Source organism: Pithys albifrons, chromosome 11 (genome assembly GCF_047495875.1).
Source record: "Pithys albifrons albifrons isolate INPA30051 chromosome 11, PitAlb_v1, whole genome shotgun sequence".
Lineage (NCBI taxonomy): Eukaryota > Metazoa > Chordata > Aves > Passeriformes > Thamnophilidae > Pithys > Pithys albifrons.
In genome coordinates, this window is record NC_092468.1 from 23,992,891 (window position 1) to 24,064,654 (window position 71,764).

The window sequence follows — 71,764 nt, forward strand, 5'->3', positions numbered from 1 at the left end:
TAAAGGGAAAAGGGCTGTTGCTTCATAAGAATGTAGGAGTAAAAAAAATCCCTGTCATTTGCCCTTTAGAATATTATCAAAATCCAAAACTACATCTACATTTTAAAAAGACTTGCAGTCCCATTTAGGAATTCATCTCTTAAAAATATTCCTGATGCAGATAATAAATCATTGGTAAAAAAGAGGAGTGACTAATCTATATATTTTTTGCAGGCAGTTATGGGGATCAATCTTATTATTGCTGTTTTACTGCTGTAAAATTCCTTATGGACCATCAGAAACACGTGTGTGTCACATCCTTCTTTCCAATCATCAACAAATTCAGATGGAGAGAGAAGAAAACTTGTTTTTTTTTTCTGAGAAGTCTGAACTTCTGTGTGGTTTTGAAGCCATTTGAGCTCCACTGAGCAGCATTACCTGGGCAGGAGATGCTGTTTTCCAGGAGAGACTTTTAGCAGCAGCACCAAGAGCTTGTGAACCTGTTTCCTGGCAGAATTGATTCAGAATTGATTCAGAAAGGATATTGAGGTGCTGGAGTGAGTCCAGAGAAGAGCAACAAGGCTGGAGAAGGGACTGGAGCACAAGTGCTGTGGGGAGAGGCTGAGGGAGCTGGGGGTGTTCAGCCTGGAGAAGAGGCAGCTCAGAGGTGACCTCAGCACTGTCTGGAACTCCCTGAAGGGAAGTTCTGGCCAGGTGGGGGTTGGTCTCTTCTCCCAGGCACTCAGCAATAGGACAAGGGGGCACGATGGGCTCAAGCTCTGCCAGGGGAAATTGAAGTTGGAGAGCAGAAAAAAATTCTTTGCAGAGAGAGTGCTCAGGGATTGGAATGGGCTGCCCAGAGAGGGGGTGGATTCCCCATCCCTGGAGGTTTTTCAACTGAGCTTGGCCGTGGCACTGAGTGCCATGATCTGGTAAAGGGACTGGAGCTGGCCCAAGGGTTGGACTTGATGATCTCGGAGGTCTTTTCCAACCCAATCCATTCTATGATTCTATGATTGTACAAGTAGCATCGTGGAGAAATAAAATAGGAGAGTAAGGACATGTTCTTGGTGGCCAAATTTGGTCCAGACATCTGAGCCCTCTGTAGCCTTCAGGAAGAAGGGCAGATGTTTCTTCCAGTGCCTTCGGACTGTTCCTCTTCTGTGTGGTCACCTGGACTGGCAGCAGTGTTTGTTAGGGAGAACTTCCCTCAAAACCTCTTGCAGGGCCCTGCTGAGGATGACAGTGACCCCAGGGACACTGGGATGTTCTTCTACCTTGGCCCCATCCAAGATCTGCTGGAGAGAGTCCCTTTGGTTGTCCATTTGCTCCCCAGACTCAAACGGGATCCTGTAGATTTTAGTACGATCTTGTGTCCTGTGCTTAGTAACAAGGAGGAAAAAACCCACCTTATTGTCCTCAGTTAATTGCTTCTTTGTGGCAGACTACACTTCAGACACTTTAGTCTCAAGTGGATCTTAGCAGAGAAAAGCCACTAGCACTGATTTTTAAACCTCCTATTTCCAGCGAATGAATTCCACATAACAGAATCTTCACATGTGGAATTAGTTCGGGGTTTGGTCGAGGGTTTTGTTTTGTTTTGTTTTTAAAATACCGCTTTAATGAGGTGTTTAGTTTAGCACATTTGGCTCCTCCAAATTACCTCAAGGGGATTCAGATGGCAGCGAACTCCGCAGCTGTTGTTTGTGGAACCAGCCTCGCACAAGCGGAGCGTGTTGTGCAAAGATTTAAATGCTCTGTTGGAGAGGTCACTGCGCTCCTTTGTCTGCTGTCAGTCCTTAATAATGAGCCTACTTCTTCATTTGCAACACTAACTTCGTTTTTCTTGCAGTGTCCAATAGCTGCAGGTTGGTTCGGCTGGGAGGGCACTGGGGAAGCTGCAATCAAGGGATGACCTGATTTTATGGCACTGCTGAAACATTGCAGGGTAGAGAAGACCAGTGATGGAGTTTCAGGCTTTTGGAGGTGGCCTGAAGAGGCTGCATTGAGCAGAGAGAACGTTTGCCATGATAATTGTTTTATAAACATGCCCTGATATGCTTCAAAAGCTTTGATTCTGAATTTCTTAAATCAGGCTGGCTTTGCTGCTGGCAAGCAATAAACTGTTTTCATTTTAGATGTCACTTTACATTTAAGGAAATTAATAACTGAGAAAGGAAAAAAAATCCTGTTTGCTAAGTCAGGGGAAAGAATCTGTCTTTTATTTCTCTTCAAGTATCTATTAAAATTAGCAGAACTCCTGGATTTTTAGGGGTGAATGTGACAGAATTGATATGCTAGAAGAAGAACCCCAGTTGTCACCATCTCCTGGGAAGCAGGATGTGCTGGCCATGCTCTGCTGTTCCTGGTGCCCACTGTGGCCACCACACAATCTTGGAAAACCCTGTGGGCAGCAGGTTGTCCTTGGGATAAGGATTGCTGCTTCCCAACCTTCCCCACACATGGCACGTGCCATGTCATTCTGGCTCCCAGATCATTTGATAATTTCAATATTTGTGTTTGATTTCCTTCATGTGCTTTAACACTGAAAATAAGCTCCACAATTAATCATTTACATCAGAGCAACCTCTGCTGGTTGGTGGGGATGGAGCTCCATAAAGGAATTCATTTTGATGTATCAGGCTTTGTTCCCTCCCTTGAAGGTATCAGCATTTAAGAGATGATATTTTGCCTACAATTTAGGTAGGATGTAAAATAGATGTCCAGCTGGAGCACTGCCAGGTTGGAGTGTTCCATATTGGCTGAGATCAGTGGCTCCTGTCAAAGCAAATGCAAATGTGGAGTGACTTTCTTGCACACAAAGCAAGAATTTCATCTAAGCCTCCACGACACAGTTCTGAAAACATAATTAAGCTCAGATGTGAGAATAAAACCTTTGCCTTGCTGAAGGCAGAAAGATTACCAATTATTGTAAAGTGGGTTTTTTGGGAAATCAAATTTTTTAAAAGATTTGGTGTTGCTAGAAGAGCTCTTCTAAAAAGAGAATAATCCATGCCAGGAGAAAAGACAATAATTTTCATACCAAAGTCCTTGTACTGCTATTTTACAGAGAGGAAACAGGCACAATGTCCCTGAGACCTGGTTGTCCCAAGTTATTTAGTTTGGGAATAACATGGGATCAGTGCAAGCTCACATTGGTTCAGAGCACAGTTGGGTTTTAGGACTGTGGAACACTTTCCATCTCCTGCCACCTGAGAGGGTTGGTTGGGATGGCACTTGATGTCACCCACAGTGTCTGCTCAGCAAATGGTCATCTGTCCCCAGGGAAGGGGGCTAAAATCAGCCCTCCATTTAACACAGCCTAACAGAAGCCATCCATGCACAGGCTTTTCACTTGAGCAGATGAGCTGGGTGCAAACTGATAAACTGGATTCCTAATGTTATAATCCCCATTTGCAAGCCCCACTTCCAATTGTCCATGGAATGGGGATAGATGGACAGTGCGGGGGATTTTTGCTTGATTTTTATTTCTAACTCTGTAAAATGGGAGCACACTGAATGTAGCCTGCAGGCAATTCTTTGGACATTATGAATATTCAGTTCCAAAATATTTGTGATATCGTGCAAAGGAGGCTGTTCCCTTGCTCAGCATGGAACTAGAATGAGTGCCAGTCAGGAATGAAGTCACCTTCCATTTCAGGCTGTCTTACTGAAAAAGGATGAATTTTCCTGTGGCTCTGGATTTGTCACGTGTGTTCCCAAGGAAATGATCGAGAAATCCAACATTTCTGGAAGGTGGGGAGCTTGGAAATACATTCAGACCCTCTTCTCCATTGTTCAGCTCAGCTGCTTGTCCTCAATTGATGAGAAATCTTCTCCTCCAGAGCTCTTGTCCCCACTGTGACTTTGATGTCTCCTAGGACAGGACAGACCTTTCCATAGGGAGCAAGGATTGCATCAGAAGAAACCAATAATGATTCCAGGACCTCCAAATTCTTTACCTTATTAATTTGCAGGTCTCCAAAATATATATTAACAGAAATTAATATTAGCAGAAATTAGAGATTCAGGAGGCAATGGATGGATGGCAGATACTTGGGGTTCATCAATATTCCTACAAGTAGAAACCCTTAGACATGAGAGAAAGATTTCCTATCAATATCTAAGTAATAAAATTAGATGTTCCTTTAGTGAGTAATTACAATTTTCCAGATATTTCTAAGATATTTTTAACAGCAAGCAAAAAGCTAATGACATCTGAATGTGCAGCAAGTCCTGGAGAAAGGAACTTTGTCAGGTCCTGAAGGGAACATATCTAGTGATAAAGATGCAATCACCTCACTTGTGGCCATTTCCCAGAGCAGCAACACACACAGACATGTCCCCAATTTTGTGACCCAGCCCTGCCTTTCTGAGATGCTGGTTAGACCCTTGTCAGACCCCTTTAAATCCTCACTGACACATCCCCACTGGTGCAGTGCCATTTCTGATAAAAGCCCAGCTCTTTTCCTGTATCAAAATGCACTTATTGTGCAGTAATTCAATGGCACAGCTCTTCCTTTTTATGAGCTCTGAAAATATCTCATTAAGAGTTTCACAAATTGCCACAATAACTTCTGCTGACACGCTCATTTGTTCTCATCTCGGAATAAATCTGGTTGACAACTTGAATGGAACAAAGCAGGGATTTCCCAGGCTGTGATTCATTGCTGAGCTGCGACTCAAACACCTTGATGTCATCTCAGGCTTGAAGGTTTGATGGAGCCAAGGTGGGAGATGCCACTTCAGACAAGTTTGGATGGGAGCTGAGCAGGAGAAAACTGCGGGGCTGTTTTTCCTCCTCTCTCAGATCTACGGTTTCAGCACTCTTCACCATCTGGTGAAACACTTCAGAGAAGAAAACAGTTTTGCAATGTCTAATTTTGCCATGTTTTCGGAACATTATTGTAATGATCTTTGTGTCATTTGAGTGTGATTACTTGTCCTCCAAGGCTTTTCCTGTTTACACTTAAATAGTACTGGAGCGTGGCCAGATATGCTTGAAATGAAACGGTACAAAATACTACATTTTTATCATGAAGGCTTAAAAGCAACATTTACAATTAGGGGACACAGTCTGTGCTTTGCATTCTGGTAGGGTTTGGGGTTTTTTTGTTGTTTTTTTTTTTTTTTTTTTTGATCTTATTGTTGTGGTCGATAAATAAAATTAATTAAGCAAACGTAATTACCAGCTAAATTTTACAAAATCCCAAAGAAATGCAGGGCCTAATTCAAAGCAGCAGTAATGGTGTAAATAATTAAGTCAAATTGTTTTCATGTTCATGCTGCATATTGTTTCCTTCAGCATGTAATGGTATGAGGCAAAGTGTATGCAGTGCTAGAACTACACAAATAATAGATAAATTTATTCATAACCACTGAGTGGATTGTAATTAGAAGTTCACTGCTGCAGTGTCTGTAGCACTGGTCTATTTTTTTCCTTTAGTTTCTGTAAATATTTGCCTGAGTAAATTTTTCCTTTGAAGAATACAGACAGAAGGAGAATACACCACCAAAGCGTTGCAGAATCATCTTTGCTTCTTGGTTTGAGTGGCATCCAGGGTGCCAGCAGCACCCATGCTGAGGTGCTCTGCCTGCAGCCTGGCTAGGACAGGCTGTGGGTGGGTGTGGAATGGCTTTCCCTTCTTTCACTGCTTCGTGTCCCAAATGCAGCTTTTCCAACCAGGAGATACAAATCACCTGGCAGATCCTGCCCATAAAGCCACTGAACCCCAGGGCTCCAGCAGTGATTTCTGCCAGAACATGGAGCTTGGCAAGTGCAATGACTGTGCAGGGGAAACACAGCGGGGAACACGAGGAGAATGGCAGTGTTTGGATTCACTTTTCCTCAGTGAGCTCCTTCCAGTGCAGAGCTGTGATGATCCAGGCAGGATGGAAGCTCAGGAGATCCTTTGGGGTCAGTGCTTGCCATGGCACAGCTTCCAACTCTTGGTAGTGATCCTGAAAGGAGCATTTGGTGGAAACATCCCAGCAGCAGCTCCTGGGCTGAAACCTGTTTGTGTAAATACCTTTCAGCTTATTTTGAGCATACAAATCTATTATAATCATAGCTTTGCAAATTCAGGGACACAAAAGCAGGTGGAACCCACTGGATAACAAACCTGCCATTGACTGTGCTCTCAGTGCATTCACACTGAATGAAATCAGGGATAGCTTTAGGATTACCTGGGCTCCCTCAGGTTTGAGGGACCTTATTCTGCCCCAACGCATCCATCGAGATCCTCTTAGTGTTATTAAGCCACAACGTGAGTGGCAGAGGAGGCTGTGGCACTGCCAGCAGCTCTCACCAGCAGGTAACCAGCACCTCGATCATCTGAGCTGCAGGCACTGCAAAGCTCTGCATGGGGGTCAAAACCACAGACTTCTCAGGTCTTCTAATTCCTCCTGTGTTCTTCCAGCCTGAAGGAGAGCTGCAAAATAACGTGGAGCTCTCGATCACCTCTCGCTGCAGTGGAGCTCAGCTTCTGCATAGCACTACTGGCCTCTGCTGCCAGCATGGGAGAGGAGGAGAGGAGAAGGGTTTGCCACATCCCTGCTTTTCCAGAGGGCCTTCTGATCCCTCAGTATGAGCTGGAGGAAAAGCAATCTTTCATCTTTACCTTATTTTCATGCTTACAAATAAAGGTCAAGGCTCCTGTGCTGTAGCCGGCGCCGTACGAGCTTTGAACAAGCTCCCTGAAATGTGATTGTAATTAGTTTCCTTTCAATCTTGATGGGAACAGTGATCTTAAAATGCCAGGACTGTAGCAGTGCATATGATTAACAAGCACAGAGAAAGGCAGTCTATGGAAAAATATGGATGGAAATGAACAAAATGCAAATGTTGCACTGCTTTAAATTTTATTATCCTCCCAGCTCTTCATAAAGTACTGTAGACACCGTTTGATTATATTTTTAGTCTAGGGAATTAATTTTTAACTAGGGAACTCGTTTGGGTCTTATGATTACTCTTCTCCGCCATGGCCTGTAGGACTACTAAAAAATTCAGAGTTTTAATTGAGCTAATGATGCTCAGAACTCAAATTAATCTCACTTATGTGTGTGTCCTGCCATGCAACACGTGCCACTGCTGCAGGCAACCTGTGCATCTTTTCATACCACCGACCTCCCCAGGAGACTGAGGGTGTGAGCCCTGGCCAGGGGCAAGTCTGTGTCCTGCTGTTGTCACTGCCTGGGAGACTCCTTGGAGGTGGCTGATGTCTGTGCAACCAGTGGAGGGGAAGGAAGAGTAACAGAACCAGTGACATTTCGTGGTCACTTCTCTGATTTCACCTCAGTGGTCTCGAGGGCATGACTGTAACTTGCAGGATGGCCAAGGGGATGGTGAAGGTGAATGCTGAGTGCTGTGCTCTGGCCACACCTGCTGGCAACCCTTGCTCCAGCTCCCTTCTGCACCCAGGGATGAGTGGGAACTGCTCCCAGAGAGGCAGAAATTCCCTGACCCAGCAGGGAAGGACAGCAGGCTGCTCCTCCTCTTGGAGTAGAAGAAATGGGAAAGGGAGAGGAAAAGAAAAGATTACACAGAGTATTTTGCTCATGGAACTGCTGTATTTTCATCCTGGGAAAACAGTATCTTTTTCCCAACTGCTGAGGAAATTCACTTTCTCAAAGTACAGGTCTTAAAAAAAAATCAGAGGAAGACTAGAACTAGAGGGCTGTGGTACAGACCCAGAGGAGATAAAAGAGAGAAGACTCTGCAGAGGAGGAATGTGGTTTAACACTCTGCAGGTGGCTGTGGCTCTCATGCCCTTCAGGCTGGCTCGTCCTGCAGCATCCTGACCCAGACATGCAGCAGTGTCTCAGCCCTGCCACTGCTGTCTGAGCCAAACCTGCACATCAAACCCCACCCAAACATTATTTATTCTCTTCTCCAAACAATTTGAACTGAGACATCCCTGTTTTAGAACAACATGATACCTTGATACAGCTGAGAGTCCCTCACCCAGAGTATGTGGTACCCTTGAGGGCACAGCTCTGCTTGGTTATCTAATCCCTCTGCCTCAGGCTCCCACTCTCCACACTCAAACCCACTTCAAAGGAAATGCTGAAATTCCAATTGTTTCTTGTCAAAAAGTTTCTGGTTTGTGATGAAAGATGTGACCTTTCTTTTTGGATTGATTAGTAAACATGAGGGAAAACGCAGGAGCGCTCCGGTGTTAACTTGATACTGCCACAGGCTCTGTGCATCAAATCTTTGTGCTTTACTCTGAGCATCCTGTTAATGAGAAAAATATTCAAATCAAAGAAATGTGCTTCCTTCGATTCTCTTCAGAGTGTAATTTGGGGCTTTGGAATAGCATGCTCAATTATGTCTGTTTTATTCCTAAATTAGAGGGGAAAAAGCTTCAGAATATTATTAAGTAAACCTCTTAGCAACTGTTAAGCAACATCCAGTATTAATTGTTTAATCACTCTTTTATTATTTTTCATCAGGTAGGAAGACAATAACCCACTTTCTCAAAGGATTTCTTCTCACAGAACACCTTGGCATACCAGACTCCAAAGCCAGCACAAGGCACGGTGCCTTTGCCTGGGCAGATGGGCACAAACCTTTCCTTAGAAGCTGCTGGAGAGGCTGGTGTGGCCAGAAGCAAGAAGCAGCATTTTTTTTAACATGTTCTGGCACTCCAGTAAATGGCTGGTAAAGGCTCACACTCAGACTGAGCAGGAGGGACATGCCAGTGCAGCAGAGCCAGTAGCAGGAGCAGGTGCTCAGCAGCTTCTCAAGGTGGGTATGGTCTCTGTGGGCATTGGACCTTTTTGGGTTTGCTCCACTGAGAGCTGTTACTTACCTTTTGGATAATGGTTTATTCATCTCAGCTCCCCTTGGCTGCTGGGCAAGCCTCCCATCCTGCTGCCACATGGGATTTTGGGGAACCTTCCCAGGGCTTCTCTTCTATGTCCCTGTGGAGCCACCAACACACGTTTATGGACATGGCAGCAGGAACTGACGCAAGATCCCAGCCATCCCCATATCTCCAGGAGACTGCCCGAGGCAAGAAGGCTCCTGAGGTTTCCTGGGAAGATCCCAGCCATCCCCACATCTCCAGGAGACTGCCCGAGGCAAGAAGGTTCCTGAGGTTTCCTGGGAAGATCCCAGCCATCCCCACATCTCCAGGAGACTGCCAGAGGCAAGAAGACTCCTGAGGTTTCCTGGGAAGATCCCAGCCATCCCCACATCTCCAGGAGACTGCCTGAGGTTTCCTGGGAAGAGGGAACAGAGTCAGCACAAAGCACAGTGCCAGTGGTGGCTCCCGGAGCGAGCGTGGGCAGGGGCTTCACCGAGGGTTTGGGGGGGCATACCAAACTTATATTTGGACATTTATAGCTTTCTTTTCAGAATCCTGCAAAGCCTTGGCTGTCTTCTTTTCTCTAGGGTTGTGTCTCTACCACTATAGATCCATACTGGTGGGATACAGGAAATCAACTGGGCAGTTTGGTCCATCTCTCTGGCTCCATCACCATAAGGAGGAGAAGCTTCAAACCCACATGAATGTTTTTTCCTACTTCAGGAGCCAGGCCTTGTGCCCTTGAGCTACCTCCACTAGCACCCCTAAAGCCCTCCTTGACACCTGGAAGGAGTTCTCTCATTCTATTTCTGCTGGGATAAATTGTGCCAAAACATACCATGCATCTGGAGCTGTCCAAGACCTGTCCCTTGGGTTGGAAATCATCATCTAGGTCAGACTGATGTTCATAAAAATCCTTGTCTGGCAAGGTCTGCACCTCAGCTGCCTGGCTGATGCTTGATTTCTTGTCTTCATGAGCATACACTTATTTGCTAAACTTTTTTAGAAGTATTACCATAAAAATAGTTCCTCCAAGAGCAATAATGAAGCCTCAATATTCTTAAGTCCATCAAAAAGACTTTGCCACTCTACAAAATATAGGTGCCTTCAGGGATAAGCTTCTTGCTACCTAAAATACTCCCTCTATAAACATAAATACAGAGCCCAGACAGTTTCTTGTACAGTTCACAATTTTGCTCATATAAAAACTGTTTACAGCAATTCCATCAACTGTCAGTTGACAGCACTTCTATACCAAGTATGTGATTAATCCCTCATGTGAAAGTCACAAGTTATGTCCAAATAAATGACAACCAACCGGTCACACCACTCCCAGCAGGGAAGGGAATGCTGAGAAAGAGGAGCAACAACCACCAACAGGACCAGCACCAGGTACACAAGAAGGAACTTCCAGCTTTGCATTGGAAGCTGTTCCTCGGTGAGCTCACTTCCATCTGTCAGCTCCATTTGGGACCACGCTCCCTGATTCGAGCAGATAGCAAGAATCTGAGTCAAATAAGTGAGTATTTTTGCTAAATGTTGTCTGTCACATCATGTTACCCCTCTTTGGGCGCTTCACGGGCACACACGGAGTGGTGGAACGGCACGATGCAGCTCGCAGGATTTAATGTGACATGACAGCAAACATCACTGCAGCTTTGGGAATAAACACCTGCACTCAGTGGGCATTTCATCTGCTGGAAGCAATTTGGAAAACATGTAACCTGGGTCCTGCTAAAGCACATTGAGCTTCCATGTTTGTGTATCTCTAATACTTTCCAAAACAATTACTTTGTCCATTTTCCTTTATTCCAGAACTATCCCCTTATATGGCTGGGTTTTCAGTTTTTGGTTTTGGGGTTTTTTTGTGTTTTTTCCTTACAATAAAAGGTAAAAATTAAATCACAAGAATTGTGAGAAACAGAACCAATCTAAGCCATGAGTGCAGACACATATGGAAAAAGTTCTTATTATAGCTGGAAAACACAGCACATTCTAACAGCAAAGAACACATTTACCCACAGGTAAAAATAATAACAAGAACAAAGTTTAAAAGACTTGTTTTTTCCTGCAAAAACTTCAGCAGAATGTTCTAAGTGAAAACTGGGTAAAAATCGTCTCTCCTTGGAGAAATATGAACACAGAAAAGGCAAACATTTAACTGTTGATTTTGTACTTGTAGATGTAGGTTTTATGAATGGGAACATTTGCAAGAAGAAAAGCCAAGGTTTGGGTGACCCTTTGTAGAATTTTGGTTCATTATCCTTGACCTGACTGACAGAAATATTAGCAGTGGGAAATAAAACTGCTGGTTTAGTTATTTAACAAATGAAGTCATTTGTTCATATTGAATATATTCTCTCCTTCCAAAAGTCCTTCCATCTGTGTGTGAATGCGTGAGACCTAATTAAATTGGCAGCCAGAGCTCTGTTCTTCTCATTTGGAGGACCTTCATCTCAAGCTAGAAGAGTTTCATCCTCCAGGACCTCGTTACAGAAGAGGGAAAGGGATTGAAATGCAAGTGAACTTCAGCTAAACAGGTCACAGAGTGCAAAACAGAGAGGAATTTCATGAAAATAAATAAATTTCTATCACCACAACCTCTTCAAAAAGAATAGAACAGGTCCCATGAAGCCAAAGAGGTGGTTTCTGCAAGCTGGAGCTGGCAAAGGCATTTGGCAAGTTCTTTGTATATCTGGAACCTTTTGATGGAGGGCCTGCTACTGTCACTGGGTACCTGGCAGGTGCCCACCACCTGTCCTTCTCACCCCTTGCCCAGAACAAGATGCCACCTTGATACATGGCATGCAAGCCTAAGACTGAATTTCAGAGGTATCACAGATCTTGTCCTTTGTTAGGACAAGAGGAAATGGCCTCGAGTGCCAGGGGAGGTTTAGATTGGATATTAGGAAAAACATCTTCACAGGAAAGGTTGTCCAGCTCTGGCACAAGCTGCTTGAGGCAGTGCTGGGACTCCTGGAGGGAAAAAAGATGTGTAGATGTGGGACTTGGGGACAGGGTTTAGTGGTGGCCTTGGCAGTGTTGTAGGAATGGTTGGACTTGATGAACTTACAGATCTTTGTCGGCCTAAATGATTCCACAGTTCTGTGATTCGGTGAGTCCACAAAGTGCAAGCTGGGGTTGTGGCCAGAGAGAAGGAGAGGGCCTTCAGCACTGCAGGGAGGAGTGAAACAGGCTGATGGTTCCACAAAATCTGTCCTCCCACTGGCACTGAGCTCTTGTGTCAGTGTTGGGGTGGCCCTGGGGACCCCTGGGGTCCCCCTGTGACCAGGGCCAGCCCTGACAGGCAGAGGGATCCTGGTGCTCTTTCTCAGCAAGGGGAGTCACCCAGGACTGCATTTTTTCCAAAGGCACAGAACCTTTTGACCTTCAGTAAAAACCAAACACTCAGAGGGATTGGGCAAAGCAGATTTTAATTTCCACTAAGAGTGAGGACACTGTTGCCTCTATTTGTACAAAGGCCCCGAAGAGCTCCCTTGCTATGTGAGCAAGTTGGCAATGTATTTTACAGTATTTATTTGATTATGCATTCATTCTTTCATTCATTCATCTATTCAGTCATTCATTCAGACACTTGTCCATTCATCCCTGTCCCTTTGCAGGAAGAGAACAGAAGCCAGCAGTGGCATCCTTCACTGTCCTGATTTACAGCGACGCCTCTGAGTTTGGAGCAATAAATCTCTTTGGCCCTCCTCAATCCAGCATTATCCCTCATTAGTGACTGGGATTTAAAAAAAGGCTTAAAAATAAGCTCAGATTATAGATAGATGCATAGATATGTGTATGGGTTGCAGTGCTTTGATTAAAGAGCCGGGTTGCTGATGGGGTTTTTCCTTTTATTTGGGACTTCTCATATCACAACTCTCAGACACTGCAATTATTTTCACAAATAATCCCTGATTTTTTTATTAACTGGCCCAATTATTTTGCTATCAGTGCTGGACAATGAAGGCCCCATTTCCTTTCCAATCCCTGCCCAGTGGCTGTTGATGTCAAGGGGAGCTCCACCCACTGAGCCTGTCCCTCACCTTTACCTTCTTTGCCTCTGTGAGCTCTTTTGGTGTTTTTAGGCTCAGGGAAATATTTATTTAAAAATACCCTTTCTGGAGAGGCCAATCATTCTGTGGTTGTGACTGTATGGGTTGTGTTTAGAATTGTCTCCCTCTCACTGTGTCTCAGCCCAAACATGCACATTTTATCTGCTTCTGAGTATGCCCTAAACATGGGAATATATTCTCTGAAGAGGAGTCAGATGAAGGGAAACTACTCCTCGAGCTGGGATTACTCACACTGTAATAGCTGCTGGAACAATTTTTCTCCCATATCTCTGAAATACCCTTAATTAATCTTGCAGACAACTTGCAACATAATTGTGTCCCTAAACTGTTAACCTTGAAAAATATTTGGCAGTGTAATAACATCTCAGAAACTTGTTATCATGGGGAATATAATAAATCCATAAATATCCTGCTTTCTCTCAAAAGGCCCAGAATAATTCTTTGTTGTCAGTCTTTTTATTTTCCCCTTCATTTTTGACCCGGTGGCAGGAGGTGCAAGGGGCATGTTAGAAAGAAGGGGAAAAAAGCAGTTTGGAAGAAAAGGTAGTTATATATTATGCATAACTTACTGTTTTTCATACAAAGGAGATGTCCCTTGCACTTCTTCCTCATTTGCATGTCTTCAGGGCACCAGAGGACAGAGACAGTGGATGGCACAACCTGCCAAGCTGCAGTCGGGTCAGGAGTGGTCCCTGGTGAGCAGAGAAGACACCACTGCAGTCCTCAAAGTGCAGAACCTGAGCTGGCCTGGACATGCAACTGTCCCTCCCTAAATAAACACCTCCTCTCTCAAGGGAATTATGGTGTCCTACAGGCTGGCAGTGCCCTTAACTGCCATGTTGCCTTTGCTTGAGAGATCCCAAAATTTAAAATACATGCATTGCTCTGACACCAGTGACCTTATTAAAGTCCTGCCAATCCCCAATAGCAGGAGAACCTGAATTAAAGTTATTACCATTTCTTCTGTTGGTTGGCCCTCACAAGCTCAGGAGCTCTGTTACATTTAACAGTCTGGCATCGACTGTGTTGATAACAGGCCTGTCTGCTGTTCCTACTATGCTGCCATTTGAAATCATCAGGGAAAAAATAATCAGAAGCTTAAAAAAGCTAAAGCAGACAGGCTGTTTCAGATTATTTCAGTATGTGTGTTGCTGCAACAGCCAAATGTTCCTGGTAAGACCATAGTCTGATTTTCCCCCTGAAAATCAGGTTATAAACAAAAGGATTAGACACAGAAAAAAACAGGGAAAGAATTTAAATCTGGGTTCCAATAGACACTGGAAATTATGGAAATGCTTTGGGTTGAGGCCTTCTCTGTTTTAATAATAGTTTTCCTAAATATATGTATCCTGGATGTAGTTTTGGATCAGGGATTAACTGGGTGGCTTAGTAGGAAACAGGAAAGGAGATGGTTATTTTACAATTCAATTTAGAGGAATCTGAAGGTTGGGGTCAGTAGGGAAAGGAAGCACAGCTGCATTTCTTACAATTTCCCCATTAGAATATACCACTTTCCACACTGCTGCTCCCTCATTTTCCATGTGTTTGTAGGTGTTTTTCTCATATTTGGATCCAGTGGCCCAGAAAGCTTGACAAGAGTGAGTCTGTTTTTCACCAAAGGGACACTTTCTCACTTAATACAGGCACAGTTTCAGCTTGTGTGTCTGCTAATCTTCCTATCAAATAGTAAAATTGTGCTGCTAAAATGACATTATTACATGTTTGTCAGCTTGTGAAGTGTATTCTAAGAAAAGAAACTCATCATGGACTTGTAAAACTGTGCCTAAAGGGGCACCAAGAGAACCAGGGAGGGACTTTGGTCAAGGGCATGGAGCAACAGGGCAAGGGGGAATGGCTTCCCACTGCCAGAGGGCAGGGATAGAGGGGATATTGGGAAGGAAATCCTGGCTGGGAGGGTGGGCAGGGCCTGGCACAGGGTGCCCAGAGAAGCTGTGGCTGCCCCATCCCTGGAAGTGTTCAAGGCCAGGCTGAATGGGACTTGGAGCAACCTGGGATAGTGGAAGGTGTCCCTGCCCATGGCAGGGATGGAACTGGATGGTCTTTAAGGTTCTTCCAACTCAGACCATTCTGTGATTCTATGACTTTGGCCATCCTAGAGGTGCTTCACAATTTGTTTTTTTGCTCTATAAGTTTCAAAACAGGGCTCAACTTCCATCTCCAGGGACACAGAGCTGGACTGTGACCAAGGTGGGTCAGGAAAACAGGGACACTGCAGGGACAGGGACCTGCACCTGCTGCATCCTCCTCCCTTTGTGGCTCTTCCTCCCAGACACAATTCCCTCCTCCCCATCCCCTTCAATGCAGGTTTTCAAAGCCAAAACTTTTACTGGGAAAATATAAGGGCTGTTGTGGATGCACTATTGAAGTGCTGGATTTCCTCTTTATTTGATTCACTCTATTTCACATACCAGAACCCTCAAAAGGAGCTTTTTAAACTTGTCACTAAACAGAATCAGTAAATGCAGTAGATTATGGAATTAAATAAATCAATAAACAAACAATTAATTATTTAATTAAAGAATTATACAGATAGATAGATGATAGATAGATGATAGAGATGATAGATAGATGATTGATAGAAAGATGATAGATAGATGATAGATAGATAGATAGATAGATAGATAGATAGATAGATAGATAGATAGATAGATAGATAGATAGATATCTTGCTTTTCAAATATTTTAATTAACATTGCCACAACACATTTGATCTGGCCATACTTCCAAGATTATAATCTGAATAATCACTGAATATCCCAAAGCTTGCCAAAGGGATATTACTGAAAACCTTGTAGGAAGATAGACATTTATACAATAAATGCAATTATGATTTAGCACCCTACTGCTTGATATTATCACCTGCCCAGTGATAACTGTGGCATCCAGTTGGGATATCCAGTGATATCTTTTCCAGATAGTATCACTTGGAGAGAATATAAAATGAGGTGAAGGGATCTCTTGCCTCCTTGACAGCCAGTTATCTAACCCTACCTGCTCAGCCAGGTTTTTAGTAGATATTTTCCAATCCATTTTTAAAGCACAACATTTATTCCCAAAGACCAACGACCCCCCTACAACCCGTTATTGCCTTTTATTAAAACCCTGTTTTAATCAGCTTGTTCTACCCATTTCAGCAGCAGCACAATGCCAAGGAGATCAATATATTTGCAGCAGGGGCATCTTTAGCCCAGGGATCTGTGGGGTGCAGCCCCAGCTCCTTTGTCAGAGGTTTTGCACAGGGTTCTGTTTGTCCTACGTGTGGCACAGCTGCCTATTGGAGCAGCACAGCAAAGGCTTGCAGGGATTTCCCAACAATGAAGTTGAAATCTCTTCCCTGGTTAGTATTCAGCAACACTGGAACATTTAGCAGACATTCTCCCTTCTCCCAGCTTTCAATAGGCTGCATTTATCAGCGTGGAGTAGCAATCAACATGTATTTGCTCATGTATTTATATAAGTCAGCTGGATCAGTCCTCATTATTTGCAATTCTTCCTTTAAAGCCCCTTTGCTTTCTTTGTCTTCAGCAAGGAAATTCTGGGTATATACAACGTGTGTATGTGAGTGTGGAAAGTACTTCTTGGTGCACAACAAACACATGGGTATTACCACAGGTATTTCATTGATAGCTAAGGTGAATTATTTATGTAACTCCTTATTTCATCCCCAGATTTATTTGATGTTGGCATTATAGTATTAGATAAGTTATCTTTACCAAAAGAAAAAAAAAGAAAAAGGATTTTTGTTTGTATCTCTGCACTTCAAATGGCAGTTTCCCACTGGAAGATAAATTCTAATACTACTGGATTCTTGAGAAAATAATACAGTCTTGTAAACTTTTGAGTGAGAAAATGAAGCTGGGAATATACAGAATGGTCTCTCTGAAAGTGTGAGGAAGGACCATTCTTATTCAAAAGGAACAGAACAATCATGGTCTGAAGGCAGCCAAAAACCAGTGGGATGATGAGGAGTGAGAGCAAAGGCTGCTTGGAGAATGACAGTGACCCCAACCCACCAGTTTCAGGGGCAGGATTTCACTCCCATCACTGATGGGACTGTTTTGCCCTTCTAGCAATGTTCTCCCAGGGTAGAAGATGCAAAACCACACTATCCTTGAGAAAAGCCTGGAGAATTTAATTTTGATAAGTCACAATTCGATTTATTTAGTGCTGCTTTCCTCAACCAGCTGATGGCAACTCCAAAGGGTCGTGAAAGGCAATTAGAAGACACAAGGCACTTACAATCTTATTATCTCCTAAAATAAAATAAAAAGTCTAAGTCCTTATTCCACTTATGCCATAATCCCCCAAGGTCACACGTGCAACCTTCCAAAGATGCACAACTGCACCAGAGAATTCAGAGTTATGTCACAGATTTGAGGGGAGTTCATTTCACTGTAAAGCGAAGAGAGTCTTAAACACCTTATATGTTAAATAAATGTCCCCACTTGACTGGAAAATACTGAACTAGTCATTCAATAAATGTGCAAATTATGCATTAATTTATCTTCATTTCTTATCTCATTGACTTGTCTCCTCAAATAGTTAAATGAAGTCCTTCTATACTTTTATGTCAAGCCACAAATTTTTTTTTTTTTAAATAATACCCAATTCAGAAAAACACTTTGGCACCTGTCTGGACCCCACTGTCTCCAACTTAATGGGCATTAACTGTCCCAGCTGAGTTTCTGGAATAAAATCCATTGATCTGTGTCAGTCAGGATCTTGAAAACTGAAGGCCTGAGGTTTAAAAACCCAGTCTGCTATAATGCTAATATGCTTTAAAATAAGCTGGAAGCCTTCACTGGACTTGGGTTCAGGCTCTGACAACCCCAACTCCAGCTAAAATTCATCCAAGTAAACCTCAAAATAAACCTAAGGATTTCCCTGGGCAAGACAAAAACCTTGAGATGGTAATTATGCTATTATTGTTATTATTTTCATTTATTATTAGCAGTTTTATTATTATTATATAATCCTTTCCTCTCTGTTGGGTGGAATATCCCTCCTGGGGCTGCAGTTTGAGATTTTTATTTTACAGAGCAAACACCAAATGCAGTGAAATAGAGAAGAGCTGGTGAAAATTCAGGAAAATGATTCAGTTGAATGGATACATTCATGATGTTTCCTTGTTTGCTTGTACATATGGAATATGTGGAGCTCAGCTGAGCTAAAAATCATAAGACAACACTGAGTGGTCTAAAAGTCCCTGAGGCAAAACACCCCAAGGACAGGAAGGAGCCTTTGGGGTGGTACATGGGGCTACAAGAAGGATAAATGGGATTAGGGGAGAAATGGGAGTTGAATATTAAGAAGAAATTATTCCCAACAACAAGATCAGCTAAACTGAAACAGAGTCCCAAAGGAAGGAATGGAAATGGTGCCATTCAGTGGCTCTAATGGTACATTTGGCAAAGGGGTTTAGAAACACAGTGTGGAGAAATCTTACATCTGCAGAGAGGTGTGAGGACATCCTAAAAAAATCTCACTGAATCCTTGAACCTTCTAAATTCCTGGGCTTTTTTGCAAAGAATATGGATAAGGTCCCCAAATCCTGCACTGCAATATCTACATGCACACACAGCAGATCACAGCAGTTGTGCAGACTTAATTAAAACACTATAATTACATTTAATTTTTTTTCTTTAGATGTAGGAAATTCCAATACACCAAGTGAAGTTAAAAAAATAAGACTCTATTTGTTTAATGTTTCTCAATAAATGCTTATCTGTAGAGACCAATGTCATAATCAAAACTATTTAATTCCATCCTTGAAGATCTTTCCATACATATTTCCTATCCCATGGCAGTTTGAACTTTAAACTTACTCAAAGTAAACCTGTCAGAAGGAAAACTGGAATGGTTTTCCTGATCAGATCCCACTGGGATAGGTTGAATGTGACTCCAGCTGTGGCAGCTCCACGGCAGGAAGGAAAACTGGGATGAGAAAGGGCAGGTTTGGCATTGCAGGGGTTAGCAGAGCTGGAGGAGGCATCTCACACTCTGATGAGGTGTCAGGAGCCTAAGGAATGGGAGAATTAAGTCTGGCCTTTATTAAATCCCCAGTTCTGGCTCTTAATATGATCAGCCTGTTTCCCTGATTCCCTAAATCGTCGTCAGCCCCGTCACATCCCATTTCTGTGCTCATACAGACAGTGTGAGGCACAGCTAAAGCTTTGCAGTCTTCTTTCTCCTGCCATTGCTGACAACTTAGATAATATTTCATGGTGGTTCTAACAATGCAATACTGTCTCCAATTCACTCGTTTTAGGCTGACTTCATTAGTGCCTTCCCAAAGCAGCATTTTTCTTATCCAAGTCAATAATTACACTGCCATTGTAGCAGCAGGTTTGCAAGCCCTGAGTCTGGGTTGTGTGGGGACAAGGCTTCAAAGGACATGGCTGGTGACCATCTCACCACCCAACCTGCATGTCCAGAGGGGAAGAAGAAAAATCACTGCAACTCTTGTGCATGAACCAGGTACCAACCTCTGCAGGAGGCTGTCTTGGTGCCCCAGGAGATGAATTTGAACTTGGTCATCACCCTGAAGAGATGCCCCTTTAACTCTCCAGACAGAGCAAGTACAAAGAGTCCTCAAGAGGCACAACACAGAGGTGCAGGGAGGAGCAGGTGTGATTCTGAGTAGGGCCAGACTCAGATACAAATCAGATTAAGAGAAACAAAAGGCAGCAGAGACAAAAAGCTATGGAGTGACCACATGTATCTTGCAAAGGAGGTGCCCTCACCAGCAGGTACAGCCACCAGAAGCCTTGGAGCTTTTCCTGCTCAAATCAAAACTCCCCCAGTCTTCAAGTGAGAGCAACACTTCAGCCCCAGTAAATTATGATGCTTTTGTTCATATTAAATCTTACGAAATTTGGAATGTCTGAAGACCCAATCCACAGAGGTGTTTGTTTATATGTATGAATAATAAATGCTGGATAATGTAAATTATGTATATACCACCAATCCTTTCCAGACAAAACGAATCAGGGAGATTTGGAACCAGCTCATCTCAGACTTGCTGATGTCAACACTGGCAACGTCTCGTCCTTGCGCTGGAGGACGTTCAGTGGGAACACAACTCCTCAGCTGGTGCAAAAGGATTAGGAGAAGGTGTGGAGTAAAGAGAGATTTGAAAAAGCCTTGAAAATGGCTGGAGATTTGGTGCAGTGCTGTATACAAAGTGAGTAAACACACAGAGCTTCGTTACACAGCTCAGTGCACTCAGCCACGGATATGCAATCCCTATTCCCCGGCCACAGCCACTATCTCATCAGCGACTTCTGTCCAGGAAAGCCAATAAAATAAGGATGTGTGTTGCCAAGGTGAAGTTTTAGAAGTTGCAATTTTAAATTTCCTATTAGGGATAAGGTAAGATTTATGGATGATACACTGATTTATAAATATGTTCAGACAGTAAGTATTTTTGGCTCTAGGCTAGAAATCAGAAAGCTCAGTTTAAAGAAAGGTTTTTAAAGGTTTTGTGGTCCATAAAATAAATTTAACTTATACTTTCAAAGATCCATCTGGCTGTATAAAAGATGATGACAGTGACATTGGGAAAAAAAAATTTTGCTTGTATCTACAATGCTCCATTATTTTCTCATTAACTGGAGTTTTAAAGGGAATTATATTAGTGCCTCCAGAGGGTGAGCTGTATAAACAAGAGCTACAAATTTATCTGTGCATTAAAATGAACACTATGGTAACAGGTTTGATTGCTTTGGCTGCAATTTCAAAACCTAAAGGGTGTATTATCCTGAGATAATCTCACCCTTGGGTCCTTATATATATATATCTCATGCCTCTAATCCTGGGAGACGGTGCCTGGATAATAATACCCCCTCTGCCTTTGTCTGCTTTGTCACAGCACAACTCAAACATGCCTCTTCCAACTTCAGGTAACCCATTAGTTAAGTGATTTTATTTTGATCACTGTGAATCATTAGTTTATGTCTGGAGAGCATGGAAAGATTCATTCCCTTGGACAGGAGGAAGAATTTTCCCAGCATGAGCACTCGGTGGCGCAGGGACATTGCCATCCTTTGAGGTGTCCAGGTCTTGGCGAGGCAGAGCTGTGGAGGAGCCATCTGCTGCAAAGCTCTGCAGCCTTGGAGGCCAGTTCTGTGCCAGTGATGGACAGTCAGGTACCTCACAGGCTGGACTTCAAGGTCTTCACAAGGGAGAACTCAACAGCTCTTAAAATTGTAGACTATCCTGAGCTGGAAGGGACACATCAAGTCCAACTCCTGGCTCTGCACAGGACCACACCAAAAATTCCACCACATGCTTGACAGCATCATCCAAATGCATTATCCCAATGCTTCTTGAGGCATGAGCTGCAAACCACCCAACCCAATTACTCCTTTGGCCAGTCTTGGCATTCCAAGTCTTGCTGAGGTCCCTCTGAACCCACCACGGCACAGACACAACTTCAGGCTGCTCAGGCTTTCCAACCATCTGGGAGCAACTCAAGTCAAGAAGGTTTTCCACCAGGCTGGGGAGTGTGTTTTTTAATCCTTCTCTTAGAGCCCTATGGATGTAGATTTACTGGAGAGATTAGGATGACTTTAGCCTACATCAGTAATTTACAGGTCCTCACAGCAATCCCATTGAAAATCCCATTGAAATCTGGCCTGCATTTGGTGAGGGATCCTCTGTGCTCTGACTGGCAGGTGTCTGGGGTGGGTCAGTGTTTGAACATGGCACTGCTCACCAGAAGGATGAGGAGACAGGATCCAGTTCTTGGAACTTGAAGGCGTTCTCCATTCTCCAGGCCTGAGCCTTCGAGTAGCCAAACTTCACTTAGAAGAATCTCAAATCATCCAAAAGCTGCAGGAAATGAGCATCTCAGCACATTCTTGCCATCACTTGCATTAGTCAACAAAGTAGCAAAAGCCATTTTCCCTGCTTTTTTTTTTTCACTCAACCACAGCTGTCCTCACACTGCTTATTCCAAACCCATTATTCCCTATTAGTCATTTCCCTGGATCAGCTGCGACACACCGACACTGGGGAGTGATTTACAGGTGGAGATGATGATACCTTATTAAAAGAAAATGCCATTGCTTTTCAACATCTACAACAAATCCTCAGGGTTAGCAGAGACCCCCTCCAAGGCCCCAGTCAGCTGCTGAACGGGTTTTATACACAGCTCCCAGGATAAATGTCTTCTGAGCATGCCTTCACTTGTCACTTCTGTTGAGACACTTTGGAATGTCAGAAACTCCTACATCTTAAAGCCAGGTGTTGAAAGAATCCCTATTATTATCACTGCATTGTCAGCCACAATAACAACACTTAATAAGTGATGATAGGGACAGAAATGTCTGGTTCCTGTGTACAGCTTGTCATCTGCAGTCAAATCTAACACTGCCACAGGAGTCTTTGGAGTGAGTGCTGCAAAAAGGGGTGTCTGCTGGGAACAGGCTCCGTTAAAAAGGCATCCATGTTTAATTCTCCTTAATCATTTCAAACTTAAATGTGCTCATAAAAAAATAAATCTGAGCATGTACACGTGTGCATTAAGGACTTTTTAACTTAAAAGGCCTGTCCCAGCCTTCAGCAGGGGGAGAATGGAGGCTTGGACAACATGCTGCCTTGGGCAGTGCTGCCAAAGTCTTGCTTAGGGAGGGAATCAGTAGCTTTGCCTCACAATTCAGAGGAAAACCACACCAAAAAAGGAGGCAATTTGTATAAGTTTCCTCTGCTCTGAACATGCTATTGCATTATTCCAGCACCTTGCTGTCTATTTTGTATGGGTTAAATTCAGGGACTCGCTGATATTTTCCCCAGAAATTTGTTTATAGAAGTGGTTTTTGCACCTCTCCTGTAGAAAAAAAAATAAAAATAGGCATGAAAAAGAATTTCTTATTACACCTGGGTGAGACATGTCCTTTTGCACTTTGCCTCATCCATGTTCCTGGGCTTTTCAGGTCTGGTAAATACCTTTTGCAGGAAATCCCTTTCCCTTATACACACTGTGTATATTTTGCCTCTTACAATATATTAAGCAGCCCATGTAAGAAAAGTAGATGAATTATTGATCATGTACAGGAGAGATCAGGGGGAACAGAGAGAATATTCCATGATGGGATAAAACAAGCCCACGTTGCAGTGGATGCCTGGGGCAGCAGCTCTCTGAGACATCCTGTGGTTTGTGGCTCAGCACACATTGGGGTGATCTCAGGTACTTTCCTGCTCACTGTGGTTACCTCAGCCAGGTTTTGAGCCTAAGCTGATACAAAAGCTCCTACAAATTATTTAAGTGAGAAGTTCAGCTCTGTCTTTAAGTGGGAACTGCAATTTCTTCCTTGTTGTCTCCAAGAGGCAGGGAGATCCAGGTTTCCCTGCTTCATTTTGACCTCTTTGCAGGATTCATTGGTTGAAGTTTCAGCTTTTTCTCCTTCCTTTTTTTTTCCCCATAAATTATTCCTTTTGGCCAGAGAGTCCTTGCTTTTCCATATCAGCCTGTATTTTCCCACCTCAGCTACTTTCATTATTTTGGATGAACATGAGCTCATTCCTGCATGACTTGAGGGCTTTATCCCTAAATATTGTTCCCAACTGACCACAGGTAGATTATCAAGTAAAGTACAAAGTCAAGGAAAGAAAAAATTCTTCTACTTGAAAAAATGTGAACTGTAAGATATGAATCTTCCTCTTCCAAAACATATGTTTTTCTACCTTTTTAGAGTTTCTGTTATTTTTTGGACAAAGGTCAAAGCCTATTTTGTCCAACACCTCAGGCTTCGTGCTTTATTTTGTGTCAACTTCATGTTATCAGTTCTTTTCTTTTGACTGAAGTGGAACATCAAACTGGAAATCACTCCTTCATCTATTACAGTGTGAGTCAGAGAAAAAAAAAAGTCTTTCCACTTTTTAGGAAATAATTGGGCAGTGGTGGAACAGGACCTCCTGAGAAAATCATGGCAACAGGCTGGCACAGACTCGCAGAGCAGAAAGGGGAACATTGTCTCATGAAAGCCTTTAAACAGTTGTACCTGCAGCCTCCAGGTGGACAAATTTCATGTGGGCAGCAAGGAATAAATCAAGCACTTACATAATTTTTTTTTTAGTCTGTATTGTTCCTGTCCCAAACTCTACAATTTTGCATATCATTTTGAGCATTTCAAAACCTGAGGTTATTTTTAGCCCCTAAGAAGTAGCTGCTACATAAATAGTTGTTGCCAATGTATTATAAACTAGGATTAGCTTAATTAGGGACTTCACAAGAAAGTAATGACTATTTAAGCCCTGAAAACAAGCTAATTATTTTGTATCACATTGTTGCTAATGCTGTCTTCAGTTCTTCTTAAGGTGACTGTTCAAAAAGATGTATGGCAGACATGCTAATTAACAGATTTCTTGTCACCGTGTTACCAGTTTTTATAATATATTAAAAATCCTCTTTTATGTAACACCTCGCATATATATACATTGCTGCTCAGGTTATTTGACAGCCTGATTCAGTGCTTTTTTAAGCTTACTTCACCATCAAGGTTGCTGGGAGAGCTGCACAAGACCCAGCAGTGATTTTTCCTCAAGGCTCTGCTGAAAAAGCCAAAATTTCATTATTTGTGCCACACGATTTTCATAAATTCCTTCTGTTTAATTTCATCATAATCCATTTGAAACTGTTAAATAAATCCAAATTAATAAGCAGAATGTGAGGTTATAAGCTCCCAAGAGGCAGGACCCCTTCAACAGTACCTGAAGCCCCTCTGGAGCATCCCTTCCCAAGAGTCTTATCCTGCCATTCCCACTGAACACTGTTGTTGGAGCTTATCTGAAATACCACGAGTTAGGAGTGAAAAGCCCATAATTTTTCATGTTTCATATAATGCAGTGAAATGTAACTTATGGTAGCTTTCTGCACCTAATGTGTTTGAAAGCACTTGGAATATCCAGCATTTAATTCTTATCTACACCTTCCCCTTTCCTGTGCGCAACACTTGCCTTTCCTTTAAAATCACCTTTTACATTTCTGTTCTCCCCTTTCATATTCAATATCTCCTCACTGCTGCAGCCTCACATTGTCTGTACATCCCATTCCTTCAACAGCTTCACTTGCATACATATACATCCCATCCATATTCCAACATCTCACTGGTGTATTTGCAATTAATGACTCAATTTATCCTGACACACCAACTCTTACAAAGTGACGACAAACGATTCCTGATTAGAGAGCTGATTTCCATAAAAGAGCACTGGCATTGAGGCAGATGAATTCTCAGCTCTGCTTTGAGCTGGCACTGCCTCTGGTTCATCCTAAATTTCCCCTGGAGTTAGTCCATGGAAATCCCTGCAGCCCTGCCTCGAAAAAATACCCCAATGATAAATGTAGAGATACATCATACAAAGGTATATAATTCCAGTAAACACAAATCTCTGTTTTAGACTGAGCACTGCAAGCACATGTGCCCTGCTGCAACCCAAAGGGCCAGCAGAAAATGACTGCACTATTATTAAGCATCCAGGCAGCTTCTGCTGCTAGGTATTGTCAAATCCCAATTATTAAGATTCATTAGGGAGCTGGTGCCTTTCAAAGAACTCCTGTGAATGCCCCAGATGAAGGCCCTTCAGTGAGGATGTGAGTGTTCCAGCTCTGCAGCGTGCCCGCTCCGGCTTTTTTCCATCCTGAATTTCCCATGGTGTCATCTTATCTAATCATTGCCTGGTAATGCTGGCTCCATAAGAAATCTTCCATAGAAAATGAGAGTTCATACATCTGTCTCCTGCTGCAAATGCTCATGAATAATGGCACCAGTCAGCACGAAAGCAACGAGCAGCTCCAGCTCTGTGTGAAAGGCAGAAGGCTCTGAAGGGAGAGAAATTCCATTTTTATTTTAATTTCTTATCAGGAGCATCCTCAGGACTAGATTGTCCCAAGTACTTGAAGGAATACTAAGGAGGGTGGGGGGGTCACAATGAATTTTTTTTTCTTCTTCTCACAGTTACACCTTCTGTGACAGGATGAGCACAGTGACAGCCCTTTTTTTGTACCCCTGAAATAAATCTCTAGTGGTGAGAGCCCCTGAGCCCTCCTTGGAGAAGTCCACCCAATGTGTGTGTGTGCAAGCAGGCAGCTCCACACACGTGCACTACACTCCTGTTTTCCTCTGACATTCCCATCAACTGAATGTCATTGTCATTTATTGCTGTCATAACTGGATGCTTATTAATTTTATGTTCAGTATTTTGACCCTAGAGCAGATCCCAGTCTTCATTTATATCAAGCATCAGCATCAGCTTCCTCCTGAAGCTGTCTCAGCCCTCTGGAGAGCCCTGGCAGACCACCCCAGCCATGGACCCTCCTGAGGTGCTTCTGCCTGATGAAACAATTAATATTTTTAAGTCTCTTATTGACACTGTGATCCCAAGAGCATAGTATGAGTTAAATATTTGCTTATTATAATTGCACATTTCACATGCTGGAAGCAATTTCTGTATTATATTGCTGGGATGATATTCTGCACCGTGGAACTCTCTTTAATAAGGAATCAAATTCAATCAGACTTGAGAACTATTCATGTGAATGACTACCATTACTTGGTATCATCTGTAATGCAATAAACTGAGTGTTTGATATAATGCTGATATATTAGGAATATGCATAAGCCATTTGTTATCCATCATTTGAATCACAGAAACGGTGTGATGGAAATTAATTACATTTTAGGGGATGTCTGAATTACAGATAATAAAAAAAAATCAGTTTAAATGTGGTCTTTGGAGAAAAAAAATAAATGTGGTGCTGTGATCTCTTTTGTAAAATAGCTTTCAAGGAGCTGTGCATGTCTTCTCAAAGGTTTGCTCACTGCCTAAATGTTTTCCATGGCAATCCTGGCTACAGGACATGGCTTTTCAAAGAAATATTACATGGTATGAAAAATATTACATCAGCTTTCAAGATGGAAAACTGAAAACAACTTAGAAAAATAAAAGCATTTCCAAGTCAAATATTTTACATGAAGTGGTACCCATGGGAGCTTTCTTCATAAATACATAAAAGCAGCTTTTGGGGAATGCCCATAATTGCTGCATTACATATTCTTGCACTTGGCAAACTAATGCCTGCATTTGAAAATAAATCAATTTGGGCTTTTTCAAGCAACAGGGATAGACAGAAAATAGGTTTGTCTTGGGTTACTGTAAGTGTATGTACATCAGGAACTTTTAGGTCTTTAATAAGTTCACTGAGAATGGCATTTGTCTCCAAGAACATCTACACCCCAAATGGGACATCAGGCAGTTCCAGGGATGTGGAGCTGCTACTGAACTACATCTTTATGAGGGGTATATATAGATCTGTAAGGGATGCAGAGGGAGGGATCACAAGGTGAGGCAGGGAGTGGAAGCAGAGCTGGAAGCTCAGCCCTGGAGGCAACACGCAGTGAGCACGTCCCAGTATTATGGGAGGGGAAGGAAAGGGAAACAAAGGAGCCACAGGGATAGAGGTCAAGTCCTCTGACCCCAGAGGAGGAGCAGGTATAGCCTGGGCAGAACTGAGAGAGCTGAATAAAGGACAGGGAGCACATCATGCACAAAGCATCAGTTACTTCAAAGGAAATCCTCTCTTCTCATCACGACAAAAGGTTTCATGTGTGCAGCTCGAGCAGACCTCCAAAAAGAGCTGTGTGAGCTGATGGACAGGGCCTGGCCCCTGGGCAGGAGGTCACCTCCAGCAGCAGCTCCTGCCCACAGCCCTGCCCTGCTGCCTCCTCCCCACCTGCCCCCTGCTCCCCTCTCCACACTCGAACAGGAGCATCCTTGGCATCTGCTCCTCACAAAGCTCACTTGGAGTGCCCTACAAAAGGAACATTCAGCTCAGAAAAAGGAGTGTTAGGGTTGTATCAACCCTGACAACACATCACCTCAGAAGTTATGACTTCTAGTCATATGTGTACAGTATTTTAGGGTTTGTGAGCTAATCCTATATCTCTGAAATATCCATTGGATTTACCAAATGGCTCCTGACCCATCTTGTGAAAGGCTCTTTGAGTGCTTAGCGTTTTCCCCCATTAATCCTGCACTTCTGAGACATGTGGCTGCCTTTAGACTGGTTTTCAGACAGAATTTATTGATCCTACTGCTGTTTCTTCCTCGAGTTACTTACACAAATCCAAAACAGAAAGAAAAATTAGTTTTCTGTCCATATTGGCATCCTGGAAGGGTTTAAAATCCAGTGAAACGGTTTTGGTATTTCCTGCTAAACTTTGTAGTAATCCTTCCCTCCTTCTTCGAAATCTTCACAGGTTTGGGAATTGCCCTCCAGGTTGATGTGGTTAATCCAAGTGCAGATGCCAGGATTCTCTGATCACATGCAAGGTTAAGGTTTCACATTAAATCATCCCAAAATTACATGCAGGGTCAGACATTAGGGAGAATTCTGGGAATGTCGAGAAGAAATTTTAGAAGCCACTGAAAAAATTACTATTGACAACCAGCATAATTCATTCTATACTCACTCACAGTTCTGTTTTATACAAATATATATATGAACTTTCAAACTCATTTATTGGCTTTAGTGACATGAGCAACCAAGGCCATGATTTAAAATGATTTGTCATCTGGTATTAGATTATAAAAAGTTTAATTAATTTTTCATTAGCCACAGTTAATGATGGGCTTGTTAACCATCTTGCAGTGAAGCCAAGAGCTATTAGCTTTATTAAGGACCAGTTACAAGTAAATTACTCCTTTTATAATGGCCAAAATGAATTCTAATGTTATTTTCCCCTTCCAGAAAGCTGTTTTAAGCTATATAGATATACTAAAATCTATACAGAAGACAGGCTTGGAGGAAAACTGATCACGTAATAATAATTATTGACCACTTTTTTGCACCAGTTAAGAGCAGATCAAACTTCCCGAGGATTATTCTAAAAAACAACACCGTGAAATTAGTTCTTGTACTTAAAAATCCACATATTGGTTTATCATATAGCAAAGGGCTGAACTAGAATGGCTGATTATTTGGAGAAACTTCTTTGCTGCCACCAGACTTGTGCCTGTTGTCTCACCTGTCTGGTTTCTTCAAAGAGAAATTAGGGTTTGAACTGAAAACTTAATTGAAAATATAATTTAATTGAAAAATTCGTTTGTCCTGCCCTGTTGCCCCTGCTGGGTGGGAAGGCTGAGCATGACAGAGGCTGTTGTGATGTGATCCATGACTCAGAGAACTTGCAAAAGAATAAGAGAGATGTATGAGCAATTAATGTGGAAAAAGGTGGAGGGAAAGAAAAATTGACATTGTTTTTCTAGCAAACCTTCTTCTGAGTTTCAGATAGAGGGAATACATTAAAAATAAAATGAAAGTTTTAAAAATAAGTGTCTAAACATAGAGTGCTGCAAGATAAAGGGTCTTAAAGCTTCTTTTGAACAGGTGGGAGGACCAGGCCTATTGAAATCCCTGAGAAACGTGCTCAGTAACTCCAAACCCTGTGGGTCTGAACAGGAGTTTAGAAACCTCAATTTTTAATCTTAGTTTTAGCAACTCTTGACTAGAATCTACATTTGATAGAAATGTATTTAATTGCTGTAAACAGCTACATGAGATTATTGGTGCATAGCTATGGCTGACCAATCCCTGGAAGTGTCCAAGGCCAGGTTGGATGGGGCTTGGAGCACCCTGGGCTATGAAAGGTGTCCCTGCCCATGGCAGGGAGTGGAATGAGATGATCTTTAAGGTCCTTTCCAACCCAAACCGTTCCGTGAGTCCGTGATACAGAGAAGATACACAGCAATATGTGGATGCACAAAGATCTTCCTGTTTCTCCGGATTTCTCTGTCTGGGAATGACCTAAACAAGCTCTTGCAGCTCGGAGCAGCTCACGGCAGGTGTGCCCAACACACAGCATGTCCCTGTCCAAGCTCATCCTGGAAAGGCAGCATCTCACTGAGAGCAAGAACAAGCACTTTAAAAGCATAAAGAGAAGTGTAAGACCCTCTAAATGTCTTGCCTGAGGCAATCTGTTTCCTTTCACAGCGTTGTTCCTGAAACAGGGCTGTGAGGTTTGTTCTCAGCACTTCCCCTTGGCACAGCAGCGAGGAGGGCACAGTTCTCACCCCAGATCCGTGCAGAGGTCCCAGAAGCACTGGAGGCTGCCGTGGCCCCATCACAAATCCCAGCCCCTCTGCCCATCCCATGGGATCCTGCAGCCACCCACCCCGACCTCTGCCAACCCCACCAAGAGCTCTTCTCAGTGCACAGATCCTACACCTCTCCAGCAGTTACGTCACCACATCCCAGCCCAAAACGAAGGTCAGGAGTCACCTGTGAGTCCCTGCAGGGGTAGGACATGAGCTTGCAGAAGCCTGGACCACCAGGTGTGGTCTCCCCCTGCCTCATTGCCTCCAAAATGCTTCCAACCCCTTCATCATTCAGGGAAGGACACTGAGCCCTGTCTGTTCTAAAGTGGGATGCTAAGATCAGTTTTATACAGGAAGGAAGGAGGGCATATTTATATAAGAATGAACAAAAATATTATTTTGTTAATATAAACCCACTTAAACCAACTTCACTTAACTGATGCTTAGATTTGCTACCGAAATAATAACATTCAACTTCTACTGAAATGATTAAATACATTTCTCCACCTTCCCTTTGATTTTTTGGCCTAATAAAATCAATGTGTATATATATGTTTGGTCAATATAAATATGTAGTCAATCTAAATTACAGGGCACAAAGCAAGTGAGTGGAAAATATATAGTTTGCTTCTCACAGCTCTTCAGCACAGTCACCTTTACATCCATGTGGTTGTGCAGCTGAAAAGAATGAGTGGAAGGAGCAGAAGTTGAGATGCACCAGGTACCACAACCCTGAACTGTCTCACTGTCTCTGTGCTTGATGTCACAGCTTTAATGACCCTCCTTTAACTCAGGACTTTGGCAGGAGTTAAACTGTTGATAGAACTATGCAATACTAGAGCCAAGTCCTGGTGACCTGTCTTAGGAAAATTATAGGCTTTTATCCTCCTGTTAGCACTAGAGGTGTCTGTCTACCATTTGATAATCAGTCTTTACTGGATATTGTAACAGAAGGAAAGAAATTGCAGATTTCACAGCTAAGTAGAAATAGAGGAAATGTGTAGCTGGAGCCTCCTGGTTTTATACTGTGCTCTCATGGACCTGGGAAAGGCAATGTAGGACACATCACCTCTGCAAGAGCAACAGATCTTCACCCTCCACGTATCCTCTCGGGTCACTGTCTCCAAATTTCCTTGTATCTCTGCTTACATGACCCAGCAGGAAGTTTTCCTGGTGCAGACAAGTAAATCCCACAACTCTGAAAAATCAGGAATCTGGCTGCTTGAGGGAGACGTTGCTGAAGTTCTGGTGAAAATAAATCCCAGCTGGTTCTAATGAAGTGATGTTCTGTCCAACAATGCTGGGCAGAAGCTGTGCCTGTGTGGCCATTCAGGGAACATACGGACAATACACCACGGCACAGATGTCGGACACAAACCAGTACAATATCCTCAGGGAGGGGGGGAATCATTTTATGACCTATAAACCACATAAAGGAGCAAAATCAGAGACAATTCCAGATGAAATGGAGAAAATGTGCACTGCTCAACTCCCAGCCTAATGCGCTGTCTGTATATTCAGAACTAGAGGACTAAATTTAGCAGCCCTGCCAAAATGACAGCAAAGAGGTTGGAAACAAGTCCCCCAGTGCTGGTGCTGATGTGTTTGGCACTGTCCCTCTCACACAACCCATTAGCTGCTCTGCCCAGGGCTCGTGCTGAGGACAGGGCCATGGCGTTCCGTGGCCAGTCCTTCCCAGAACACGTCAGGCACTGAAGGATGGGAGGAAAAACCCCAGCAGCAACACTGACACTGATGTGGGAATTTGTCATGGTGACACTGATGGTACTCAGAGTCCTGCATGGTAATGATTGGTTTACAATAAAAATTACTTCAAATGCTGGATCAGAAAAAGGATGGTTCAGTCAATCAAATCACTGTCAGCTGCAAATTAGGCTGCCCATCCCTAGGCAATGGAGAACATAATTGGCTTTGTCCATCGCTGGGTTTATTTTTATCTGTTCTGTTAAAGTCAGGCTCTTTCTCACTCGCACTGGCACAAACAGAGAAAAAAGGGTTTGGTGCAGAAAGGCTTTTTCGCTCCTTACACCCGCAATAAATGGGGCAAGTCACCCTTGAATTTCTAAAATTAGCCAAGGATTCTTTGAGGGACTGCTTTCTGTCAGAGTGAGGTTACCTTGATGGGAGAAAACAAAGAACAAAAGGTATTTTAGCATATGGACTTGCAGGAGCCTTAGACTGACACCAGCCTTCAACTCAAGGGGCCAATGCTCTAGTTCAGTCCCCAGGGTTACACAAGAGGGTCTGGGGGAGGTGGAAACCTTCTCTGATCCTGGAGGAATCTCAGTAACTTTGAAACCTGCTATAATTTGCTGAAGACAGGAGGGAAATGCACACATCCAACACCTCCCTTCCCGGGGACTGATCATTCCGACACTGTCAGTCGCGAGGCAAAGTGGCAGCAGCGTGATGATGTCGGCGCTCCCACCAAATGTGAGAAGGCAAGATGAGGTTAGGACTGAAATAGCCACCACCAGACTTCACATGAGGAACTCAAAGCCATTACTATGCTCAAAGTGTCAGGGGATATGACTTTTGCTGCAGGGAACACCTGTGCTACAGGCTGGAAGTGGAAGGAGCCTCCATCCTTGGCTCGACAGAAACTGCCAGACAGTCGAGAGCCTCCAACTCTCCTTCAAACTCCAATAGCTGTCTAAAGGCTCCAAATAACCCTACATTTTTCCCTCCTTGTGCACAAATTTTAAGACCATGCACTTCCCCGGGTGGCAGAGCTTTCTTAACACATTTCCCTGACACTGCAGGATACAGCGAGACACCAAAAAGGAGAAAATCCACTGAGAAAATAAATATAGCTGAATAAGTAAGAGGGGGGGAACAATGTCTGTCATCTTAACCTGTCTGTCATCTTAACCCAGAGAATCCACTGCTCTACTTCCTTGGCTCTGCCTTTATCCCCCTGTAACTTTAGGGCATTTGAGCATCACCTGAGTACCTGGGAAATCCACTACTGTGCTAAAGGCTTGCCTAAGAAATAAGGGTATGGAGCAAGACAAGGGAGGGGAAGGTTTAACAAACCCTCATGTTGCACCAAGTACAAAAGAATTATGTCTGTGAGTAACTACTCAGAGGATTATATTCATCAGCAAAGGCCAACAATTTAGAGTGAGAAAAAACTCTATAAGGTAAAAATGGCTATAAAGAAAAAATAATTATCTACTGTCCACCTACTCCAAAGGTTTGTGTCCCTATTTTACCACTACTTGCTTTGCTGCATTAGTGCATGGAGGGCAGGAATTATGGGAATTATGGCACTGCCCCAGCAATCCACAACCAGGAGCTGCTGCAACTGGAAGTGTGAAGCAAAGGAGGAAAAAAAAATCTTAGAAAAATGCATAAAATAATGATCCAGGCTTATTAAGAGCTAGTGGAAGGTAATTATTGCTCTTATTGTAATTATTGTTATTATCATTATTATTATTGATGGTGGTGATGATGATGATGTTTCTTATCATTATAAAGTGAAAATCAGAGAGCAAGAGGTTTGCTTTGAAGATCCCTATTTGCCCCATCTCCTCCCACACTGGGAGGCAGCTCTGTCACCAACCCAGTGCCCTAATTTTGCCTGTAGAAATAATTCTGGCACACCAAAGCCCTCTCATCTAATCCCAATAAATACAGTGTCCTGTGCTGGGGTTTCCTTCTCCTGGGAGCTCTGTGGCTCAGGACTGTTGCAGATGGGCTTGGGGTGGGGTTGCCATGACAAGATTTTCCTGTGACATTGCCTTTAGTTTGTCAGTGAAAGTCCTGCAGATTAGTGTCCCCTGAAATCTCCCTAAGCAGCTTTAAGGCCCTAAAATGTGCTTTATGTGGATCACTGGGAATGCTGCACGAGACAAAACATTAATTATCAGTATAAAAATAGAATTCCTTTTTAGAACCCTGATTAACACACACTCCTACACTTGGGATGCGTTGCTGAGAACTTCACTCATTTTTTTAAAAGTCTGTGAAGAAATTCAAAATATGACCCTGCTCTAAAGTGCAAAATGAAAACCAGAAGCAAAAAAGGCTTTTACCTTTCTCTGTAATTGAATCCAGCTGGCCTCCTTCTGCCCTGCCTTGCAGTCATTTACAGGTAAGCAAATGGGAGGGAAATGGTGCTGTTTGCATCTGCATTGCACACCAGATAATCACACAATGCCTCTGTTTTCCCACGTTTTTCAGCACTTTTGCCATTCTGCTGCTTTCATGTTTTTAACCCAGTTTGACAGCACAACATGTTTTAGTCATATATTAAAAGAAAGGGATCAGTCCCTACCTGGCCAATACTGGTGATGTCCCTTTGACAAGCTGAAAACCTGAACATCCACAGGGGAATTTTGGCAACACCTTTCAGCACAAGGAGCAGAAGGGAGAGGGCTGTGACAAGGAGCAGAAGGGAGAAGGGGTGGGAAGGGAGAGGAGGTTGGAAGCCCAAAAGGAGACTCCAGTGGCTGTGGGTGGATGAAATGCACCCACAGCATCGCTCCCCTGGTCCTGTGCTCTCTGATTGCTCACATGTCTTGCAGCAGCAGGAAAAATCAGGTTTTTTAGGATGCTGAAGAGCAAGGAGAGATGGGAATGGAGCCAGTTTGGGTGATTTCCCAATTCCCAGTGTTGGCCCTGGTAGGACCACTACAGGTCAGGAATAACAAGTGTGTGGCAGTGATGCAGTTCAGCAATAAAACCACTTGGCAGGGAGTTACAAAGGGCCTCATCTACCTTGTGTACTCAAGCTGGAAAATCATTCAGGTCTCAGGGACTCTTCAGTAGCATTTACATAAGACTGGCCCCAAATGGCTTCAGCAGGAATGGATTCTCCCCAAACAGCAGCTGCTTAAATGGCAAAATAAAAGATTACATTTTAAACAGTGAGATTTTACAGCTTACTAATACTATCATTTAAATTAAATAAAGAAGAAAAAAGATTTTGTACTAAAACCATATAGAGTCCCTAAGCAGTTTCTGTTCTAGCAGATGGGGTACCCCCCTGAAAGCAGTTAGGTGATTATTTGGGACCTTTTGTGGAGAGACATGAAATGTTGGATCTCCCTTCTTTAGAAAAATAATGAACACTGCCTGCTAAAATTAGTAACCTTTGGGAGAACTATGCTAAGGACTGAGCTGAATTTATTATACACTGAGATGGAGTTGTAGGTGTGAAGAGGAATAATCACAAGTAGATTCACGCACATTGGTCACTGGTTGGAAGCTTTCCTGGGTAAAGGGTTTTTTTCTTGCATGGAGGGAATCCTGGGCACTCCCACAGTGTAAATTATGACTATTAATTCTTATATTAGACTCTTTCCACATTCAGAGTAACCTTTGTGGGAAAGTGCAGGAGCTTGCTGGGTGGTGAAACAGCTGCTGTAAACCTATTTCCATTGATTTTTTTCTGATTTTTTTTTTCCTAAAAGGGTTAACACAATAAAACATAATTAGCCCCGAATTTTCCTGGGTCAGTTGTATATTTAGCTTGAAATATAAACATCCCCTTGGCTGCACCCTTTGCAATGGCCCTGAAGCTGTTCAGGCTTTCACTGTACCCCTTGGTATGTCAGGAAGGACAAATCAGACAGCACCAGCTTGGAAATATGTTCAGAATACAACAGCTTGATTGCTGCTGACCACCCAGAGGACAGGTGTGACACATATTTATGGCCTTGATTTTCAACCAATATCCCTTCCTTTCACTTATGAGTTCATTACATGTTTTATTTTGACAGTCCCACCGTGGTGTTCCCTGCAGTCTTCTGGCCATAAACAGCTCACAGTGGGATGTGGAGCTTATTATTTGGTGTGTAGGCACTGAGCACCCCACAAGCTGATGAACTAGGTACAATTTATTCATTGGATTTTAAGCCTAGTTAAATCAACAGCTGAAAGGAAGCCTGGCTCACACTCCCTGGAACTGCAAACATTTAATACTATAAAAGTGGGTAGGAAATGCTGAGCATTGTTATGGATTTTACATTATAACATTACACTAATACCTAGGATTTTATCTATATTCAGGAATCCCAATTCTCAGAGCTTGTTGTAAATCTGCTTATATTGAGATTTTGCCTCAAATTCCAGTTTCTGGAAGGTGACTACCCAAGAAACTGGTATTTCTGGCTATGCAGCCAACTGGAGATGGATGGTACAGAGAGGATGAAAATCAATAGAAAATAAAATCCCTAAACACAAGAACCTTGAAAAATTGAAGCTATGCAAAATCATCCAAGGATGTCTGTTTGCAGGAATCTGTTTTGGGTATCCATATGAGTGTATATATATGAAAAAGATGATGATTGCAGCCAATTGCAAGAGTTCAGAGCCTGGATATACAATGCTTAACATATGACTTAGCCTGGCATACACTGCTGACATAGAAACCTTCAGCTCTTTCATGTTACATTTTTTATGGCATTGTTTCTATTGGAATCTGGTTCCAATTCTGGTTTTTATTGAATTTTCCCATTGTATTTCATGAAGCAAATATATATGAAGGAGTATAGTTTATGACCACAAACAATTTGCCCCTCCACATGAACAGTGTAGGGTTTGGAGGATGCTCAGGTTTTGGAGGATCACCTACTCCATCTCTGAGCCACAGGAACTGACCTCTGGGGTTCCTACCACAGAACCTCACCTGCCTGTTTACAGGTCAAAGGCTCTGCAACTTCTTTAGCTTTTCCATCACAAACATCTTCCTAATATTTGACATCAACCTTTCTAGTTACAAATTAAGACCCATTTCTTATTCCCTCTCCAATGCTATATTTGTAGAGAACAAAGTATTCCCTTCATTTTTCAACATATTTTTGTATAATTCAAAAGTATGATCATGTTCCCTCTACTCTTCAATTCAGAACAATCCTAATTTACTCTTTCCTGACAGGTCTTACTTTCTAGATCTCTGCTCCTCCTTGTACATGTAATGACTATCTGGATGCAGTGATCAAAAATGGCAGTTCCCACAGTTCCTTGTGAAAGAAATTTGGTATTATATAAAATGGCAAAAAACCCTTCAGTATTTGAAAAATGAAAAGCAGCCATTTTCCTCTTGAAAAAATTTCTATCAGACAGGGAACTGCTTCATGTAAAGTAGCCACACTACTGGATTTCTGACTGCAATTTCCATTGCCTAAGTCAGAAGGAACCATGGCTGGTGGGAAAGATGGAGACCAACACACTTCCAGAGGTCAGCTGGGGGCTGAAGGCTGAGGAAGACACACTCAGATACTTCTGCTCGTTCTGTCTCTTGCCATTTAGTAATTTTAGCATAATAAAAATGATATCTAAAGTGGATGCTAATGTGTTAATGCATCACAGACTGGAAACCCAAGTATTACAGTATTAGATGTCAGAGGAGATCCAGGAGTTCAAGACCCAAACCTCTCTCGCTGTTTTTACAGAGGTACATTAGCCCACAACTTCCATTAGAGGGAAGTGAAGTCAGAGTGAGTCAGCTCATCTTGAGGTTCACAGCTCAGCCCATTTGGGATGAAGGATCACCCCCTGTTCAGAACTTGGGGCTGCTCTAAACTTGTGGCAGGGTGGCAAAAGGAAAGGAGGGCAAGACTTGCAACAGCAGAGAAGACACGTCTCACCATCTCCTCCAGGGCTGTTGAACTCCTTCCTCTAAAGCACTAAAATGACTGTCCATCTTGTTGCCTCTGAGCTGAAAGATAAATTCTGTATCTTAACTGTCCTCAAAGAGGAATCTCAATACACTCACAGAATGGTTGCAAGGGACCTTAAAGATCATCTCATTCCACCCCCTGCCCTGGGCAGGGACACCTCCCACCAGCCCAGGTTGCTCCAAGCCCCATCCAACCTGGCCTTGGACACTCCCAGGGCTGGGGTAGCCACAGCTTCTCTGGGCACCTGTGCCAGGGCCTGCCCACCCTCACAGGGAAGAATTCCTTCCTAATATCTAAACTCACTGTCTGCCAGTTTGAAGCCATTCTGCTGTGTCCTGGCACTCAGACCCTTGTAAAAGTCTCGTCCCACCTTTTTGGTTGGCTCCCTTCAGGTCCTGGAAGGCCACAATTAGGTCAACCTGAAGCTTCAGGTTGAACAATCTCAATTCTCTAAGTCTTTCCTCACAGGAGAGGTGCTCCATCCCTCTGATCATCTTGGTGGCCTCCTCTGAACCAAGCAAGGAGTGCTGACAGGGAGCACCTGCTGACAGGAAGGGGAGAAGAGGGGAAACTGGAGAAGGAACAGCAGTAAACAGAAAATTCTGGCACTACTGGACTCAGCGGAAGTGTCACCACTGACATCACTAAAAGCAGGACCAAGACTGATCTAAAAAGCAATTTTGAATATGAGCTTCTCTTTCCAAATGAGCAATAAGTGCCTTCCTCCACACGGAACTCAGCACAGTGATAGTGCTTTCTATTACATTTTAAATTGATTGGCTTTATGGCCCAGTCCTGGGGATCTCGTCTGGCTCATGTTTCTAATTCTGGCAACTCTAAATCCAGCTGCCTTGGAAATCCATGCTGTTGCTTATGGAATGTACTGTAGGGTAATCTCCACTTTAGTGTGCACAGGCAAAATATAAGAATTAGGAGGTATGTAAGATTAGGCCACAAGGGGAAAAGAAAAGAAAACTGACATAGAAATTGCAATAGAAAACGTTTAGCTGCAGAATGTGTAGGTGTAAAAATAAACTACAACGATTGTGCCACAACAAGAGAATTCCAACACTATTTTTGCATTATCCAAGGTTTTTCTAATGGGAACAACAAAGCAGTTGCCCTCTGAATGGATGATGGAGATATTCAGAAAATACAGTTCCAGGTCCATGATCTGCCTTTGAGGAGTTCATGTTTGGCCTCATTCAGGACATCAAAACTTGAATTTGTTCTACCAGGTGAAAATAAGTCTTTGCATTGAAAAGAAAAGCTCAAAAAAGATGCAGTGGGTTGTCATGAAGGAGGAAAGGGGGTTGTAGACAGGACCCTTCTCCCAGGTAACAAGTGATTGAACAAGAAGAAATAGCATCAAGTTGTGCCAGAGGAGGTTTAGGTTGGATATTACGGACAATTTCTTCACTGAAAAGGTTGTCAAGCACTGGACAGTCTGTTCAGGGAAGTGCTGGAATCACCATCCCAGGAACTGTGCAAAGAAAGTGTCGATGTCCACTTAGGGACATGGTTTAGTGGTGGACCTGGCTATGCTGGGTTTAATGGTAGGACTGGATGATCCTCAGAGGTCTTTTCCAACCTAAATGATTCCATGACTCCAGGATGTGGCTGTAGGGGCACAGAGCTGCCTGTGAGAATGCTGAGAAGAGCTGAAGAAGTCCCTCAGTGCTGGAGGATGCTGATCACTCCTCAGTTGGGTGGGAAGAGATCACCCTTAGGGCATTCCTCTGCCTTTGATCCATGCATGAAATTCCAGTTGCTGTCAGGGGAAGTTGTGCATACCTAACCATGGCTGTCCATCATCCCAAAAAAGCTTGTATATATAAGTGGAGTGCAGAGTTTTTTGACACTGGCTATAATAAATATCAGCACATTTAGAAAAAAATTGTGGGCTTATGTGCCTGAGGTGGAAAAAAAACTATAGCTGAGCCTGATTTACTAGAAGGAAATATCCAAGGCTGTTGAAACATTAGATAAAAAACTGATCTTGAAATGTCAGGAATCAGTGAGAATAACAGAACTGTCAATTTTGTCCTATAAAAACTCCCTTTTATTTTGCCTACTCTTCTGTTTTATATCTAATAACAATCCATTAAAAATGCTGCACTCACAATTTGCTGGTATTTGCTGTTCTATTTTAATACTATCCATTAGTTCTTCCCTCCTTTCCTTTTAATATTTACACATATCATCAAATACTGGGCAAAATTTCTCTGCTTAAAAAAAAACCCTGTGAGTGGAAACCAATTACATATAACTTGTTACTGAGGGCATGGCTGGGCTTTCTGCACAGCTCTCAAGTCCCAGCGAGTTTAAAGTAGCTGAGGCCACTTTTATATCAGAAACACTCCAAAATAATATAAATGGGTGCATTGTTATTTCTTAAATTCATCTAAAAATAACACATCAAAATCAGCTGGACTGGGAAAAAATCAAGAGCTATTCCATAGGTTAACAAACACCTGATCTTGAGGTGACTAAGAAAAATTGTGGCCAGGAGCATTGGTTGGACATAAGGAGATTCTCCAGCTTGAAGGATTCCAGCTGGAAAAGTCCAGTTTAAGTGTCTTCCATTTCCTCCATTTCATGTGTATTCAGCAGTGCTTATGCAGTTCAAATAATCTCTGCCTGTACTTACATATGGTGTGTCAAACACCAGGAGTGGATGGAGAAAAGGATACCAGGCAGTGAGGGGCACCTGAGCCTTGGCCTGGGCTCTTCCAAGCCAAACATGACCCACCAGCAAACAGTGAAACCTCTGCATTGACTTGGGGGGGAAAGGACAACCCTCTGCATCCAATTGGGATGCCCTTAAAGTGAGGCTGAACTGTTAATACAACAGCAAGACAGGTCGTGGTCCTTAAAATATGATATAGACTTAACAGAAATAGTCTCTTCCAAAGAACTAAAGGTAAATTCAGTCTGATGATTATGTTTCTCTGTCCATGTGTGATAAATAAATTAAGGAACCCAGAGGGAAAACAAAAACTGAAGCCTCATAAACTGCTTCATTGTTACTCAGAGAAGACTCTCTATTCCGACTTTCCTCTATCAATATTTTCAAAACTGCTAAAATTTCTTCTTTCTGAATAATTTATAATATGCAAACCCAAGAATATTTTAAAGACTCCCTAAAAAAAAAAAAAGGGGGGGGGAGGAGAACCTCAGTATTGAATATATCTATCTGAAGACACAAGACAAATAGAAATCTCATGGGGACAAGAAGAGGGGTCACCCGAGCAGTGAAGGAATTTTAAGCTCAGCTTTGTGCCCAGCCCAGACTAAAAGCATGACTGGGTGTCTGCCTTGTGCAGCCTCTGCAGCTGGGAGTGTTTCTGCCCAGGACCACTCTCTGCTTTCTGGAGAGCTTCAGCACTGTATTTCCCACAGCCCAGTGCTCTGGCCTTGCCTCCTAATTCCAGGATTTCCCTGTTACTCTGTTGAGGCCCCCAAAGGCAGGATGGCCCATGGGAAGCTCTCTCTCAGCTGTGGGCCTTGCTCTGTGCCCCAGGAGGGGCACAGGAGGCATCTCTCCCTGGAGCACCAGCTGGCAGCTCTCCCAACCGAGTGCATGTGTATTTTGCATCATGGATTCATCAGCATCCCAGCCCTGCTCGTGCCTCTCTGCACCCCCTCCCACACTTGGGTTCCCACATGTTCTCCTGCCCCAATAACTGGCAGCTGGAGGTGATTCCTCTCCCCAGGGAGCTGGGAGTGAGTGCCCAACAGGAGCTGGCTTTGCCAGGGCTCTTAGGCAGAAATGCAGCTGGAGCCTGGGCACTGGTTGTGTCCAAACCCTTTCAACGCTCAGATCCAGAACGTCTAAACTATTCCCCAGCTCTAACAAAACAGAGAGAGCTGGGAAGCAGCTCCCATCTATAATAATTACAAGAGAGTTTCCCTTGCCCTTGCACTATTTATTGCTTTTGCCCTTGCCATAGATTGCTCGAGACAGAGAGACTATTAAAGCTCAGAATATTTCATTCTGGATAGGCAGAGTGAGCTTTGGAAGAAAACTCCCTCTTTCTCTCCACCATTGCCACTTCTGTTGGAGAGGGAAGGGGCTGGTTCACACTGCAGGCTGACTGGAGCATTAAATGCCTGCTGTGCAATGACTGCAGTGGGGGGATCGTTCGCCTCCAGTGGAAACAGAATGCTGTAAGGATATGTAAGGATATTTCTGAACGATACAATGATTGTTCAAGTATCCTTTTCTAAGTTGTGTCTCCTTCCCTTATTTTCAGAAGGCTGTCAGAGGGGAAAGTGCATTTCAGTAATGCCAACTGAGGCTGGGGAGAGGCAGCCGAAGGGCACCTAGCAGCTCCCACCCTGCTGAGATGCATTTCCACCAGCTCCACAGCTCCAGGATGGGATTTTGCAAGGAAATAACCTGCTTGCCAATACCAATAATTATCATTAATAACACAGTGACGTCCTAATCTTGGTTACATCAGCCGTAGCCTTAGCTGGAGCTCCTGCCAGTCACACTCACACCGGTCCTGTGCTCAGCAGGGTGTGTGGAGCAGAGACAGATGGACCGTGAGCTGCTGTGGCTGGAGGGAGATGCGGGGCATGGCCCGCGGTGACTTCTGTCTCCTGGCTGGGGGGACAAGAGGACATGGCCTGGACAAACCCTGGGAGAGCCGCCTGTCCCACCAGCTGAGACTTCTCAACCCGCTGGGAAATTGCGGGGGGATAAAGGATGGAGCGGGAGGAATAAAGGATGGAGCGGGAGGTGCGGGGCGATCGCCCTCCTCCCCCGGGGCATCCCGCGGGGCTGCTTCGTGTCACAGCCGGGCGAGGGCGAGGGCAGGGGCAGAGGGTGTTCGTGGGCCAGGAGCCGGCCCTGCCTGCGGGCAGGGTGTCCGTCCATCCCCGCGGAGCCGCGCAGCGCTCGCTGATCTGCAATCCAGGGGCAACCCCCCAACCCCAGCCCCTCCTCTCCTTCCCCTCTCCCAGTCCCTCTGCACAATCCGACGGCAGGAGCCAGCGAGGAGGATGACGAGCGATATTCGCTGGCATTGGAGAAAGTTGCAAGGTCGGGGCTGCCCCCACCCCTGCAGCCCGGCCCTGCCCCAGGGCCAGCATCCCTGGGGAAGGGGCTCTGACACACGAACACGGCGGGGGACGGTGGGGAGCGCCCATAGGTCGTTTTTCCGAGTTGCTGCCAAAACCGCTGTGTGAGCCTGTTACAAGAACAAACTGTTGTGATTTCCCCTCTCGCCCTTTTTCTCCGCCTCCCCCCCGCTGCTGAAGGGGGGTGTCAGTGCACGGAGCCTGCCGGTACCCCATGTCGCTCCCGCGTCAGAAAATGAATGATGCAGCAATTTAATTAGGAGGGAGCGGTGCGTCCATATTGCACCGGTGGAGGAGAGCTCGGGAGCCGGGGGAAGATGGTTCGTGTCCGCGGGCGCGGACTCTGCGCCCCTGCCCGTGCAGAGCGGCCCCGGGGCGGCGGGACCCCGCGGGCCCCCCGGCACCTTCCGCCCGCACCCGCAGCTTTGCCCCTCAACTTTGTGCCACCGAGCCGCGGTTCCAGTTAAGTCTCCTCCCGGCCGAGTCACCCCGGGATGCGGGAAGGGAATTCGGGTTCAAGGGGACAGCGGGGAGCGCGGGATGCCCCTGGAGTTACGCGGCTCCCGCTGTGCGTGGAGATACGCGCAGATGTGTGCGGGATGGGCGGGCACGGGGTGCGCTCCCGGGGATGCGTGTGCAGGGACGCGCAGGGATGCGCAGGGGTTTGCGCGGGTGCGGAGAGCCGGGATGCACGAAGGAAGCATCTCGGGGGTCACCTCCTGCCCTGCCCGCAGCCCTTCTCTCCCGGCTGGGTGAGACCCAGGGAGCGCAGAGCCCGCAGCCCGCCGTCCCCGACCCCCGCCTACCCCCCCGGCGCATCTCGCCCACCAACTTTCATTCGCGGGCGAGCCGCGCAAACCTCCCGCTGCGCCCCCTGCGCGGATCCTCCGCCCTCCGCGCATCCCCGTTACCTGCCGGCGGCTCCCCGGCCGGGCGGGCACCGCTCTGTGCTCCGCGGGCGCGGCCCCTCCGCCACCGCGCACACCCCGCGCCGGGCGGGAGGATGCGGGAGGTGCCCGATCTCTCCCCCGAGGGTTTTGGCTTTGCGGGAAGCTGCTGGATCCTGGCGAGGCTGCGGGGCGGGAGCGGCGGCGCGGCCCCGGGACGGAGGGCTGGTAGCGGGACCGGGCGGAGAAGGCGCTGGCGGCGGAGGGAGCGGGGCGGTCGGACCGGGACCCCAGGCTGGTCCCCACCACAGCCCTCCGCTGGCACTCGCAATCAGAGCAGCTTTGATTTCTCCAGACTTGGGTTTTTTCCCCTTTTTTTCCTTCCTTTTTTTTTTTTTTTTTAGGAAAGGGGGGATGTGCAAATTCTGCCCCATCCCAGCGGCTTTTTCCTCTCTGATTCTTCTTCGGCTTTTTCCTCCCCCATCTGCTCGTTTCCCACTTCCCTTTCTCTCCGCCAACCAGCCCCCTCCTTCCCTCTAAAAAAAAAAAAAAAAAAAGGCAAGGGAAAAAAACTGTATAGTCAGGGCTTCCCAAATGCGCGCCCCCGACCTGGAGCCAAGCGCGCCCCCTTCATTTGTTCCCCTTCTTGAAGCTCATTTTCATGACGTGGAAAAGCCTGATCCAGGGCAACAACAGCACCACACACACGCACACACACACACACACGCACCGCACACACCGCACACGCACCCGCACACGGGGAGGGAGCGCAGCCCGCGCTCCGCCGCGCCCCAGCCTCCCGCTCCGCGCTGCCGCTGCCCGGAGAAGGCGGCGGCGGCGGCGCTGGAGCCTGCAGCAGCCCCTCTCCTCCCTCCTCCATTGAGTGTGCCAAACAGCAGCTCTGCATCCTAAAGAAGATCATTGAGGGGCTCATTGCATTCCCAGCACGTTTCAGGCTTGCTTCTTTTTTTTTTCCTCCTTCTCCTTTTTTTTTTTTCCTTTTGCCTCAGCTTCAGCAGGAGTAGAGAGAGAGGGAGAGAGAGCCACAGAGAGGGAGAGGCAGAGAGAAACCAGCAATCTTTAAACTCGAGCTTTTTTTTCCCCCCTTCCCCTCTTTTGCTTTTTTTTTTATTGTAACGATGTGCTAAAATCTCTCCTGCAAAACGGTAAGTACAAGCTTTCTGGATCCTTTTGTTTCTGCCTAGGGTCAAAGACACCCCCCTCTTCCAAAAAGAAGATATAATAATCCGCTTTATTTATTTTTTTATTTTCATTACAGCCCTTGCAGAAGAGAAAGAACTTAATATTTTGCAAAGGAGAGACTGATACTGCAATAGAGCTCTCATCTCTCCCTTCTCCCCAATTAGATCCTGGTTTTAATTGCAGAGGTTATTTCTCTTTTCGTGCTTTCAACCGTCTCCTCTTTCCCACAGGGGAGGGTTTCATTTGCAAGTTAATCCTAAGGATTTCTGTTCCTCTGGCATTTTTCTCCCCTAAATGCATCTTTCTGCTCTTAAGTTTGTGGATGGGGGGCAAATTTTTCTAGTTCTTACACGAGGAAGGCAAAAAGGACCTTTTCTATTGAGAGATTAAGACTAAAAGCAAGGATCGCTCCGAATAATTCTAATGGGCATTTCAGGGATTCAAGGAAGGCTGCATCACCGCCGCTATTATTACCATCCTTAGCGTTTCTCTGTGCCCATACATTTAAAATATCTGGTGAAAGGAAGGGTGAAACCATATGTTGAAGGAGCTGCATCTCATTAGTGCAGTATTATTTTCATCCGATTGGAGAAGAATGGTGTCTTCATTCGGGAACGTATATAGTAGGATAGAAAATTTATCGGCTGGTAAGTGCCAAGGTGCTTTTTTTTCTTCCACTTTCAGCTTTTTAACTGGGTCTCCTGCTTGGTCCTGGGGGGCACAAAATGCCCTAATCCGAGGCAGGCTGAGCGTTTCAATCCTAGGTGCCTCTTTAGCTGTCACTTCCCTTTAGATCTGCTGGTCGCATGGGCATGTGCTTTAGAAAGATTAATCGTCTCTAAACGCTTTAATCAGCTAAAATGACTAATATGTGGTATGTATTTATCTGATAATACACCAGTTGCCTTAATTCATCGGCGCATTTGCAAGGGGAAGATTCCCTTTCAAATCAGGGCTGTTAACCATTTACTCTGTTAAAGATGCTGTGGGGATTTCTGAGGGGAACCGTCTTGCCAGGGACATCAGCAAACCTTGCACATTCCTTTGAACTGGCGTGTGGAATATATTGAGCTGGGAGGGAGAGAGATTGGAGGATTGAGGTTCAATAACTTTGGGAGTTTGTGTGTATGAGGGATGTGGTGCGACACCGGAGAAATCTGCCCACTGGTGTTTCCCCCCTGTAGTCAATGCGGGCTATGATGGCTACTAAGCTAAAACTGCACACGAGAGTGAGGTCCGTGTAGTTCCAAACGCTGGTCCTACGATGGACAACATGTAGAGATGCAACACGTTCCTCCCGTGTGCTCGTGTTGCTGTGTGGGGCTGCATGTGCTGTCCTTTTTATAAGTGGCATTTACCACGGGGAGGGGGAGAAGGGAGGCTGCTATCGCGTGATGAAACCGTCTACCATCTCTTTAAGTATAAATCAGGGCAAGGCTCACCCATCCAACACCCCTAGAGTTGGTTGTGAATGTCTGCCCAACAATTGCTGAACTTTCCAAGAGCCTAACACGAGTCTGGCAGGTAGGGGTTTGGTGAAAAGACCAGGGCTGGGCAGAAATACTGAAATCTGCATTTTTCTTCCCCTTGCAGTTTTGTAATCATCAACAAATGATGAAACCTTCCACGGCAGAGACACTTCATAAAGGAAGGATGTTGTGGATAATTCTTCTAAGCACAATTGCTCTAGCATGGACTACACCTATTCCCTTGATAGAGGACTCGGAGGAACTGGATGAGCCCTGCTTTGATCCATGTTACTGTGAAGTGAAGGAGAGCCTTTTCCATATACATTGTGACAACAAAGGATTTATAAATATTAGTCAGATAACAGAGTCATGGTCGAGACCTTTTAAACTTTATCTGCAGAGGAATTCCATGAGGAAATTGTACACCAACAGTTTTCTTCACTTGAACAATGCTGTGTCTATTAACCTTGGGAACAATGCACTGCAGGACATTCAGACAGGGGCTTTTAATGGGCTCCGAGTTCTGAAGAGGTTGTATTTGCACGAAAACAAATTGGACATTTTCAGGAACGACACTTTCCTGGGATTGGAAAGTCTGGAATATCTGCAGGCAGATTACAATGTCATTAAACGGATTGAAAGCGGGGCATTTCGAAATCTAAGTAAATTGAGGGTCCTTATCCTAAATGACAATCTTATCCCCATGCTTCCCACCAATTTATTTAAGTCTGTGTCCTTAACCCACTTGGACTTGCGCGGGAACCGGCTAAAAGTCCTTTCGTACCGCGGGATGTTGGACCATATTGGCAGGAGCCTGATGGAGATCCAGCTGGAGGAGAACCCGTGGAACTGTACATGTGAGATCGTGCAGCTGAAGAGCTGGTTGGAGCGCATCCCCTACACAGCTCTGGTGGGGGACATCACCTGTGAGACCCCTTTCCACTTCCATGGGAAGGACCTGAGGGAAATCAAAAGAAGTAAGCTCTGTCCCATGCTGTCCGACTCCGAGGTGGAAGCCAGCCTGGGCATCCCTCAGCTGTCGTCCAGCAAGGAGAACGCGTGGCCTACCAAGCCTTCCTCCATGCTGTCCTCCTTCCATTTCACCGCCTCCTCTGTTGAGTACAAAACATCCAACAAGCAGCCCAAACCCACCAAGCAGCCCAGGGCACCCCGGCCTCCCCCAACCCCCCGTGGCCTGTACCCCGGGCCCAACCAACCCCCCGTGGCTGCCTACCAGACCCGGCCGCCCATCCCCATCATCTGCCCCACAGGCTGCTCTTGCAGTTTGCACATCAATGACCTGGGCCTGACGGTCAACTGCAAGGAGCGAGGGTTCCACAACATCTCCGAGCTCCTGCCCAGGCCCTTGAACGCCAAGAAGCTGTACCTGAGCGGGAATTTGATCCAGAAAATCTACCGCTCTGATTTCTGGAATTTTTCCTCCTTGGATCTCTTACACCTGGGGAACAACCGGATCTCCTACGTGCAGGACGGGGCGTTCATCAACCTGCCGAACCTCAAGAGCCTGTACCTGAACGGGAATGACATCGAGCGGCTCACCCCGGGCATGTTCCGGGGCCTGCAGAGTTTGCATTACCTGTACTTCGAGTACAACCTGATCAGGGAAATCCAGCCGGCGGCCTTCAGCCTCATGCCCAACCTGAAGCTCCTCTTCCTCAACGACAACCTGCTCCGCACGCTGCCCACCGACGCCTTCGCGGGCACCTCCCTGGCGCGCCTCAACCTGCGCAACAACCACTTCTTGGCGCTGCCCGTGGCCGGGGTTCTGGAGCACCTGCACGCCATCGTCCAGATCGACCTGAAGCTCAACCCCTGGGACTGCACCTGCGACCTGGTGCCGCTCAAGCAGTGGCTGGAGGCGCTCAGCTCTGTCAGTGTGGTGGGCGAGGTGCTGTGCGCCAGCCCCGAACCGCTGGCCCGCCGCGACCTGCGCTCGCTGGAGCTGGCCGCGCTGTGCCCCGCTGCCCTCCGCCCCGCCGCCGCCTCGCCCCCCGCCGCCCCGCCGCCCCCCGCCGCCACCGGCGCGGCCGCCTACGAGCTGCCGCCGGCCGCGGCCGCCGCCGCCGTGCCGCTCTCCGTGCTCATCCTCAGCCTCCTCGTCCTCTTCTTCTCAGCCGTGCTGGTGGCCGCCGGACTCTTCGCCTTCGTGCTGCGCCGCCGCCGGCGGAAGATGCCGTTCCGCGGCCCGCGGGCGGAGGCGGCGGACCTGGGCGCGGTGCCGCTGCGCTGCCCGCGGCTGTGCCCCGAGGGCGGCGGGGGCGGCGGCGGGGGCGGCGGCGGCGGGGGGGGCACCGGCGAGCGGTCCCCGGAGAAGGCGCCCCCGGCGGGCCACGTCTACGACTACATCCCGCACCCGGTGACCCAGATGTGCAACAACCCCATCTACAAGCCGCGGGAGGAGGAGGAGGCGGCGGGCGGCGGCGGCGGCGGCGGCGGCGGCGAGGCGGCCGAGCTGCTGCGGGGCGGCGGCGAGCGCGGCTTCGCCCACCCCGCCGTCCCCGCCGCCGCGCCGGAGCCCGGCAGCAGCTACCGCACCTTGCTGGAGAAGGAGCAGGAGTGGAGCCTGGCCGTGTCCAGCTCGCAGCTCAACACCATCGTGGCCGTGCATCCCCAGCACCCCGCGGGCGGAGGGCTGGCGGCGGGCGCGCTCGGGGTGGCGGCGGCGGGGGCAGCCCCGCGGGACCGCGACCGCCCGCCGCCCTGCGCCGTGGGGTTCGTGGACTGCCTGTACGGCACCGTGCCCAAGCTGAAGGAACTCCACGTCCACCCCCCCGGCATGCAATACCCGGACCTGCAGCAGGACGCCAGGCTGAAGGAGACCCTGCTCTTCGCGGCCGGCAAGGGCTTCCCGGACCACCAAACCCCCACAAGCGAATACCTCGAGTTAAGGGCCAAACTCCAAACCAAGCCGGATTACCTCGAAGTCCTGGAGAAGACCACGTACCGGTTCTGACCGCCGCCCCGCCGCCCGCCCGGCCCCGCCGCCCGCGGGCACAGGATAATACAGCTGTGCGCTCTGCCCCGCCAGATGTGCGCGCTGCGGGGCAGGGCCCTTCTCAGATCAGTAATCGACGAAGTGCCTTCGCAGACTTTTGCCAGCAGATGTTAATCAATCATTATTTTTTATACTGAAACTGAGACTTTGACTGTGCCATGTCATAAAGGTATATTATTATTATTATTATATTATTATTATCGGGGATCTTTGTATTGATCCTGATTAAGTAAATTCTATGTGTGTCTCTCTCTCTCTTTTTTCTTTTCCTTTATCCTTTTTCTTTTGGTTTCTTTATTCTTGTTTGTTTTGTTGGCTTTTTTTTTTCCTTTGCAAGTAAAACTTTCTTGATATTTTCCCCTGGAGGGGAGGGGGAGGGAAGATGGCATTTTATGGTTTGCTTTCTTCTTGCCCATCATGGCACAGATTCTGTACATTTATTTAAAAGAAAAAAAAATGCAAAGAAGCAAACGAGCGCAGTTTGCTGCATGCCTGGAAACTGCAAGAGGGAAGGGAGGGGAGGGTCTTGCTCGAATGTCTCACTCTTGTCTCTCTCCCTCCCTCGCACGCACACTCACTCTCACCCTCCCGCACCTCCCGCCAGCCCGGCCCCTCCGCGCAGGGCGGGAGCGGGGCCCGGGGGCCGCGGAGGGAATCCCGGGGGCTGGGGGAAGCCCCCCGGAGCCGAGCAGCCCAAAGGATGTCACCACGTGGCGCACACACACCTAGGGGATGCTCAGTGACACTTCATCATGACGCCATGGTTTTTTGGAGGACATCCTCACTTTCCTAATAAAAGCAACATGCAAATATACAGAAAAAGGGGAAAAAAGGAAAAAAAAAAAGAAAAAAAGCTACTGGGCACCTCTCACTAACAGCTTTGTAGGAAGCACTTTTAATGTTTTCTCTCATGCACACATACACACACACACACACACACACAAAGGTACAACAATGTGCATATATTTATTCTGTAATTTCAAGTGAATATAAATTGTAAAGGTAATGTTTAATCATTGTACAGTGATGCGTCTGGTATAGCTTTCCTAATAAAACGTTTTGAAAAAAAAAGCATATATATATATATATATATACACACCCCCAAATATATATATATATATATATATAGGAATACAAAGCTTGAACCTGAAACTTCAGCTTCCCCCACGGAGATTTCCTTCCCTCTCATAACCTTGAACGCTATTTTATTAATAACAGCTCAGTGCACTGTGATGTTAACAGAGAAAAAACCCTGTACAGCGTCTCTTGCCAAGATACCACCCGAGACTGTCACAAATCCGATTTGCGATCTGTATCCCTGCTGTACTGTGCTGATAGTTAAAAATATCGGGAAATTTGGGAGTGCATCCCGCCGGAGCGCTGGCTCCCGGCCTGCTGGAGGCACCGAGGCATCGCTGTGTGATCCCGGCGCTCGCAACCGCAGTCCGTGCGGGGTGAGCAGTTAAAATGCGCAGCAGAGGGTGGGGGAATTAAACCGCATTTCCAGTTTGGAATGGGGTGATGCGATCTGGAAAAGCATCCCAGTGGCCGCAGCCTCCCGGTCCTTCTCCCCGCTCCCGCTGAAAGCGGAGCGACACCAAAGACGATGGGATTTCCCTCCCCGGGCAGGTCCCGGTTGGTATCTTGTCCGCGTTGGTATCTTGTCCCCGTTGTCACCACCTGGTCCCCGCCGGTGTCGTGGCCCCGCGGGGCCGGGTCGGGCGCGGTGCGCGGCCCCGCGCGGCCGCCAGGTGGCGCCGCAGCCCCAGCGCTGGAGCGGGAGCGCGCCCGGCCTTGGGCACGAACCCGCTCCCGGAGCCGCTCCCGCATCCCGACCCCGCTCCCGGAGCGGCTCCCGCCCCTCGCCCGCCCCGCTGAATGTACCCCCGGGCGCCTTATACAGGGGCGGGGCGCTGCCCTGAAGTTCTTCAACCAGGGAGTTTTACACAGAAATATCCAATCTAATATAACTTGTCCGGACAGCGGGCGGGGTGATTTATCCAGGTGTTGTGTGGAGGTTATGCCCCCGCTGAGCTCCAAAGGTGCTGCCCGCAGCGCTCTGTCCCGAGGGGACTGGGATTTGTCACCTCCCGGCGCAGGGTCACATCCCCAAGGTCACTCTCCCGACCATCCGCCCTCCTTCCTCTGGGGAACAGCTTGGTTTCGCCCCGCACAATGCGTTTTAATGGTGATAAACCCAAAAATACTTGTTTTCCCTGCAATGTCGCTATTTGCAGCTCCAGCCAGGATGCTCATTGCAGGCTTTTTGAAAGGGTCCATCTGTCTTGGAGAGTCATGGTAGTAACTGAGTGTGTCTGGAGACAGAGGGGCAGCTCCAAACGTCTGTGAATCATTTCCATAACATCAGTAAAAATGTTACTCATTTGAATTCCCTCTGTTGAGTTGATACCGTGTTTTATCACTGCTGCCTTCAGCTCTAATCTGTTGAGGTTTGTTCATTTGTTTGTTGTGTTATTCATTTTATTTTGTTTATTTCTAAAATGGTTAATAGAAGAGCATGCACGTGCTAAAAGTATTAAACATGCAAGTGCAAAGGCCAGATCCTTCTTATCATAATTGTAACAATTACATTGATAAGCCTACATGCAAGTAATGCGTGGAGCTGGATAAATCAGGTTAAAGTACAACCCCCAGTGAGAGTGGTGCTGTATACATTTGGCAATGTCATCAAACCCCCAAGTGTTCATACTTGTATCCAAATAGAGTAAAGCCGGTTGCAAATAATGTTTATATTTTAATTAAACTGCAGAAAGGCAAGAGAATTTCAACATAACTATAGGCAGTAATCTCGCCTGTGGATGGTGAGGAGATCTATTTATTCAGTGGAAATAAATTTGTTCTATGAGAATGGAATTTTGTATTAAAAGATGATTTTTGGCTTACGTTGAGTTATTTTTCTTTCCTTGCATAGGAAACCTCCTTTTTCCTTGTGTACTGAGATGATTTGGGGATGATTTGCTCTGGAATTGTTGACAATATTTAAGTGTGATGTCTGAAGGGTATTTTGATGACTTTTATTTCATTATTTCATTGTGTTGAGCTGAGGCTGAGTGGGAGGCAGCAAGAGTTTCCACTGCAGGAAACAAAAGTGGATCCATCATCTCTGCTCTAATGGGTAGATCTTTACATGCTTCAACCCAAGTTACATTAATAGGGAATATTAATGATAATTATATCATTATCAGCAGTATGACTGGTAATATTCATGATACTGGGAAGGAATCAAATAAAGTCAAAGTGGTCTGCAGTGACATTAGAGCTGTTTGATGGGATGCTATTTTAAATAAATATTTTTTTAGCTTATTTCATTGTTGTACAAGTACCTGGTATGGGCTTGAGCAGTTCAGCTTGTGGGGTGCTGGTAGTAAAACTTTCAGCATATCTTTGGTCTATTCACTCATTGACTATATTGAAATTCTTCCTACAGGTGGAAAAGAACAAGGCCAGGTAAGTCCCAGTTATTAAAAGCAGGGGAATAGAAAAAATGGTGCTCAATTATTGGTGCTTTTTGTATTTCCTGGCTGTTTCCTTGATGTCACTGTCATGTTCTACCCTCGGTTAAAAGGTTTGCTTGGGAATTGCTTCATGGATCTCTTGAGTGTATCAATAATGAGAGAAAGATGTTAATTGTTATGGTATGAATAATAATCTGGATTTTGGGAAGTGTCTGTCGCAGGAAGACAGGACCTGTGTTGCTCTGGTCAGATGAGTATTGAGAGTGAGAATCTCATTTATTAGGAGGTTCAGTGAATATGAATTAAGCTGTGGTAGCTCAAGGTTTTGTCAGAGGCCTTTCCAGACAAAACACATTTGAGTGTGGCTGATTTGGTTTTAAGCTAGAAATGTGTGGTTTTGTCCATCTTATGTGCTCTCTGTGAACTTCTACAGCACCAGGAGAGAAAGGCCTCTGAAAAATGTCAGTCTGCAGTGCTCTGCATTTCTGAAGAACTCAGGTGTGCCAGCAGCACTTCATGAGCTCTCTGCTGCTTCCAATTGCTTCAAGTACCTACTTCACACAAACAAGACGTGATGATTTGGGTTTGGGTTTAACAAAAATGTTCACAGGGAAAAAGTGTGTAGAATTTGGCTGTAACTGTGGCAGTTCATTGCTCAGCTACATCGCTCAACCACAGGGTAGGACTTCTGGCAGAGCTCCAGCCACTTAGGTGGGAACTTGTTCCAGGATTGCACTTCTTCCAAAGGTATTTACTTTTACAGCCTGGATTTATGTGCACTTGGAAGTCAGGCTGCTGTGCATTGCATATTCCCATTTTCTGAGTTTTCCAAGCCTTGATTCTAAATCTGACTGTCTCGTAGCTGAGTTTCACAGTGAATTTCTGTGTGTGTGTATTTACGAGTGGGTTATACAGTACAACACAGTTGTTCTCAGGGGAGGAAGTGGAAATCCACACAATATGTAGTTTCATGACAGCTCTTTGTACAAAAAATTGCTATTTTTTTAATCCTGATGTGAGTGGAAATGCATCTCCTCTTTCCAATTCTTGAAATATTTCTAGTTTGATTGGGCAAGTGTAACTACGCCCCTGTTTGAAGCCTGTTTGAGCTGGTGGAAGATTTGAAATGTGCTTGGAACAAACCCTTGAGTGGGTCTGGACTGGAGGCCCAATTCTGCTCCCTTGGAGCCAGTGTTGGCACCACATTATTCTCAGTTTTAGTCAACAGACTTGAATGAAGAGCAAAATCTGATCTCAGAAAATTACAACATATATTAAGTGGATTCAAGTATGTTGAGACAAGTATTTCCTGTGACTAGTTCAGAATAAAATGAGTCATGGTACAGAGAAAATGGTTTTGTACCAATTCAATAATTTTTCTTATTGACCTCACTCACAAATTAATGCTTTTGATTTTAAAATAAGGACATTTACATCAAGACAAATTAGTTTAGACCTGATGTCATTGGTAACCAGCTACCCAAGGAGATTATTAACATAACAATTGCAAAGTATTTGGAAATACCTTATTAGCATTTTGTTTTTCTTTGAAAACAAGAATATTAAGGTCCCTTCCAACCCAAGCCATTCCATGATTAACAGGCACTGACAACTGCATTTTAAATTTTTTTTAAATGACTTTTCCTTGTTCCTTATGATTTCTCAGTTGTAAAATTATGTCCTTCTCATTTTTGTTGAGGTTGTTGGGGCAGTTTGGGATGTTTCTGAGGGAAGTATTAGCTCTGCTACACATGGGGTTCCCCAGGAGGCTGCTGGGGTGAAACTTTTAGGTTATTTTTGATCACTGGGAAGGTATTTGGAAACACTCCCCTGTGGTGGCATTTGCTGTTAAATTGGTGGATATTGTGGTGTTTTTCAGAACAAAGATGGATCATTTCAGTGGAAAAATGACAGCAGAAGGCTCAAAGGAGCCACTGGCATTGCAATAGGAATGCTCTGCCCCACATCACAGTGGGCAGTCTCTGCAGGGTGGATGTTGCATCAGTCATTGCACTTTGGAATGTTAAGGATGGTAATTGTAAATGTGTTATTTTTAGGCCTTATGGAGATGTACATGCAATACTCAGCTGTTGGGTGCCTTAAAAAGAATAGATACAAATAGAGGGCATTGCCCAACATAAAATATGAATAACTCAGTCATGTCATATCCTGAATCTTTAATGTCCATTTACTTTTCCTAACGTCTGTATTTCTCTACTAGAATTTTCTAAATCTCTCAAGAATATCCTGTGGGTTCTATGAATCCTGAAGAAATATTTGATGTTAGCCAAGGTTCAAATCTCCCAGTATTTGGGAATTCAAACAAATGCCACTAACTGTGGAGGAATATCCTGCCCATGGCATGTGGCACAGCAATTTGGCACGTTGTTGTAGCACGGTGCCAGCAAGGGAGGTTCTCTGTAGCAATGAGATTATTCCAAGCAGGAATTCCTGAATTGTGATAAATCACTATTGGAATGGAAAGGCCCTGAGATGTTCTGCACTGCCATCCCTGCTGCTGGTGGTGGCACTTGGCACCATTGCCAAGGTTACTGTCACAGCAACTCTAAAATACCAACCAAACAACCAAAAACAGCAAAAGGAAGGTTTGGGAGTCTTTATCCTACAGGGATCATCCATCTGAAGTTAATGACTTTCTCCAAATGTTACAGTGGCATTAATATACTGTTATGGGATTTTTATGGTTTGTTTTTTTGTTGTTTTTTTTTTGCTTTCCTCAGCTTTACTTTGCTTTTCCAGAGACAGTACCTGGTTTACATGTTAAACAACTGCAGGAATATATTTGTTGATATTTTTTTAGACTAGTTTAAAGCTAAGTCTGTCACAACAGTAACTGTCCTAAACTGAGATGACTTTTCTAGAAAGTTACGTAAACCTTTGGTTTTGTACTTGGTCTCTAAGTGATTATATGTTTATAAATATACATATATAAAATGCCCGTTGTCTGGATAACTCTTAATCTGTCACTGAGCTTTGGTGGCTTTGCAAAACAAAGTTAATTAATGGTTTGGAGTTGGTTTTTTTTTTAGTTCTGTGATTGTTTGGCTTGATTTTATTCCATGTATGACTGGTGAGAGGGAAATATTGCTGTGTGAAAATTCTCATCAAACTGTACTTTTTAACAGGACTTTCACATTTATTTATTTCTGTTCTTTTCTTTGGAGAATGAAGGAGTTATGCTCAAAAGAGCACAGGAATTGCCACTCAGGCTTAGAGCTGAAATGTGTTCACTCTGCTGTGTCCTCTCACTCCTGAGAGTGCCCAGGACAGTCTGACTCAAAGAGAGAGGGAAGAAATTCCCACTAGTGAGATTATGGATGTGACCAGCTAATTTATTCCACCCTGATAAATCCAGTCCCTGGGGTACTGCACCACTGAAGATACCACTCCAATGTGCACTTAGAAAAATCATGTTGTAGTATTTTGGTGAAAAACAAGCTTTAAAAAAGCTGGGCATTGGTAATGAGTGCTGGGAATTGAAAATTTTGTCTCTGTCTTCTTTAGGAAACTCATCCAGAGTTTCTCTGGTGCTGTTAAACTGCCCTGCAAGGGCACATCTGATCAGTCGTCCCCAAAGCACTGCTGACATAGATGTGTAGCTAATGCATTATTCTTAATTAGAGAGCAATTTCTTGTGGCATCACTTCTGTTATGTTTTCTTGCAGTGACCCAAAACCCCTGGCTGCTTTGGAAAGTGGATAGTATTGGCAAGCAAAGAAATATGGCAAGTAAAGGTATTTTTTAGATCCAGTTTATGTCAGTGTTTCCTTCAAAGAAAGGACAAATCACAGCTCTGGGCTCCTTGTTCTGCTGCCCTGAGGAGGAGTAAAGGCACTGATTGAGGCAAAGAGTCATTATTTAATCTGTGGTTAATTCTCCTTTTCAGTTTTAAACCAATAAAATAAGAACTGTGGATGTATTTAATTGATATTTATATATAAATTTATATATGTACATTCCTCCTGTGAGCAGTGAGGGGTTGTTACCACAGCCTGGAATGCTGATAGAAGGAATGACAATGGCATTGCTGGGAGATGGGTGAAGCTGTGACAGGTGGGAACAGTGCCAGGGCTAACAGTGCAAATGGCACCTGACAGTCAAGTGCCTGTCCCTGGGGTAGAGACAGTCGATAAGCCTGTGAAAACCTTGTTGAAAACTCTTTAGAGCAGGTAAACAAATATCTCACAGAACCCCATTTTTCTGGCCTCTGGCCCAGGTTCTCAACCTGCCTCCAGGTCATTGGCATTCTCAGTATTGCTTTGACCTTTCTGCATGCTCAGATATTCCTTTGACTGACAATGAGTTCTAACCCTCTGTTAGCACATTGACCACGTGCATGGAGTGGAGACCAACTGAAAATGTGGTTCTCTCTGTTGGGTTTTTCTGTAGAGTGGTGTATTGCACCTCAAGACTTCCCTCTGTACCGACTGGATTGCCCAACTCAGCCTTGTGGCAGCCTCCCGAGGTTGGCCTTGTGCTCTGCCAGCCCCTACAAGCCAACCAAAGCCTGGTAAAGCCTTCAGAGCACAAACCCCTGGTCAGATGGATCCCTAAGAGCTACACTTCAGGGATAAAGTGGAGATATCCCTAAGAGCTACACTTCAGGGATAAAGAGGAGATATTCCTAAAATTAGTTGCTGTCAACTCAAAGAAGGAGTAACTTCCTCCTGTGTTGTTACTTCTGGAACAGGGACATGTATGTCATGGAGGTGCTGATACTGAGTTTGTACAGTATGTACATATATACTGGGTGTATATTCAAGTTTGTATCCAGGGATATGCTGTTAAAGTGTAGAACTGGATTTTTGGAAAGTTCTGGGGGATTCAGGAACGTGGCTTGCTTTGGACTGTTGTTTCGAAATGGGCATTTTGGTTAAGAAGCTAAAAATAGCCACTTTATGACCTACATTCTCAATGTAGGTCAGTGGAGGCACTTCTCAGACGTATTAGCATTTTGGACACTTAATCTCAGCAGCATATTGCATCTCCTAGAATAGGTTAGTAGAGGCAAGGCAGGAGAAACTGCTGCATCTCGAGTCGTTCCGAAAGGTTGCCAAGTTTCTCAGGAACCAGAGTGGTAGAATATAATGAGGATTATATTTAATTCAGGCTGGAGAGGCAACCATGGGGTGTGCAGCAGAGGCAGCTCAGATCATCTTGGCTCTGTGGGGGAGGCAGAATTTATAGCTAGCTAAAAAGCAAGCTGTGTGTGCATTTGTGTGTATATATATATTTATATATATATATGTATATACAAATTTGTGTATGTGTATATAACACTGCGTGTATATATGTATGTATGTATATGCCTAAAATGTATAATACCTGTATCTATAGATATGTATACATTTCTATGAATTTATATTTCTCTATATAAATAGTCATGCAACTATGGGAACTCACAAGGGTGTCCTTTTCTTTAAAACAACAAAAAGCTGCTTCCATTAATATCAAGTTGGCACAAATGTCTTAAGTTTTCGTTTCTGTTTAGAAACAGTGGTGCTTGTGGTTGAGCACAAGCCTGGAAGGGCTTTACTCTTCCAGAGGACTTGGAGTAATTCATTAGCTGTTCTACTTTTGTGAAATAAAGTGGTGGCCAAAATGACTCAGGGCTGGTTTTACAGGCAAACCAAGTGGGTTGTTGACTGTTCAGAAGCCTCTGTTGTGCTCACAGAGTTTTGATGGTGAAATATTTTCATTGATAATTATTCTGGTTGCTGCTAATGCCCAGCTATTGCTAATGGCTTGAACAGAGGAAAAAAAGATGAATGTTCTGCTCTAAAGTAAGTTATCTGAAGTCTGATTATGTTGACTCAGTGATGTATGGATTTCCATTTAGGGTCAGGATGTTGGACTGTAAATCAAGAATCTTAGCTCAGTGAACAGCTACTTTGGGATGTCTTTTATGTTATAATTGATTCTAAATAATTTCAATTCATCATCAGAACAAGCTATACCTTAATTCATGATAAGCTCAAAGGATCTCTTAGCTGGAAACCCATTCATATCAGGGTGAATTTTGCACTTGACTTCGGTGGGGTTGAATCAGGTCAGAGTATTTCATTCAGCGCTGGCATAAAAACAATCTTGTAGTTGTGCAACTATTAATTAAAATTGTAATTTTGTAATAAAAGCAGCCTAAAAATGACTTACTAGTTATGTATTCTATGGATATATCACCTTTCTGTGGTTGGGATGTGTTGGCATTGGTGTTGATGTTGTGTTGCTGGTCGTTACTCTGAGTTTGCCCCGAGTGGAGCTGGAACCAGCTCAGCCCCTGGAATAACACCCCGTTATACTCTGCAGTTGGAGGGAAAAGCTGCACAGTAATGATCCCTGTCAGCATTCCTTAAGCTGTCTGCCTGCAATGGGGGCTGATTGCTGAATTGCCACATGTGTTGTGCTGGAATAAATGAGTAAATGTAGGTCATGGCAACGTGGATTTGTCAGGAGGGTTTTGGCTCCCGTGTGGCAAAGCCCCTTCCCGGCTCCGACTGCACAACGTGCTCGGGGCTGGTGCTGCTGCAGAGAAGTGTCCTTGTCCCTCCACCAGTGCCCAGGTCATCAGAGCAACGTGGGGCTGTCATGCTGCCAATCTGCCATCGTTTGCAAACTGTAATGTGATTAGAAAGCAAAAGAGGGAGAAGGAATTATCCCTTTGCCTCCTTTAAGGCAGAAGACAAGCAAATACGAAATATCACGGAAATCGAAACAAACACCCAGTGGCTCGAAATGTATGACATTGAGTGAAATATTTCTTCTAAGCTTCTTGATTATGCTTTGCCTTATTATTTCATCTGGAGGAAATAAGCACCTTATGGGAAAGTGCTTCCCAATCACTTTTGCATTAATGTTACAGTGAAACTCCCTGTGATATATAGCTGCCTGTTCAAGAAAATAGGTCATTTCCATACAAATGTCATATTTCTATGCAGAAAATATGCTGAATTCATACACTATCCTCTAGTTAAAGCAATCCCTTTGCTGGTTTTGTGATTTCAGCATATTTGCCTGAGTGAAGACAACCAGAAGAGAGGAGCAGAAAAAATGATTATTTTTTAATTAACTCATGCAGGCCTAATGTCAGGCTAAGCACTTGAATGCAGCGTCTCTGGGGCATGCACAAGGAAGATCATCCTCAAATGGCTAATTTCTCCTTTTAGCAAGAAGCCTCAGAATTCGAGCAGAGTGAATCACAAAGCTCAGAGAGCCACTGCTTTGCTGAGAGTCTGGAGACTTTGGGAAATAAGTTTGTCTGATGTCACTTGTTCAAGAAGATGCCTAGATGTCTGTGTCCTGAGGGAAGCAGCCATTCACACAGGAAACCACAAACTCAGACCGGGAAAGGAGTGATGAGGTTTGCAAATCTCCTTATGATCTGTAGACTGGAGAGATGGGCTGATTCCAATGGGATGAAGTTCAACAAGGCCAAGTGCAGGTCCTGCCCTTTGGCCACCCCAACCCCCTGCAGTGCTCCAGGCTGGGCACAGAGTGGCTGGAGAGCAGCCAGGCAGAGGGACCTGGGGGGACTGAGGGACAGGAAGCTCAACAGGAGCCACCAGTGTGCCCAGGTGGCCAAGAAGGCCAATGGGATCCTGTCCTGTATCAAAAATAGCGTGGCCAGCAGGCCCAGGGCAGTGACCCTTCCCCTGGACTCTGCCTTGGGGAGGCCACACCTTGAGTGTTGTGTTCAGTTCTGGGCCCCTCAGTTCAGAAAGGATATTGAGGTGCTGGAGTGAGTCCAGAGAAGAGCAACGAGGCTGGTGAAGGGACTGGAGCACAAGTGCTGTGGGGAGAGGCTGAGGGAGCTGAGGGTGTTCAGCCTGGAGAAGAGGAGGCTCAGAGGTGACCTCATCACTGTCTAGAACTACCTGAAGGGAAGTTATAGCCAGGTGGGGGCTGGTCTCTTCTCCCAGGCACTCAGCAATAGGACAAGGGGGCACGATGGGCTCAAGCTCTGCCAGGGGAAATTAAAGTTGGAGAGCAGAAAGAAATTCTTTGCAGAGAGAGTGCTCAGGGATTGGAATGGGCTGCCCAGAGAGGGGGTGGATTCACCATCCCTGGAGATTTTTCAACTGAGCTTGGCCGTGGCACTGAGTGCCATGATCTGGTAAAGGGACTGGAGTTGGACCAAGGGTTGGACTTGATGATCTTGGAGGTCTTTTCCAACTCAATCGATTCTATGATTCTATGAATCTCTTCCTCGCAGGATGAAGTTAATCTGTGATGGACCTGGGCTCTCACTGCTGCTCCAAAGAAACAATAAACCAACCCTGCCTTCTGCAGAGTTGAATTTTGCCGTGGCTCTTGATATTTAAGAGAGGAACTGTGGATTTTAGGGTCAGATATAGAAACCAAGCTGATGCTCTAGATAGACAGTGAAGGAAATGACATGACCCAAAGCCCATGGGTGCCTAAGGCTCCACTGGTGTGAAGTGTTGCAGCTCCACTGCCCTCAGCACAGCAGTGCCCATGTCCTCACGCTGGTGAGGTGACTCAGAGAGGGTTGGTAAAGCAGCCACTAGTATTTCTTTAAATAACTTTAAAATTGAAGATGAATCAGCCCAACTCAGCCAGAGTGAGCTGGCACCAGCCCAGAATGGTTCTTGGGCTGCTTCCCTGTGTGTGGCAATCTTCACCCTTTTCCATCCAGGTGGGGATTTTCTTTCCCATGGGAATGCAAAGAGCTGAAGTCATTGCTGTGTGATGACCTTTGGTGGGACCAGTATCTCCTGGCCCATGGATGGGCTGTTAATTCACAAGGACAAGGGGTTTTCAGCCTCCTGTTCAACTCCTGCACGAGCTTCTACACCCACCTAAAACCTGCTCCTGTCCTTGTGTGCTGAGCAAAATAATTCCCTGAGGAAATCTGCCTTTACTGAATCCTGCTTAAAACAGAGAGAGAGATTCTCACCATAATAGTGAAAATTCTTTATATAATGCATTTTATTAACAAACCAGCACGTACAGACCACCAAGGTCTTGCCTGGGGTATAACAGACACCAATATTTCCTCTGATGAAAGTCTTTATGTTCCCTCCTCTTCCCTCTGTAAATCATTTTGGTGCAGACTCATCCTACTTTAATGAGATACAATTTGTTCCCATGTGGAAAAGGAAAGTGATCTTAAGAGGTTTGTGTCTTAAGGGGAGCAAAACATTCCCAGGGAGAGGTCTATCCCACCCACTAATCCTACCTGGAGCTTGGGGTGATTGGGTTGGATCTGAACATTTAGATAGTTAAAATTAATTAGAATTTAATTTGAATTAGAGTCCTGTTCCCAATTTCCTATCTCCATTGGGAAGACAGTGAGGATTTCTTATCTCATAAAAATATATGAGTATAATGTGTTATTAAATGTCCAGATACTCTATTTAATGGAACTCTGTATATATGTAAAAAAGGGGGAAAGTATGTTACTGATATTTCTCCCTGTAGGAAGGGATTTTAGGAATTAAGTAAAAATGAAACAAACAAGAAATCAAATTATTAATATCAAAATAATTGTTCACCTATCAAAATACTATGCTATGGTGATAAATCATTGACAATTCTGGGTATTTATCTGACAGTGTTAGAGTTAAGCTCTGAACAGTTAAGGTAGTGATTTAATTGCTGAAGATGTTCTATCTTCAAAAACTTCCATTGAAAAAGCCATTTTTTAATTGGAAAACAAAATCCTCGACCTGATTTTTTTACGGTTATTTGGTGGCTGAAAAGAATTGTGGCTCCTTGAATGTTACTTCAAACCAAAACCTCTTCAAAATAATTTTCCTCTGAAGAAAAACTACATTTTTCATCTTGAGAACACTCCTTTTTGAAGCATAGAGAAGCTTTCTGAAAATAATGCAAATTTAGAAGAACAAACCTTTATTTTTATAGAAATAGAGAATTTTTTTCCCTTTTATTAGAAAAAATGTGTTAACTTTTTTGTGCTTTAGTCTGTGTCAATTTTGTAGACAAAAAAAGTAATATCTTACCCTTTGGGAAAAAAAACCACTCAGGCAATATGAAGGTTTTGGTTTCTGGACTCAAAAAATTTTCTCGGCCTGTATCTTTTTCTTAAAAAGAAATTACATGTTCTCTAACTTAAGTAATTTGTTATTGCAAGGAACAAATAAAGGATAAATATCCCTGCAAGTGTCCCAGGCCAGGCTGGGCAGGGCTTGGAGCAACCTGGGCTGGTGGGAGGTGTCCCTGCCCATGGCAGGGGATGGGATGAGATGATCTTTAAGGTCCCTTCCAACCCAACCCACTCTGTGATTCTTTGATATTAAGGATTAATAAAGGAATGAAGCACTGAATGGAGGAGTAACTGAACTATTGATGGCAAAGGGCTTAAAATGAAAAGATCTGGACTTCCATTGCCAGAAACTTGAGTGTAACCAACAGGGGCTTGTGAATGAATAATCCTTTTAGATTAATATCAAAGAGTTTACTAATTTGTGTTATCACATTATTGCAAATGCAAACTATGACTGAGTTCATAATCTTTGTTGCTGCCACCTTGTCGTTACTAAAAGGGATAGTTCTGGGCAAATGGAAGAGTGGGAATGGGAGAACCTGGAGAAAAGAGCAGTTCCTTTGCTTTTCCAGTGACAGGCAGCACTAAAGCTGAAAGTTCTGCTTTGTGTGTCCAATTTAACAAAGTAATGATGCCAAAGGGGTTTTTGTTCTGATTTTCACATTTTGTAGGTTTTAGGAACACAGTAGTTGTGGATTTTTAGAGGGTTAATATTTCTAACAGTTTAAGTTTAATGCCTTTCTATCACTACCCCTGTCCCAGAACAGGGAGCTCAAATTCCTTTAGTTAATTAATCTTGTTTAGACTCCTTTCCAAGGTAGAGCTGAGGGATATCAGAAGGCCCACAGAATGAAACAAACACAGGTCAGAGTGACCCAAAAGCCAGAACTGGATGAACTCCAAGGGACCTTTGTGTGCCTGAGGAAGAGGAGCTGATGAAGACAGAGGGTCTTGACGACCCCAGACCCAATTCCAGGGGTTGAACCAGGGGTGGGACTGGGGCTGGACTGAGAAATGTGTAAAGCAATGATTGGAGGGATCTTATTATAAAAGCCATGGAAACAAGAACTGGGGCACATGCCTGTCATCCTGTATTCCTGTGGGCTGCAGGCCTGGGATATTAAAGGACCTTTACTTTTTATCTTACCCTACACTAACCTGCTCAGAGTACTGTTTTGGGGGGAAGGGTCATTCACGGCATCAATAACAATAAAATTGAATGATTAATGATGGAGAGAATGAGAGAAAGGTCCAAGTATGTGTCTTTAGTTGGCCTTGTAGCATTCAGCTGTGCATGGGCAGGTCCTTGACTGCTGGCACTGCTTAACACCAGAAATAAGACTTTTATCCTGAAGTTTGACCCGTTTACTCATCCTTGAGGGGTTTTTCCCACTAGAAAATATCATCACAATATCAGCAGAATGGCTTTTGTGCCACAACTGTAGTCCTGAATAACATAATGGTCCTTGAAGGAGGGCACACAAACAGGTTTTCATCTGTTTATTTGTGCGTGAAACAAAATGTGCTCGCAGCCTGAAAGTCTGTGTTGCATAGGACAGGTATGGCAGGATAATATTCATGGAGAAAGGAACACTTCTGGCAATGTCACGGGCTTAGGATGCTCAAATTAGCCTGGCAGAGACAAAGGCTGTGCTGTGCACACCTGCAGCTGTGGGTAAACGAGAGAAAATGAGCATTGTTAACGTGTGAAAGCCTTGCCTTTCTGTCTCACCTTCACCACGGGCTGATTTTCAGGCCCTGTAATTAATGTGCTTGCAGTGGGTGGCTCTCTCTCTTTTCACAGCTTAATCAGGGCACAAGAAAAACTTCACATTAGGATTCTCTGCAGTCTGTTTTCCAAGTTTCCCGGTGCTGTGGTGAGCTGAGTGGAGAGAGCCCAAGCAGGGAAATGCACTAATAGATGTTTGATCTTGAAACCTTCCAGATGAAAAGTTCCTTGTGTTTAAAGCTGGTTTCTAATATTTAACTTCACAGCACCTTGTAATCAGGAAAGAAAACTTGAATATTCAGGAGGTCCCAAACTGTGAAGCTCTGTAGCTCATACCCAGGAAGTTTTGTACCTCTCAAAATGGTTCACAGAAACATTAAGGTTGGAAAAGTCCTTCAGGATCATCAAGTCCAACCTTGACTTAATGGAACCTCTGTGGGAAGGTTAGCACTGGGGAAGATTTGGGCAATACCTCAGAAATATTGTAAGGAGCACTTGAGAAGTCCCATACAGGTATTTTCCCTTTCTGCTGACCTTTTGAACACAGCTTGTGTGGCATGAGAAATAAATAGTGCCATTGCTGGGCACTGGCACAGCTCTGCATAGAGGAGAGTCCCAGTGGACCTCAGGAAATATCATGGAATCATAAAATAGAATCACAGAATGATTTGGGTTGGAAGGGACCTTAAAGACACTTTTTCCATCCCCTTACCATGGGCAGGGACACCTCCCACCAGCCCAGGGTGCTCCAAGCCCTGTTCAACCTGGTCTTGGACACTCCCAGGGATGGGGCACCCACAGCTACTCTGGGCACCTGTGCCAGGGCCTGCCCACCCCTCACAGAGGAGAATTTCTTCTTTATATTCAGAAAGTGTATGTTCAGCCCTTGAGTTTCTACAGGTTCAGGTGAGTGTAATTTAAAGCAGAATTTACCTACAATATTTTTCCAAAATTAAATAGCATTTTAGTTCTGGTTTAAGAATGGAAGTTGATCCCTGTGGCTTCTAAAATTCAGAAGCCTGATGAGACTTTTGGCTGTGCTATTTGCCCTGTGGAGAGAGAGTATTTCATCCTGCCCTTGTTGGTATCCCACAGAATTCCACACTCGAGTGCCCCCAACAGTAAATCAGCATCTTGCTTAGTGCTCCTCTTTGGGTTCAGTGAGGCAGAGAATGCTGAGATCAGTATCTGACTCTGGTGAAAAATTGCTCTGGATGGAGACACCGTGTTGATATTTAGCAGTAGATGAGATACATCCATGTTTACATTGGATCAATTGGCTTGGATTACCTGGAGCTGTTTCTGGGTAGCTTTAATGGAGTGAAGACCAGATATTATTTTATCTAGACAGAGCTCTGAGAATTTATTGTAACAGAAGTATCAAAACAAATTTATTGTAGCGTTTTACATTAAGTGCCACCTTAGCAACAACAGGGAGGAGGGATCCTGCAAAGAACCTGCAAACCGTGGTCCCCAGTCCTTGCTGCAGCTCCTTCCCTCCTTGCTGGAGTCTCAGCAGCCTCAGCAGCCTCAGCCACTGTTGTGTTTCTTGTGCCACTCCACATTTCACAGGACGTGTTATTTACTGTAACTCTGCTCACAGACACAGAGCAGCGGTACTGGGAGCTGTCCTTGGCATGCCTGATGTCAAACACAGATCCAGAGCACATTTACAACTCCAAACACATGCCATGGAGATTCATAAATTATCCAAGGAACAACACAAAGTAATGAGGGACGTGTCATCCTCAGTTGCTCACTGCGGAGGCAGCAGTGTGGCGTGGAAGATTTATTTACTATTCCAGCCACTGGCTTTCCTGCAGTCAATAGCTCATCACTTTAACTCTGCAAATAGGAATAAAGGTGTTGTGCAAGAAGGAATAAGTAACACAGCAGAGCAGCTTGGCCAAGCTGGGGTGAGTTACTCGAATTTTGGAGCTCTAGGGCTCAGTCTAAACCAGACAGATGGAAAAAAAATCTGTAGTTTTTGCATGTCTCCCTCTCCTTAACTATAGAACAGGGCTAGAATCTGTTTTAAAGCACAAATCAGTGTATGGAAAGCATAATGTGAAAGCTGGGAATTAGTCACACATTCCCTAATGGGACACACTGGTCCCCAAGACCCAGACAGAGAAATATTGTGGGAACAAGAATGGAGAGCAGGGAGGAGAGACTCAAGCAGGGAGCAGTGACATTGAGGCCATGGTGGCTCTGCAGAAACACAGGGAAATGTCCACCAGTGAAGATTGTGGGGAATAGGCTGGGGATTCTGCTCAACAGGGTTCTACTCAACCCAGCGTGCTTCCAGCTGGAGCGAGAAACTAAACAAGGAAGAATGTTTTGGATCTAATATTTAGGTGCCTGCATTGTGTTCAAGTGCAATGGTCAGGCAGGAAATATCCCTGTTGTCCAGCCTAAAATTAAATGAGGATGAAAATTCCCTCCCAGCTCATGTGCAGTTTGTATTTGGGCCGATGTTCCTGCATTGGCTTTGCCACCTTTTCCCACCCTGTGGGATGTATCCGTGCAGCAGCAAAGTGTCCTTTGGGTGCCAAAGAGCAGGGCTGGGCTGGCACAGGCACCTGCAGTGCCAGGGCAGGAGGGCACGGCTGGCAGGGCTCAGCAGCAGAGCACACATGGCCTGGAGGGGCTGCCACAAAGGATCTGCTTTTGTTCCAGTGTTGGGGGAGCTGCGTGTTCATCGTGGCCGGAGCAAAGGAATCACATCCCTCTCAGTCAAGGCAGATCCGTGTCTGCAGGGGACACTGATGGAACTGCATGCAACATGCATGTTTGGAGGCTAAACTTAGTCCTCAGTTCCTGGGCATGTCATCTTGCATCATCAGTGAACAACGAATGCAATTAGGCTGGAGGGGATTATGGATAATGTGGTTTATTTGGAATATTTTGTCGGAGCAAATCCGAACTGAAAAATCGCAGAATTGTCCTTAACAAGGGGAACAAAAATCTAAAGTGTTGCCTTTTATTTTTTTTTTTTGGTGTTTATTTCAGAAACAATAAGCACTTGATGGCAGAGTTACAGGCAGACTAGAATTGCTCACATTGCTTTTCCAGGGCATGGTTCCTCCTCACGTGACTCTGTGTGGGCACATCCCTGTGGACAGGCAAAGCTCAGAGTGCTGCAGAGCAATTCATGGAAAAACAGGATGGAAGAAGGAGCTTTTCAATGGAATAAGTTTCTTTACAGCCAGTAAAGCAGTTTGCAACCCTCAGAAAAAAGCACTGCAGTGATTTCCTGGTGGACTCACTTCCCATTTTATCATGTTGTGCCAGATTGTGCATGTTACTGATATGAAAAGGAAAAGGCTCACAAAAGTTATGGAGGAAAAAAAAAAAAAGACTAAAAATTCGTAGCTGTCTTTTAAAAGCTTGCAGTCCTCAAAGTTAAGTTTCACTTGGTTTTGTCTCTTTTGTAATGGTATTTAATATTCTTCAGTAGAATTTCCCATCTGAAGGGTTGGAAAATCATGTGGATTTGTGTGTGCTCACAAATTCCAGTGAGGGAATAATAAGGCCCGATGTTGCATCAATCACAAAGGTTATATTTTGGCAGCCAGAATAAAAAATTCACTGTGATTCAAGGCATGTATTCAACAGGAAAATGCATAGACATGTACAAAATAAGGGAGGGAAAATAAAACTTTAGTGCCTGCAAGATCTCCACATTTGTTCAATTTTTAATCTGAATCTAAGTAATAATTTGAGGAACTTTATTGACTTGAAATTCCAGAATGTGAATGATTTCTAGAAAATATTAATGTAAAAGCTATAGAGTCCTTTTGGAGCATTTGGATGCTCAATAACTGTGTACAAGTTGTTGGATGTCCCGAGTTTGTGCATTATTAATAAAAGTAATAGCTCTGCATCTTCTTAGTTCTAATTATTTCTCTAAATATCTGGAGGAAACAGAAGCACAAACTAACAAGCATTGAAAAATCCTGGGTAAGCATCTTTTGGAGACTGTGCCTATAAAATGAGTCATGCTTATGTTTACAGTGTTAAATTGGTTTTCAAATCATAAAAATAAGCCCAAGATTACAAAGTGGCCAAATCAAGGCTGTGACAGTGAGGTCACAATTGTGAGTCAGGATTTGCTGCGTGAGAGTCTTTGCCAGTTTGTTGTTGGATAACTCTTGTTTATTGATGGACTTTTGAAAGTAAACAGAAAAAACTGTGTAAAGACCACGTGATATTTTGGGAAACAAAACCACACAAGGCCTAGATCATTTCAGCAGCAGTTTGTAATCAGATAAAAAGTGAGTCACCTCTCAAATTCATTCATTTTATATGTGAACTATGTAAAAAAAAACCCCTAGTAATTTCATTTATACATACCTGGCTAGTGTTATATCTGAAACATGCATATTGCAATAATTTTTCGAATGTCCTCAGGACTTCAGAACATCTCTGGGCCTTGAGTTCTTCTCCAGAAAGATCAAAATCTGTTAAAAATATGCTCTGGTTCATAGTAAGCACAGAGAGACAAGTTTTGATAAGATTTGTTGTTGTTTCATGAAGTCCCTGAGCAGGAATTTTGTCTGACTAAACCAAACCCTCTATAGGACTGATTATGTCCCATTTTATTGCCCTCAGGACCTCACTGTGGACTCTTTATTTTCCTTACAGGGAATTCTTATGCAGTTTCACTACCCGAAGTAGTTAAATAATTAATTATTTGTTACTTGTCGTACTAAGAAAGAAAAATCAACTTATTCTGTTTTTAAGACAGATCAAATTTGCAAGTCCTTAAACATTTCTCTGCACTGGATCTTTTACAACATAATTGTGATACAGTCAATATAAAGTCGATAACAGTTATTCCATTTTCATTTACACAGATGCAGCTGAAAAACCACCATAAAGAGCTGAATTACTTTGATGTTCATTTTCAGAAGATGTGACTTTGATGCAGAGCCCTGATGTCTTGGTTTGAGATAAGCAACTGCCAACCCCCCCAAGCACAGAGAGAAAAGCCTCCCTCCTAACACCAGGGAAAGGGAGGAAAAGAGAGGGGAAAGAAAAAAAAACACTTCAAACTGCATTTATACTAAATCTACATATATTTTTCACAGAAAGAAAAAGACAATTAGAAGAGAGTACAAATATACACTCACACAAGTCTACAACAACAAGTTCCCCACGTCAACTTCTTAACAAACACACAAATTCTACTGTCCTAACTACACATTACTTAAGAAGAAGCTTATTCCCCAGGGAGACAAACCCAAGCAGAAAGGAGAGACCCAGAACAACACATTTTACTTTCCTGAGGTACCCTGTGAGCCAGTGGTGGGCCTGGTCCTCTCCATCCCCCCTGGGACAGCATCGTGCGTCCTCTCCAGAGGAGGGCTGAGAAGCGACTGACTTAACCACTCCCACACTGGTTCCTCCTTCCCCGGAGATGATGTCATAATGTGGTATGGAATACAAAATTACTGGCTAGAAGAGGTCAGCTGTTGGCTCAGCCCAGCTCAAGTCAGCTGACAGCTTCGGCCTAGTCCACACTTCAGGGCCCAAATCTAGGCCCACCTAGGTGAACCCATAACACCTGAGAAAATTCCCAATGAACAGGCCTGGTTTATAAACAAGCCTTTTTTTTACATCACTCCGTTTACAACCTTGTGTTGTTGGTTAACATTTTGCATCAGAAATAAACATATGCTCAAGGGTGGTTAGCCAGAAAGAGGTAGGAGTTAGAAGGAAATCCAATCCCCCAGTTGAAAATTATCCCGAGGAAACACCCCAAAAGCTCCACTTTTCATGCAAGATAAACATGTATAAAGCATAACAGAAAAAAATCCACCAGATTTTTAATTAAAAAGTGGCTTTAACACAAGCTTGAAATGTGATAGGGATCTAACCTTGAAATTGGGCACGTGGATTTTAATTCACTTGTTGGAAATATCTTGGGTTTAATTACATGTTTAAAAAGCATATTCTGTATTTAAGTACCAAGAGTCATTTGCTTGAGAACTCTCTGAATGTTGTGTAAGCACCACACGAGCACAAAAGTGAATGTAAATGAGATTTTATAGCACAAACATCAAATATTTCACTCAGTGAAACCCTCCAGTTGAGGAGAATTTCTGCAAGTAGAGATGGATTGAGACAGGGATCTGTGTGAGGCTTTTGCAGCTCCAGTGACAGCTTTTTGGGTCCACAAAAACACACAAAGAAGCCTGAAAGATTTCTGCAGTCCCCAGGTCACAGCTTCAAACTGAAGGACCTGGACAGGGAACTGGAAAATGTCAAGACAGACAGAGAAAATCTCCAAAAATTGAATCTCCAGTGTCTCAGTCAGGGTTGGGTGTGTAGGGAGGACACACAGCTGAGGTCCTTCTGACTTTGAACAACAACTCACTGGTTTTTCCAAGATTCAAGTTTCAAATATTTCAGTATATTTCTTCTTTCCCCTTTTTAATCAGTGGATAAAATATAATTGGGGTGGGGGTTTTTTAAGAGAAAGCAAAAACTTAATCCATTTTGAACCAACAATATTTTTTCCTAATATAAGACCCAAATATTTCCAATTTTATCAATTATTTTATTAATTCTGGCAGGGGCAAACATCCCTGGTAGATTTCCTGGAGTTGTGGTAATTAAAGAAGTAGAGTTCCAGCACTTTCCTCCACTAAACTCCATATTATTTTCTGAAGAGTACAAGGATATACCTGAAAAATGGAACTGGCTCATCGTTTAGGGCAAGAGCTGACCAAGCAGGGACTTATTAAATCAACAGAAATAACTCTCAGACCCGAGGCAGTAGACTGTGCTTATCTGTTTGCATCTGCTGTTTCCCCTTATTTTCAAAAGCTTAAAATGCCAACTGAGGAGCAGACTTGATGTTCCTCCAAGGCTCTGAGCAAAGCTTAGTTCCTCATCCTGCTCCTCCAGGGGAAGAGCCTGGATCTTGTTGCAAACCACACGCACAGCCAGGAGGGTGAAGAAACTCTGCCTGCCCCAGAAACTGCTGGGATGCCACCAGACCTTCTGGGAGAGCCAGAAGATGTAACTCCTTCATGTTGTGACAACAACAGTCCTCGAGGAGGTTCTGTAATATTCCCCATCAACCATTTGGCACCAAGGAGAGACACAATTTAAAGGCACTGGCATTAAAGCAGAAAGGCCTGTGCATCCCTCAAGGGTAACAGTCTCACCCCACCCCACATGGGTGACCATGATGCTTAGGTCAGAT

The 71,764-nt window shown here is 44.6% G+C and overlaps 1 protein-coding gene and 1 long non-coding RNA gene across 4 annotated transcripts; one reads left to right on the forward strand and one right to left on the reverse strand.

Annotated features, from left to right (window-relative positions):
• Positions 1-7,404: 7,404 nt before the first annotated feature.
• Positions 7,405-44,131, reverse strand: LOC139676983 (uncharacterized). Its single transcript, XR_011698756.1, has 4 exons — positions 43,635-44,131; positions 13,438-13,560; positions 8,793-8,904; positions 7,405-8,215 (listed from the first exon to the last, which is right to left on the reverse strand). It is a non-coding gene; the product is annotated as an uncharacterized lncRNA (long non-coding RNA).
• SLITRK3 (SLIT and NTRK like family member 3) lies at positions 44,080-58,889 on the forward strand. 3 transcript variants are annotated; one of them, XR_011698755.1, is made up of 4 exons: positions 45,199-45,460; positions 46,407-49,467; positions 56,461-56,529; positions 57,185-58,889. XR_011698755.1 is itself a non-coding variant. In XM_071566472.1 (3 exons), exon 3 carries the CDS (start codon positions 46,425-46,427, stop codon positions 49,254-49,256), a length of 2,832 nt encoding a protein of 943 aa, XP_071422573.1. In that variant the 5' UTR covers positions 44,080-44,776; positions 45,250-45,460; positions 46,407-46,424; the 3' UTR covers positions 49,257-52,475. The 3 variants fall into 3 exon arrangements, 2 of the variants coding, with proteins under 2 accessions (XP_071422573.1, XP_071422574.1); XM_071566472.1 differs by lacking the exons at positions 56,461-56,529; positions 57,185-58,889 and adding an exon at positions 44,080-44,776 and having other exon boundaries at positions 45,250-45,460; positions 46,407-52,475; XM_071566473.1 differs by lacking the exons at positions 45,199-45,460; positions 56,461-56,529; positions 57,185-58,889 and adding an exon at positions 44,080-44,776 and having other exon boundaries at positions 46,407-52,475.
• The last annotated feature ends 12,875 nt before the right edge of the window (positions 58,890-71,764 follow it).

Coding starts and splice junctions, on each gene's coding strand:
- SLITRK3 (XM_071566472.1), top strand. CDS start 46,425: ATGATGAAACCTTCCACGGCAGAGACACTTCATAAAGGAAGGATGTTG.